This window comes from Mya arenaria, chromosome 15, assembly GCF_026914265.1.
Source record: "Mya arenaria isolate MELC-2E11 chromosome 15, ASM2691426v1".
NCBI lineage: Eukaryota > Metazoa > Mollusca > Bivalvia > Myida > Myidae > Mya > Mya arenaria.
Window position 1 is genome coordinate 40,300,490 of NC_069136.1, and position 72,089 is coordinate 40,372,578.

Below are 72,089 nucleotides of genomic sequence, written 5' to 3' on the forward strand. Positions count from 1 at the left end.
TAAGGACGAAAAATGTATCCACCACTGTAGGTAGTTAGGATAAAACGACAATTTTATGTTTCTTTAAGGTAACCGATTCTTAGATGCCAACACAATTATCATTCAAAACGTGTGCCAATCTACCTACGATACCAATATATTTAACAATTTATCTATGATACCAATACCCATTGTGTTTAAACTTTCTATGATACCAATACCCATTGTGTTTAAACTTTCTATGATACCAATACTCATTGTGTCAATTTATCAATACCAATACTCATTTTGACAATTTATCTACGATACCAATACTCATTGTGTCAATATATCTACGATACCAATACTCATTGTGTCAATATATCTACGATACCAATACTCATTGTGTCCATATATCTATGATACAATACTCATTGTGTCAATTTATCTACCATATCATTTCTCATTGTGACATTATCTACGATACCAATACTCATTGTGTTTTGTTTGTTGTCAGCTGCATTTGAATGCTCAAAATACGAGAGGCAAATAGCTAATTTTATTATATGAAATGAAATCAACAAAGACAACATTGATAATGTACGTGTCATCTAGAAACAACGTTGACATTGCGAGGAATATAAAGCTGAAAACATATGTGTTATACTCATTGTGTTTTGTTTGTTGTCTGATGCAATGTAATGCTCAAAATACGATCTGCAGAAAGCTAATTTTCTTTTATGACATGAAATAAACAAAAACAACATCGACAATGTACGTGTCATCTAGAAACGGCCTTGACATTGCGAGGAATATAAAGCTGAAGACATGTGTTTTTTAGGTAACATTAGTCAAAGAAAAAGGGTAGGTAACTAGTATTTTTCTCTTCAGACGCAAGTTGTTACAGATGTAAATGGTCACAAATGCCGGCTATATGCAAATTGAAGACATAACTTCTATATATACAATTCATCTTAGTGGAATAATTTTAGTTGTCATTATCTATATGGCATAAGAACTTCCCAAAGGTGTTCAATGCTATTATTGCACCAGGATGGTCTAGAGGTCAAGACGCAATCGTTTACTGAGATTGAAACTCAGGTTCAAATCCTGGTCCTACATACAGTCTTGCTTGACTAAACATATATAAGTTTCACAAATGTGTGTTATATGCGCACTGACGACATAATTTCAATATATGCAATAACTCTTAGTGGAACTATTTTAGTCCAAATCCTGGTCCTACATACAGTATTGCTTGACAAACAGAAACACACGAACAGTTTGATTCAAATTCAACACCTGTCATCTACAGTATGTGGTGTTCTACAGTTTTGTCCTTCTTACAAAGGGGAAAGGGCAGTTTACTGCCTTTACTTAATTTACCCGTATTTCGCGTTTAACAAATGTGTTTTACCCATCACTTTACAATCATCACATAAGAGCAAAAAACTGTTCTGTACATGTGTGTCAACTCCACACCAGTGATAACTTCAGGTAAGCCACAATGGGCATACAGGGCATAGTATGGTTCTATTAAACCTTTAGGTAGATGTGTAACTGGGATGTATTGCCGATGAATAAATATACCCAAATCATTCTATGTTGAGATCAAACGAATACGCGTGAAATGTGAAACAAGTACAAAAATAATCATAAAGCGCATACCCACCGTACCCTTATATTGAATAAGCGACCTAGCTTTTACCAAGGACAGGCTGGATGATTCTGGCGTCGCTGTTATGGATAGGAATAGGGCTCTAATGTAGTGTTCTTTTACTCTGTTTATGGATAGGAATATGGCTCTAATGTAGTGTTCTTTTACTCTGGCTATGGATAGGAATAGGGCTCTAATGTAGTGTTCTTTTACTCTGGTTATGGATAGGAATATGGCTCTAATGTAGTGTTCTTTTACTCTGTTTATGGATAGGAATAGGGCTCTAATGTAGTGTTCTTTTACTCTGGTTATGGATAGGAATAGGGCTCTAATGTAGTGTTCTTTTACTCTGTTTATGGATAGGAATAGGGCTCTAATGTAGTGTTCTTTTACTCTGTTTATGGATAGGAATAGGGCTCTAATGTAGTGTTCTTTTACTCTGTTTATGGATAGGAATAGGGCTCTAATGTAGTGTTCTTTTACTCTGATTATGGATCGGAATAGGGCTCTAATGTAGTGTTCTTTTACTCTGATCATGGATCGGAATAGGGCTCTAATGTAGTGTTCTTTTACTCTGATCATGGATCGGAATAGGGCTCTAATGTAGTGTTCTTTTACTCTGTTCATGGATAGGAATAGGGCTCTAATGTAGTGTTCTTTTACTCTGATCATGGATAGGAATAGGGCTCTAATGCAGTGTTCTTTTACTCTGGTCATGGATAGGAATAGGGCTCTAATGCAGTGTTCTTTTACTCTGATTATGGATAGGAATAGGGCTCTAATGTAGTGTTCTTTTACTCTGGTCATGGATAGGAATAGGGCTCTAATGTAGTGTTCTTTTACTCTGTTTATGGATAGGAATAGGGCTCTAATGTAGTGTTCTTTTACTCTGTTTATGGATAGGAATAGCGCTCTTATGTAGTGTTCTTTTACTCTGATTATGGATAGGAATAGGGCTCTGATGTAGTGTTCTTTTACTCTGATTATGGATAGGAATAGGGCTCTAATGTAGTGTTCTTTTACTCTGGTTATGGATAGGAATAGGGCTCTAATGTAGTGTTCTTTTACTCTGGTTATGGATAGGAATAGGGCTCTAATGTAGTGTTCTTTTACTCTGATTATGGATTTTTTATGCTGAACACGACAAACAAATCTTTATTCTCAAAATACCTGGATCAGGGTATTATACCCCGATTGGGGTATGTACCTCCATCGGGAGTTTTTACCCAGCCTGTTTAATTGGAAGTAAAACAAACGATTGAATTGGTTGAGTTTTGATATGGTGCATGGGCATATTACATTCATAAAATCACCAGAAACCATCACACCGTTTGATCCAGAGTCAATTCATTTCCTTGGTAGATTATTAATGGAACACGTGCGATGGTAATTTTTGCTAGCAATGAAATCATATAAAATATATTGAGTTTAATAAACGAATTGGTATTTAAAATCGCAGATGGAAGAGCGTGTTTTCTGTACGTTTAAAAGCAAGGTTGATTGGTTATTTATTATCAATGCAAAGCGGTTTAGTGTCAGTTGTGCGTCTTATGTGAAGTTCGCTGTATCGATGCGTAGTGAATCAGCGTTGTGAAAGGTTGTTGGTCCAAAACTGAGAGTGGATATAGCTCCTTATGGAGATAGTTTAAGGTTGTCAATAGGGTTTTGCATAGCTCAGATGATAGCATTTAACGGCATAAGGTCACAATTAAAACAGACAATCAAAATTTCATTAGAAATTCAAAGGTAGAAGAAAACCTTACTTGCAAGATACCGCACTGGGTGATGAAGTATGAATTAGGTATGTAGGGATCAACATATCAATTTCGTCCCAAAATGGGTTCAACGGGCATATTATACTCACGCATATTTATTATGTAGTAACAATACTGCTGCCCAGGAACATCAACGGTAGATGCTTTCAATGGGCAATAGGCGGGAGACAATTGGTTGGTGCCCCCACCCCCCACCCTAGACGGGTAAGTATCCCAAATAAAAAAGGAAATATATCAGATAACTTTGCTGAATACAGTCTTGAAGTCGGCTCCTTTTTCGCCGTTATGCTTCCATAGTAGAAATAAAGAATCCGATTTTTGTCGTGACTTCATTTTTTCTGGCTGGTCGTTTTAACAAAAGCGGCATTCTTTATAGCAGGCATATCAATTCGGTTTCATTTCTTTAAGATTTCTTTACAATGAAAATATTTTTGTCTGCAGACTTAGACCTCAAGGATGTCATTGATGACGAGTTGCGGTTCAATGGATTTAGTGGTGACGTCTTCGGCGAATTCAAAGATTGCAGTGATCAATACATTCAATTAAAACACGTACATAAAGTTTAATAGTTACTTATGTAAGAAGAAGAAATTATATTAAAAGGCGCGACCGCTATATTAGTCTCTCATTCATGATTCATTATATTTGACTGAATTAATTGACAAACGCAATGTTCTGCATTTGTTGAACGTGCTTGATGCACTTCATTGTTGTCATTGCTTATGATCAGCTATCAACTATGATTGTTTATTGTTTTATATGAGTAAGGCATTCTTTTAGAGAAAGTTATTACTTGGTCTACTCTCAGTTAGTTATTCGGAAGAGTGAATATAAATTTACCGAATACACTTATGCCGGTCTTAAATAAAACAGGGCATTTTAGTGTTGACTTTAACTCTTTTTTTATCTCAATTCCTCTTGGTGTATGTTAATGGTCTGATTTGAGGCAAACATAATAGACAAAAAGCCTTTAAGTCTAAGTATCATACACGCGATTTATACTTTTTGTTGAACTTCTGACACTTTATATTTAAAGATGCACTCTTACTCATAAATAAGAATAACCATAATTATTAATATTGTTTTATTATTCTAAATGTCGAAAACAATGGTTCTTATGTAGGACACCGAGTTTAATTTGAATGAAATTAGCATAAAACACGTTTTTCTACCTTATGAGACTAAATTAGACCACAGTAAATCTTTAAGCACTTTTCAATAATTTAATATTTTTGCGCTTTCTGCTATTAAATGCACGGTTACAATCTTGTTTTCAGTAATTAATATTTTCCAGAAATGCATTTTTGAGTAACAAGTTAAAGATTTATCAGTCAAAATTAATGTTTGTTAAACATGTGTTTGTATTGATTTTGAATAAGAGTGCCACTCTAAGCAATATTTGACGTTGTAGATGCTGTTTTTTATTGCTTCACAAGGTCGTGCGGTGTTAACCTTCATGACATATGTTGTTTTGAATTTTTTTAGAAGAAACATTTTGTTTCTGTTTCCAAATTTAACATGAAATGTAATCCTGATCCAGAATTGTTTCTCATCTCAGATGTTTATCTTTATATTACAGTTCTTCTTTTTTTTTATTCTTGCGCATTTACTAATAATCAATTGTAAAAGCCTAAAGCTCATGAATTAGATTAAATACAGTGTGAAATAACTTATTACTTATAAGTATGTACATGTGGTTATTAGCAATAACTATGACTTATATGGTAATGAATATTTCATTGTCATGGGAACGATCGCACTATCTTTATAACTTATATGTAAAATTATTTCAGGCACAGTAGGTTTTCAATTTTCTGGTCATACCGTGATAGTATTAGTCGAGTTGTAACTATTTGTCAGTTTTAAAATATCAGAAACTTCTTTCCAATCTCATTTAACTGGCATTACTTTATTTAGCTGTAAATCATTTATAATAGGTTAAGGAGTAAATTTCGACCTCCGCACTAACTGAAATAATTAAGAACGCTTTATTGAACATTATATTTTGGAGTCGATCATGACAATAAATAACGGTACAAACAACAACGGGTCAATGCATTTGACAAATGGAACGCAACAAGGGAACATGACCTCTCTGTCCAGCCTTGATGACTACAGTACGTGGATTAAGGTGCTGTTCACGTGTGTCAACATTCCGGTAATCGCCTTCAGCCTGCTTTCTCTCGTCGCTCTCAACCGGACCAAGAGAACACCTCAAAACGCCAGGTATTTTATACAAGATCTTTATCAAAATGATTCATTCATTTCAATGCGGAACGTGGTTTAATTGATAACAATAAGTATCGCAGTATACAAGTACAATAATATATTGACAACGGGCCCCAATTTCTCGAAACTTCTTAAGCTTAACAGGCTTAAGTCGCTTATTTCAATTAGCCAAAATACATATTGAAAATGGATTTTGATAAATGAAAATTGGTTTATTCTGATAATCATACAGATTATTCCTACATAATTTCTAAAAATTCTTTAAGAAGTTAATAGAACACATTTTATAGAACAACAAAAATAGTGAGATTAGCTTAATCCTGTTATAAGGGACTTAAGAAGTTTCGAGAAATTGGGGCCAGTAGTCCAACCAACGTTGTAAAGGGGACACGGCAAGGTCCCAAAAGACAATGCACGTATGAAACACATACACAAGTTTCATGTACAAGAGTTCAGTGATTTAGGTGATAAAGCGAGTTTGCAAGTATAAGCTTTAACATCAATTTTGCAAACGGCATTTAAACAGAAAGTTTTAACTGTACTTCTTTCAACACGTACTCGTATTATTTTACAATCGCTCTTATTTTGAAAATGTGACAACATTAATAAGTTAACGCCAATACTTTTCTGTCATCGTAAATTACTTTTTCGAACTAAACTATTTAAGAAAATGGCGTTCCCTACCATTACTGAAGCGCCGCTGCAATCTAATGAAAATCAAATCCCTAAATCATTTAAAAACGCTTTAAGTAAGGCCGTAAACTCCATCAGAGTGTTTCTTTAAAACACATGTTTAGAGTGATAACCTTGAACTTTATATTACATGTTAGTGTACATTTTCATTTCTTACACAGTAAATGTTCGTCTTTCCTTGTGTCAGATACAGTTTATCATATACAGTTTATGCATGGTCTCTCGCCATATCGGTGCACTATATAACTTGATTTTTTTTTCTATTTTATTTATTGTTGATGATTGTTTTGTGTACTTTTGAGAGGGAATGCCATTAGTTTCTTCTTTTTGGTTCAAGGTTGCAGCGGTCGCTTCCAAAATTAACGTATATTTGTGCGTTTAGCAAAAAGAGTATAGCGGTGAATCCGACGACCGAAATTCTATTTTGTTTTAATCCTTTTTATAGGTGTCATTGGCGCATGAATTCCAAGTGAGTAAACAATCAGTATTGAATCATGAATAAACAAACAGTTGTTTTTGAAGCGATGGTTATTTATGTAAGGTGTGTATATTTAACAGGTCCAAAACTGCTCTGATTGCTCAAGCCGGTTTTTTTGGTATTTAAAAGCATGGTGTTTAATATGTATAAGTAAAAGTGAGAAAAACAATCCTGTGTTTTAAAAAATCCGCCTTCTACAACACATATAGCGACCAGTCTGTTACCACATAGCAAACTAGATTATCTTCCTACGCAAATTAAGCTATTTCAATGAATAGTTAGTTATATGGGAATTTCCACACCCAAGCAGTCCATTTTAATCCATCTCTGTTATGATTATCGCACAATGCATGGCAAAGTTTTTTAACATATTTTTTTTATTCCAATAAAGGTTTTGATAACATACGCCATATGGTGTGCTCAAATAATAAATTCTCTTTCTGTTTTTATATTTATTTGTCAAAAGCCATGTATATATGTATTGACAAATATTATTTCGTGTCAATGATTAAGGATTTTTTCTTTCTGGATGGTTAAAACTTATGTTAAATGTTTGAACTTAATGAACTTATGTACTGTTCTTTCACTCAAAATGTTTTACTCTAATGACAACGCAATTGTATTTGGTGTTTGAACTACGGTAAGGTTATAACAATGCAAACGATAAAATTTAGGTTTGGTAGGCACTGTATTGGGTATCTCATCTAATTCGTTTATATGAATTCCTACATATTCAAATGGGATTTATTCGACACTTCGTTACGCACACATTTAAATTTTATAATTTTCGTAATATAATTACTCAAGAAAATAAGTTATTCAGATGTTTATATTGTTATATGTGTACTACCATAATTTAAGAAATCAAAAGTTATCACTGTTTTTCGTCGCTTTCAGTGATATTTCTTTTGTCGATCAATCAAATTAATGATACATATAGTGTAATGATAATTTAAACATTTCTGAAATGAACATACTTCATATATAAGGTCTAGGGATTAGTATTTAATATGAATCGTAAGTAAAGTTTACTTAGTCATAACTTGTTTCGAGTAAGTCATATCGCATCAAATGTACACTAATCAATTTGAGGTTGTTAATATAGGTTTTGTCATGGGACGTTTCACCTAACTGTTTTGAATCTGTTGTTGCAGGTTTCTGTCCAGTGTCCTGATAACCATGGACGTTTTAGGTGTGATCGGATTTACCGTCCGAAAATTCATTGACGACAAAACCGCCAGCATGATGGTTTAAGTTATCAGCGTCAATTTTTCCTGGCTAGCCCATATTATGGTCGGGTTTATGTGTATTGAACGACTCATAGTATTCACTTGGCCAAACTTCTATTTGAGAATCTTCACAAGTTCAAGAGTCAAGGCATTTGTAGTTTGCATACTGCTTCTAGTTTCGATTATATATTACTTTGTTCGTACAGGAGCATGTTACCTTACGACACCAAAGTTCACGTGGCTCGACGTCACCGGATCATGTAACAAGGCTACCTTTACAATGTTCTTTATAGGAATATTTGGGGTCATTGTTATACCAAAAGTTTGCTACATAAACATATAAAGAATTGTGAGAATGGAGCATATTCCGTCGAAAGCCGGTCGATTCAAGAGTACTAAAAATCGCTACAACATTATAGGGCAACAACGATTGTGTTCGCATATTTACTCGTAATCATTACAACGTCGATTGTTATATTTATTATTTTAGCCATCGGTTTTAACATCACATGGTTACAACAGCTATTGCTGGACGTAGTCTTTTCAGTCAACTGTATGCTCGACACCTGTTTTTTACGTGCTGTGGTTCCGGGAATGCCGAATGGAAATTCTCAAGATGGCGTCTCACTTCTGTCCTGGAATAGAGGACAAGGTTGAACGGATGCGCCTGGAATTATTTAACATGGTTACCATCGAGAACAGAAATATTCGTCTGAACACTATTCACCCTGTGTTGACTCAATCATGAGTATCCCTCATTGACGGAATGTAAGGCGCTGTAAGTACAATAGAAGTTTTCCGTCACTTCAGATAGTAATGATATTACCAAAATTACATATATCTTCATGTTAACAGACTCTTAGTTACCGACAGCATTGATAAATCAATATGTGTTTCAATTTATCTACAATTAAGGACGATCGATTGTTAAATTTAATTTACTTACGACGTAAGAGTTTTTTTCATTATGAGAAAAACTTCAACAAAGACAACATTTACTATGTACGTGTCCTCTTGAAATAACATTGAGATTGCGAGGAATATAATAGTTTCTCAAATGTACGTTGAAACTGCGATATATATAAATATCTTCCATGTGTAGGATTACATTGCGAGGAATATAAATATGTTTCATGTAAACGTTGACATTGCGAGTAATATAAGTATATTTCAAGTGTACGTTGACATTTGGGGAAATTTTTTATGTGTACGTTGACATTGCGAGAGATATAAGTAATTAAAATGTGGATGTTGCTCCTCTATATGAGATTATAGTCCAACACACATTACTATACACTATACACGTTTACTGGCCTCCCCGTACGTCCAACTAGGCTAGGCTTTGATAAGATTTACGTTTTACGTTTTTTCTTTATTTAGGATTGTTGGGATAAAAGTGAGGTTTGTGCACTTAAACTTGTTTAACCCCCCAGTAAATTTACATTTTACTGACCGTTCCAAGGCGGTACCTAAAAATACCTGAAAAACATAACTGGTTTTTTATATATAGTATGCACTGTGTTGTTTGTGGAGTTTTGTGCTGTTCTTCCATGTTTCTTGTTTGTGATTTTTGTTTTTATGTTCTATGTCTTTGGCGTTCACCAGGGCCGTAAACCGGGTATTTTAAACTGTTTGCTACTGAGCTTGTTTCTGTAGTTTTTCGCATAAATATAGGTAGCACTGGCCTGTAGTTTTAATTTAAAGTTGTCATCTTTCTCTTGTTCAATAGCATATTTACTTGTGTATGTCTGATCAAGCATACACTTGTTTCATTTAAATAAATATTCAGCTATTTATTTGTTGTTTCCATCTATCCTGAATCACGGTACACTTAAAAGTTTTCAGCACAATTGGATACAAACAAAATCCCATGCTAGTGTATAATCAAGGATGTACTCCTTTTCAAAACGAGTTTCAATTCACAATACCTTTTGCACTTACTTCCGTCATTCAATGGAGGCTGATTGCTTTAAAATCGAATAAAGGCTGCAAAAGATAACAACGCAAAAACTTTACAGTCGAAAACTAAGGGTTTCATACGTGATCATGCCATTCTGTTTAATGCTCTTGGGTTTCAGATAGTTTTTAATTCCAATTTCAACCCCTTTCTACATGTTTGAAAGTGTTCTCGGTGTCCGACAAGGGGAATGCATATGCCCTTTTATATTTTTATATGTATCTTTATGACCTAAAAGACGAGTTGTTTCTGAATGGAGCCAACCGTATTGTTCTTAACTCTGTTAAACTCTTTTTGTTGATGTATAGAGGTGGTATTTAATTTTTGCAAAGACCAGTGTAGAAACGCAAACTTATCTAAACATTTTAGAAACTCACTGAAGAAGATGGAAGCATTCTGTAAATAAAAAAAACACTCAAATTGTTGTTTTCAGAAAAGGCGGTAGATTAGCGCATATTCATTTTCATTTTTGTGATTCAGAAATTGAAATTGTACCAAATATTGTTATTTGGGAATGGTATTTACGTCTGGAGACAGCTTTATTGAATGTTTGAAAACATTGTCAGGACAGGCAAATAAGGCATTTTTTAAATGAAGAAACACATTCAAAGTTAACATATCCACTGAACAAATTCTGGATTTGTTTGATAAATTAGTTTACCCTATTTTATTCTATGGATGTGATGTATGTTTTTTTCGTGCAAACAATGTAGAATGAATACATATTATGTTTTGTAAGAATTTACTTGGTGTTAAAACTTCTACACAAATCGATTTTACTTATGGAGAACTAGGCAGGACTGAGTTTTACTCGATAAGATTAACAGCTATCTTAAAATATTGGTTTAAGATATTACGTTGTAATGAACGAAAATACATAAATATTATATATAAAGCAATGTTACTTGAACTCAAAATAACCCTGGAAAAACAACTGGGCGATTATGGTGAAAAATATATTATGCAATTTTGGTTTTGGAAACGTTAGCACAGGGTGTTGGAAACAAAGATATATTCTTTAGCATATTTAAGAGTCAAGTAAAGGATGCTTTAATTAAAAATTGGTACAACAGATTAGAAAACTCAACTAGAAGCCGAATACCATTTGTTATTTGAATGCATATATAAGGAATGAATTGCGGGGTTGATGTCATTATCGGGGTATGAACGCAATTGGGTTGGTCAATGTGTGTGGAGTCCGAAGGACTCATCGCGTACTTTGACCAACCCAATTGCGTTCATATCCCCGATAATGACATCAACCCCGCAATTCATTCCTTATATTTACACCAATAGTTCATTATTTCATTCAAGAATTGTTAAAAAAATACTTCATTTCATTTAAAAACCATTCAGTAACCCGTTCTAACCCATTCGGTAATTTTTTTTCAAATGACGTCACAATAACGCGGGAAAAGATCAACCACTTAAAATCACTTTAAAACGTAAAATTGAAACACTTCTGGTACCAATATATTTAAAATATAATAAACTAACACTTTAAAAATGTTGATCTATATTTTACGGGACCTTCAGACACAATACAACCAATATCAATAGCTTTCATGTATATTGTTATGCAATGAATTACGATCCGAACATATCCGAAGATGTTGCGTTTATCGATTGATGAACGTAATTGCCGAAAGGCAGTTCACATAAGGAACGGAAGTTGAGGTGTAAATATTGTATAATGATATACAAAGTAAATATATCAAGAGATACTATAGAGAAAGACCAAGTATGTTAAAAACCATTCAGCTGTTAAAATCTTATAATTCAAATGATGTGAAGAAATACGCTGTATTTATCTTTAATGCTTTAAAATAAGAAAGATACATACCCAAATCCAGGCTAATTAAGGGGGAACTAAATTGCTTTAATTATAGTCGACCATTATATATAAACAGTATCATAAGGTTATACACACTATATTATTACAAGATTGGTTTAGTGAATTAAGATAAAGTTGTTGTCACTTAATATGTCTATTTGTTTAGGCATTTATTTGCTCGCCGAAGGAACAATATATTAACGAACATATCTTTCATAATTTTGATTATGGGCCATTTTTTCTAAATGGAATATGTATGTACAAGCGTAAGTAATCTCAATAATAGACATACAACAGAGAAAGTTTTTATAATTGATATACCTAGCAAAGTGTATTGAATCAAACAGATACAGTTGTTAACATTGTGATATTGATAAAGATATTTATAAATATTCTCCGCCATACATGTATATATAAACCATTGTATTACATTAATGTGATCAAGGGTCATATTGGCCTTTTTCAAATATGTAGTGTGTTGGAAATTTTCTTTGAATAAACTTTCTTCTACTATACTATGTAGTACATGTTGTATACTGGATGAATTCCAGCCGGCGTATTCAGCTTATTTTTTTCTGATAAACCCAGTCAGTTCTTAACCTGCAAATATGTCGATGTCAATATTCGTATGACAATGTGCAATGTTATTGATATTTACATAAGAAACAGCAGTGGACCAAGAATGGATCCCTGAGGTACTCCTGATGATATTGTAAGCAAGCCAGACTGTATGTTTCCGATATTAACTAATTGTTTTATATTAGTACAGTACAGCAACAGCGTTTACTTTATTTGGCGGACTAACAAGTAAAGATAGTCTATGCCAATGTTGTTGAAAGAAAACATTTGAGACATTCTACCATGGTAGTTGCATCGTTAATCATAGTTGATATATCAGGATCATACTTGAAACTGAATAAAACAAACACACTCCGTGTTATGCATTTCATTATGTAGGGACTACTTTTCTCAATATGGTGCCATTTTTGCTTATTACCTCGGAGATGATACGCTGATTGGTATCCTTGACCTTACAGTATTGTTTTCCGGACTGATATAACAATTATTTACAGGGAAAGTATTTAAGTATCGCTGGTTAGAATTTATTTTATTGTCCAGATTTAACATTTTCTTTATAGTCATATCTTTATAATTGTTTATACTTATATTTAATTAACAATGATTATGAAACAAGTTATTACAACATTAAGGGTTTGAGCCTAAAACCAGGGGCACTTTTTCCTCCTGTGTTTCTTCAGTATTGTATTAGTGAAAAAGCATAGGTGTCTTCAATGTAGGCGTTGTTGTGCAAAACAATAAATAGGCCATAATTCAGAAATATTCAAATTAAAACTTGGTACACATGTTGCAAGAAACACAATGAAATTGCATCAATATAATCCCAAACAAATAATCACCTGCGCTGACTCTTTTTTGAATTGATATGTGTCAGCTACAGATCAAAAAGTGATAGTATGGATATGAAATCATGTACAAAATACTGGACATGAACACTTAATTCTGGTACATGAAGCGTCTTACTTCTACATAATATTTATCAAACATTCGCTTATTGGCTATAATCTGTGAAGATTCAAACTGATTTTAAATAATATTTATGTGAGAGACCTTTTTTTTCGACCACCCAGTGGACATTTCTGCCGAAATATTTTGTAGACCAAAAAAAAAGCAATGGCCTTAACGAGATTTCTTTGTACTTTTAGGATGTTTAGTTTTGCGTTGTTTAACCAATCCGAATGTAGTTCTGTACGAAAAAAGATTAAACACTTAAAATCGAACACTCTCATAAAAATGAGTCTACAAGTAAATTTCACACAAGATGGAATAAGGGATTTCGACGGATCCTTTTACAAAATATTTAAATTTCGTGCTGCAGTACGTTCACACAAACTGCTTATTTGTTTTAGTCTTTATCCGGCCTTTTTATCATGCGAATCTTTACGTTAAAGTTTCTTTTACTAAAATACCTTTTTATAGTACCACACACCACATGCAACAGTTACCACAGAACAACTCACGGCTCTTGCGTTAGTATCACAGTTGTGTCAAAATCCGAACATGCGTATGGAAAACTTGACTTTCTGATATAACAGCATTTAAAGGTCTTATTAAGGTGATTATTGATAATTTAAAGCCAGAGAGAGGCATGCGAGGGATATTTTATAGCATCAAAGCAATTCTTATAATACAATTAAAAGTATAATGATCGTAGTGAAATTCTTACACATAAATCCTGAGAAACAAGATAAGGGTTCAAACCACAATAAACTAGAGTCGCAAACGTATAAACACCACATACACAAACATACAGACAACACACGCATCAAAAAGTGGGATTACCGCTTCGGAACGGCTAGAAAAAAACACGAGTCTAAAGGAACCTGTCTACTGGAGGCTTAAAATATTTTATGCCGCCATAACCTGACAAAGTCACAACATTTATCAATTATTAAAAAATAAAAGGGACAGCCATCAGACAAAGCTAAGCAATAAATCAAAAATATCTTAAGTTATATGTTTATTGTGTTGCCAAAGAAAATGTCCTGGATTGAGAATGTTGAATTGATTATACCATGACTGTTTCTGATAAGGGGCTTTTCAATGACGTCGAACAAGAAACAATATGTTGTTTCAATATTATCACAGGTGATTGTGATGCAAGGAATAAATATGAACGAAGAAGTGGTCACACTTGTATATGGATAGATTGATAGATTATTTTATTACTCCAAAATTGAAAAGGTAAACGTTTATACACACATATGCAACACTATAGGCAGTAAAAATATAAACCATGCCTGTACTTTTTATTCAAAAAGTCTGCGAGTATGACAATAGAAGTATCAGTATATTATCATACAATAAAGAAAGTAAAATCTACAAATAACTTTATAAGCATTACGTGAGTTTTAAACAAAAGAATTTTTTTAAATCAAACCATGGCGGAGAGCTACACATAATTTTCAAAAAAAAAATAGAACAATTAAATTCTGTGCAACATTATAAGAACAGTGATTTCAGTTGGATAATTAACTAAACTGCCATTGTATATATATATATTATTTTTTCTATTCGTTTAGCAAACAAGCGTGCACATTGATCGAATCAAGTCATTGTAATAATTGACTAAAAATGTACCGAGACCACAATGATCGTAATCATATTCCACAGAAAATGGCAATTTTTTTCTTTCTCATGATAAAACATGGACAGGCGACTACACATATTTCAGTAAAAAATTGACAGGGTTTACATATCGTAACATATTTATTTGAAACACACAGTCCTTATTCATAAAGTATTAATTTGTAAACATGTTTGCATAGTGCCGAACAGCTATTATAAGATGTGCCATTTCAAACGACTTGGTTTTTACTGTTTCTTCCATCGTAGCTCATGCGATTTACATTGGGATTCAATAGTATTTTCCATTTGTTTGAAACTTTCCAGTACCAATATAGTTTGATAAATATTCAACTCAGACATACTTTGTAGCAAACGGTAAATATCCGGAATGAAACGCATTATTTGTTTATCATAGTGCATAAGCCGATTAATGAAAATGTTCATATATAAATATTGATAACGTAGTCTACAAAACTGAGACAATAATTGAAGCTTTTTCTATTCTATAACGACTTCTATGGTATCATATTAACCGTCATTAACACAAATCTGGTGGAGATATTCCTTTGAAATCCTTCAAATCTTTCAAGCATAAATGATGCGCTGTTTCCAATCTCTTGATATCCTGTTTTGAATAGCTATTCCAAAGTTCGCAGCCATAAAAAACTTTTGGTAAAATAGTTGTCCTTGGTATCCTTAAAGTTTTTGCACTGATGGTATCGGGGTCAATTTCACTACTTCAAATATTCTAAATATCCCACGTAACTTGATGCATGCGTTCTAAATACATTATTGGGCCGATATTATTTCATTACATACTATGCCTCAGTGCGTATTATTTACACAAATTGATATTGGGTCATGTACTAGGGAGAATGACGTTTGTTGAGTATCTGTTCGTAAGCATACTTTATTGAACACAACAACTGCATATTTGTTGTACAGTTAGCTCCATTTTCTGGAATAAAAGAAACATATTTTTTAGCATACGAATATGAAACAAGTACCATAGCAGAGTAAGGTAATTGTTCTTAATAAGCAACTGTAAATCTCTTAATTCATAAAACAAAACAAGTCTGTACTGTGCGTGTATATTTCCGTGCATCTGGTAAATGCTGATTTTGGGAAGAAACACTCAAGTAATATGATAGGGCAATATTGAATTGTTTATTACTGCATAAATTATAATAGTTGTTGTCACAATTTACATGCATTACCTTCAGTATTCCTCACTGGCAAAGCCTTTCCGTATAAAATACGTAAACTGAGAAAGCTTAATGAAGTTAGATCGTATATTACCTTCAGTGGTTGTAGGTACAGTTGTTATACCGATTGTGTCATCTGTCTCTGTAGTGGCGTCGATTTCTGAAAAGTGTAATACTCTTACTAAATTTCAACCTTGACGTGATCAGATTTATGTGAGCGAATGATTTAGTCCACTGTTCAAGGCATAACATCAATTCTGACTTGAAAGTGTTTTTGTGTACAAATCGAGGATACCGTGTCGTACTACGATAACTTTTGATTGGAAGTCAATTTTGTATTGCATTGCAAGACATTTAAATCTACATGGGATTTACTGATAACGTCAGTTATACTGTTGACTTTGTTAGTTGTTCGTTAAGAAAATTAGTTTTTTGGACTAACATTTTTATTTTAAAGACAAAAACAAGAATAGTAGTCGAAAGTTTAAACATAAACCCCATGTAATGGCATATGGTCAAGACTTGAAACACAAAAACAAACAATCAAAACTAGAAATATGGAACAACAGCACAAAACTCCACAAACTAACACAATATATATAATAAATATGAAAACTACCTGTCACATTGACGTACGCCTCCTGCATGATAAGGCTGGTGACCAAGTTGGATGCTACACAGTGGTATCTTCCTTCGTCCGAATAAGATACATTACGGATGGTCCATATCATATTTGTCGACGAATCGGTGATTTGTTCATTGTCCTTAAACCAAATGAAGGTCGGGGGAGGACTTCCTGTGACATTGCAAATAAGGTGTAGTGCCTGTCCTACTACTACTGTTTGGTTTTCAAGAGGATTCATGGTGGTAGGTGGAGTAGAGCAGAAGACGTTCGACTCATTAATCGCACGTAGATGATTTAAAAGACCTAGAGACATTTCGTATACCTCCAGAACTTTCAGGGAATAATTATTAGTCAATATGAGAAAGATGTCCTCAAAGGCGGAGATACTTTGTAAGCTTTGATTTTTGAATGGTAAGTTGGTTGGTGGTAAAACAATTTCATAAAGGGATGCAACGGCGTAATGTGCACAATCCAGAAACGAGACACACGTGTCTTCATTGAAATATTCGCTGGTAACATTTTCCATGGCGACGACCCAATAATTGACCATTTCTAGGGAATTGGCATCATCGGTTTGATTTTGAAGCATTGACGCCGCATGTTTAGAAAATCTTTCCACATCAGACAGATAGAAATCAGAAGATAAATTTGCTTTAGCGATGTCAATGGCTTCTGTCAATTCGGTAAGACTGATATTGAATTCAGTTTCAGCTACGTTCAGATCAATTCCCAAGTCCGCTAACGACGCATTTGCTAGAGAACGGCTATCTTTTGAGAGAATATCATCCTGTACAAATGTCGAATTTATTATCGTGCTGGCTGTTTCGTTTGCTATGTCATGCAAGGCATTAATAGTGTCAAATAGGAAAGTATGAATGTTTGTAAATTTTATACAATTTTGCAGAAATATTTCTGTCCTTATACCGTATTCGTTGTCCGTTTGGTTAGTTGTAAAGTCAAGTGTATCAGCGATTATATCAATGGTTTCATTGTAAAGTGTTTCTGTAGCATTGACATGAGTTTCCCTTGTTTTTCTGTAATGCTTGTACAATAAATTTATTGAATTATATTCTATCTCACGTCGTTTTCGACCAAAGATATCTCCGATGGAATCTAAAATAGCTGATATTGTTGCTTTGGCAGCATACCACAGACTATGGAATATGTCATTGAAATTGATGCGTATTTTAATTGTTTTAAACCCAGTTTTAAAAGCGTTAACATCACAGTGGACATCAAAAACAGCCTTATCATGTGATGAAAGTATTACTTCAAATCCGCAATTTCGCACATCAATGATACTTTCTAATCCGTATTTAATGATTAAGTTTAGAGCAGCAACTCCTAGTTTCACTACCTGCTTGACAGCCTCAAGAGCTAGCTTTGCTCCTTCCAGTATCCCTTTAGTTGCCTCTAATCCTAATTTAGCCAAATCAAGTGCAGCTATAGCTATGTCAAGAACAACCCTGGATTTATCCACAATGAACTGGGCAGCCGAAACGGCCACTTTCGCAGCATCCAAGGCTAACATTGGAATGCGGACGAAAACCTTGGCTGCTTCTAATGCCAAATAGGCAATGCCACGGGCAGCTCTGCATAGAAGATTAAGACCAAGGCAGATTGGATCAGGTAATGAAATCATGCAGCTCGTAAATTTACAACATGGGTATGGTATTCGAACTCCCCAGACCCGTTTGTGACAAATTTTACACTTAATTCCTGGAACGCAGATTTTCTTGCAGTCTTTAATCCTACATAATCTGTCAACCTTTCTTTGTGCATTTTTAAGTTTATTTAATGCGTCTTGAAATGGTTTCTTTGCATCTTCTAGTTTATCTTTGGCTTTATCAAGTGCACGTACAGCATCATCGAATTTCGAATTTGCCTTACGGAAAATCGACTTCTTATCTTCAAGCCAGTCCTGAGCTGAAGTTAACCCTCTCTGGGCCTTTGTCACACCGTCTTGTAATTTACTGATTCTTTTGTTAGCATCCTCAGCTATATTTTTTGTAAACCTACGAAGTGCCGCTAAATAACCGTCATCAAAACTACCATCTCCATCGGCATCGGCAACAAAACTTCCTTTAACACCATATGACAATTTGTACCATTCATTTCCCAGTTCTGCAGATATTTGCAGTTGTGCTTTAAATGTATTCCATACTTTTCCTTCAATGTAAATATATAAACCTTGATTTGTTATGAACAGGTCTGTTTGAGCGCCTATACCGAGAAATTTGGCTTCTACTCGTATCAAAGTAGCAAATTTACCATTTGAGTCTACGCTTATTGCAAGTCCAATGCCTACGCCAGCGTCAATACGAAGAAATGGTCCGATCTTAACTAGTCCAGAAGAGACAACAGCCAAAACTCTGGCAGCCCTTTCACCCTTAAGAACACTATACGCACGCTCAAAACGGCTACATGCCCCCAGGCTGTCTATGGAATACACAAGCTCAATTTCTAGGCCTATAATCTTTAAACCAGAAATATCAAGATCGCCCTTAAAGCGAAATCCAGCTCCATTTATTTCCTTTAACACTTTAGAAGCTTGAGCAGTCACATTACTGATCAATATATTAACTCTCTTCCGTATTGCGTTGGTTTCTTCCTTGATAAGCTGTGTTATGTTATGTTTGACAATTTGTGTATTTTCTCGTATCGAGTCTAAAAATGCATCAGTGTCGTTTTGCAATTGTTTCCATCCGTCTTTCCAGATGACAGTAATGCGTTGAATAACTTGTTGCAGATTTGGTATATTTAAGTTACCAATATCTTGTATAACGTCTTCAGCAATGGCTATGAGATTCTGACCAGTGGTTATTACTGTATTAAGTAATATGGTTGAATGGTTCGACAATAACGTATGATACCTAGCTAAAACGTCTCTTGAGAGATTAACAAACCGTTCACTTATGTGTTTTAAATCAAGAACTTCTTTTGCTACATCAATTAGTGTTTGATTGTGCGCTGGAGTCTTTGGATCGCTGGCAAGAAAAACATAGGCTTTGACATTAACCCCGGGTCTGATAAAACGCAAAAGTGATGCATCGAGAAATGCTTCAGCGTTAAAAAGTACCGACATGAAGACTCCTGCAGGATTTGCATTAAGACCGCAAAAATTTCTCTCATGTGATCCTGAAATGGAATATGTTGTTATAATATTGTGTAAAATAATTAATACTGGATCTCAATTACAATAAGGAACACAAAACGACTGATAATGATGTTTTATATGTTAAAAAATGCATTGCATAACGAAGAGGGAAATGATATATTAAAAATATATTAAATATATTGACGTAATGGCACACACTAACTTTAATCAGCAACTGCGATGGGCACATTCAATTTGAAACTTGGGTAATGAACAATAATGAAACATCAAAGGAAAAAAAATATGGACAATCTTAGTAGTAAGAAATTGAAAATTGTCGCTGGCACAAAGCATAGGTCCAAACTATAATGAACTTTAGACACAAACATATTAACATCACATACAGAAATACAGATGAAGACGAGTTTAAATGTTCATCAACACAACATTGTTATATTCTATATGTTTATGTTTCAGCGCATCATTTACCTCCAAGTGAAGCAAGAGCGTTAACTTCACCACTTCCACTCCCTCGAATAGTTTGGTCTCCAAATGGAGTATTGAATGTAAATTCTAAAGCACTAACTGCTTGAAGTCTCACAACAAAACCCCATTCCTCTAGAAATAAACTTTTCAATATCTGAAAATAATAACAACAATATGTAATAAAAATGCAAAATAAGTTGTATATTATACTAAGAATGAATTTCCCGAAGTCCCAACGATTTTGACCAAACGAGTTATGACGGTATGATGTCGACTAACGAAAATGCGGATTAACATGGAACAATGTTTCTCCACTGTCAGAACAAAAAGTCGAAGGACAGCACAACATGTGTCGCTTTATCACCTTTCGTCGTATTTTGGTGTACTTTTGTGACACTTTAGTATTAGTGATGTGTCGTAATTTCAATGTCACTAAAACACAAGATGAAATTGATTTGTCACAATAACTTTGAATATATCTAAAATATGTTTTATTTGCTAAGGATTCAATGCAAATACAAACATTTGTTCAGATTTAATGTATGTAGCATATAATATAATTTAGTGTTTCATTCAGGTTTTCTTTTGAAAGTAGACGCTTATATTATAAAAATTATTGAAAAAAATATATGACAAAAGCCCGGATAATAGGATGTAAATTTTGTTTCTTTGATGGATGTCCGAAACAATGAGACACTTACATTTTTTGGAGACGGGATGGAAAGAAACGCATTTGCCGTTCCTGATATGCGAAATATGTCTGTGTCCATTCGGACATCGCCACCAATCCATATATTGGCTTCTTGAAACACACTAAAATAAAACTTATACATGTAAACAATATTATCTACGAACTCGTTTGTAAAACTCACCCGATGATAAATAATCAACAGGTGTATACGATTATTTATTAGCTTGTTATATGAGAATATTTTAATCACCATCATTGGATGGTATCAAGTAAAAGTTCTTTCTTTTACAGTCCAATCTGTATAATTAAATGACTTACACCATGGTTACAATAAGAAACTCTAAAATATACTTACGGATACTGAATAATTTCATCTCCGTTCCATTGTTGCAAATGTGTTGTCTTCGCATGCACGTTTATGTGCTTCTGAAGAGACAACCCTACTCCTATCGGGCGGATATAAACACCAGAATCGTTGATCAACTTTCTGAACATGTCAAATCGGTCCAGAATGTCCCTCGATCTTTGAGGCAAGATAAGAAAAACAGATCCTCCATAATCCTGGCAGATATCAATAATGATGCAGAACTTTTTGTTACTAACTTGAGTCGGTAACGTAACTTTCTGACCATAGATAGACAAAGCAAAACTGTTGCCAAATTTCAGAACAGTGTAAAGGCGTTCAGAATATAAAGGTGCCCCTTGGCATTCTGTATTCTGAATATCGTCACCTCTACTAAGCTCTGTCTGCAAATCATTAACACCAAGTATTTCGTTGCCATTTGGACTAAACTGTAGCCAGTCAGGCAAGGAACTCTCAATATTGCCAAAAAATGATGATAAAAAGGAATTTGAAACCAGGAAATCTCTAACATCTCGTGGCGTTGTATCGAATGTCCAGCAATATTGCAGTCTTTCTTCCCCATATTGAATGCCATCGTTGACGTCATGTGTTAACGATCCGGTAATTAATTTAAAATCGTCGATTCTCTTGACGACTTCTAAGCCTGATACAGACACAGGAAGGGCTATGGCGTTTGCTTCAACAAATACAATACCATAAGTATAAATTCTTCCAGGATCAGTTTTCAAGCTGTACCAACTTGATGTTGACGAGAGTAGAATTTTTATATCAGTTCCCTCGTCGCATTTTGCTAGAAGAATTGTCGAGCAACCTCGTGGTAGAAACCGTCGCAGTAACCCATACTTGGAGAATACGCTCGGTCTAGTTGAACCTATAATACGTTAAGTAATATACAATCATGACTCAATTGATATAACTATACTTATGCCGGATATGATGGGTTCCCAATAAGTTCGGTAATGTACACAGATTTTGATCTTCTTATATAACTATTGTAATGCCTGACATGATTTGTTTCCCACTTCAGCGTGATTAGAATGAGAAAATGTTCATTGTTTATCCCATATTCAAGTCAATTTATAAGATATATATGAGGAAATTATTATAGGTGCTCAGTTATCTAAATATAGAGGAAAAGCACAAATATCACCAATTGGTTAATATAATAACTTTGAATACCGCTAATATAAATGATTATCGAATATGACGATTGTTACAGCATCTAAAGTGTTACTTGTAAATATATTATTTTAACAAGTAAATATGTTAACCTGAACAAGTTAAGCCGTCCTCGTTCAGGGTGCTGTTGCCGCTGCATTTGCAAACAAATGATCCCACTGTGTTGATACATTCATCCTCGCAGCCGCCATTTAAGAATCCCGAACATTCATTTAAATCTGGGGATAAAAAAAACATTTAAAAATGTCTTATTGATCAATTGAAATGAGGTAAATCAATACAAAAAGCGTTATGTCGGGATGCATGCTTAATAAGATGACACATTTCACTACTCTCTCCAAAGTAGTTTTCTCCCTTGCCATGTAGTTACTTTCTGGGTTAATAAGGAATGTTTCAGCCTTTAAGGCATTGAAAACTATTTGTACTTTATAATCAAATAAGTCATTTGCTTAAATTTATGTATAAAGTCTGTTAATTAAGTGTTTCTATTTATGTATAGTTAATATAAAACGTTATTTTCCAATGGTAACATTTTGATAAATAAGTGTTTTAATTGTACAACAACGTAAATTGTATCATTGTATTGTAAAAATAAAGGAATGAGCACATAATGTTAAATCTAGGTTGTAACAAACCGAGTTCGCAATGCATTCCTGTGTAACCATTAGCACAGGAACAGGTATACCCGCCAACGTTGTCAATACAAACTCCTCTATGTTCACATACGATGCCATAACAGTTGTCTTTTTCTGTTAAAATTCAATGAATTTGACAATCATTCATATTGTATAGGAAAGAAGTGACTTTAGTGAAGAAGTGCTGTAGAATATACAGAATTGTTTAAGGTAAATCTGAACCTGGACAAATAATTGGAAAAAATATTAACATTGAAAGATATCAGTGAGATAAAGGCAAACTATACATGTTTTGTAAGGATTAGTGAAGAGGCTTATCATACGTACTGATACAAATAAAATTATCTGGCCCAAGCACATATCCATTCTGACAGCTGCACGTGTAACTGCCGATTGTGTTGGTACACTTCTGGGAACACTGAGACGTACCTTCTGCACATTCATCAATGTCTAGGAAAATATATACATTGATATTTGGCATAAATGTACAACATAACCAATATACTTAGATCAAATGATTTTTTTGTGAATTCTTATTTGCTGGTGACTTTTTTACTCATTCATTCAGAAGCAATTTCAAAATAACATACCTTTTTGACGCTTTTAACCATTTTGACTTTTCTCATTTATATGGGGAGTGTACATGTTTTTGTTCTTTATGTTTCAAATAATTGATACATAGTTTGCATCTGATCAAAACATAGATAAACTCTGAAAGACATTGTTTCTGGTGTAAAAAACACTAACGTAGACTATCTGTGTTATAGTTAAACAGTATGATAAATGCTTTATAGCTTAATTTGACTATAGTCTGCAAAAATATCTTTATTTAGAACAGGTCTTTCAATTCCGATAAAATTAAACAAAGGTAAATATCATTTATAATTAAAATTAAATAAAACATTATGACCCTTAGGTTTCTTGAAATGCATTGTTAATTGCGAAAATAAATGTTTATTAAAGGAACAAATATACGTTTTCTCGAAGATTCTTCAAGAATGTTAGCTCAAGCCAACAACAAAGGTGCTTTAAAGGTTTCCTATAAAGGGTAAACCATTAACCTAATAAATAAGAATTAATGAGACAAATGCACGTTGCCATACCAGTACATGTATTTCCACCGGTGTGCATCACAAATCCGGGTCGGCAGCTACATTGGTATGACCCTATCGTGTTAATACAGACGTGGTCACAACCATGTCTGTTTGTGTCACACTCATCTACGTCTGTTAGAAAAAACAACAACAACAAGAATTAGAACTTACTAACATGTATACGATTATGTTTGAAACCTTAAATAAAAAAGATAGTTCAATTGATTCAAACGTTCTTTAAGCTGGCCATACATTTATACATTCATTGCTGCCCTCATTGATGGTTATGCTTGATAATAACATTTTGCCGAAACACTTTTTGCATTGATTAAGACAAGCATTTACAATCTTCTAAAGGATCGATTTTTAAAAGGTGATTCATAAAGGTTTTATTTACATGCAAGTTTCTTAATTAAAAACATGCATTGGTTATGGGTTCGTTCAAACCAACGCACTAATTAACGAAATACATCGTCTAGATTGTTTCCGGTACAAAACATGTAATCCTTTCTGTGTCTGTTATTTTCTACATCAATACACACAAATAATAGTGGTGTTTGGTAGAGGTTAAAATATGTGGTTACCTTTACAAGTTTGTGAAACAGTGTCTAAATAATATCCGGTTTCACAAACACAGGTGTACGATCCGGGAGTGTTGTGGCATTGGTGGTCACAGGGAGGCGGTGTTTGCAAGCATTCATCTATGTCTGAGTATAGAAAACGTACATATATACGTAGGTTTCGTTTCGAAATGGGCAATACTAAGTGTTTTGTACTTGATATTCCCTGGATCTACACATGTTAACAAACGAACAACAAGCTTTTATTTACTTTTCAGGTTCGGTTAATTGTTATTATTGGTTTGAGGGTTCAAAATAATTTCTTAAAATATATAGAGGGTGCAGGTTAATAAACTGTGTGGCTTGATATTAATTATAGTAATTTAACGGAACAAATAACCATTGAACCGACTGAATAAATGAATATAGACACTTTCAACAATTATAATAACCCTTCTTTACCGTCACATGCCTTCCCATCAGCAGCAAGTTGGTACCCGGCCTTACAGGAACACGTATATGAGCCAACTGCGTTGGTACAATCTTGTCCACATTGAGATGTTCCCGCAGAACATTCGTTGATATCTAAAAACGTGGTTCAACTGTTACATATTATAATCCAAAGCAAAATAAATATTATATATATTGTTTTATTAAGAGAGAAATATATGCTAATTTTAAAAGAAGATAATTGTACATTCATAAATAAGTTTTTGATTGTTTCATGAGAAGCAAGTGGGGTTGAAGCGTGGTCTTCTTTCGTTATGTTTCTGTCTATTGAAATCAGCACACTAACCGTTGCATTGACGTCCGTCAGAGGCAAGTGTGTAGCCATCTCTGCAGCTGCACTGATGTGTCCCTGGCTTGTTAGTACACGTGTGAGCACATCCTCCATTGTTGGAAGAGCACTCGTTCTTATCTATGACGAAGGAGATGAAAAAATACGTTTTGTGGTGCAGCTCATTTAAATCATAAGAACGATTCAATTAACAGAAATAAAACATTCTTCAATGAATTATGTAAAACTTATATTGAACCTTTTTAACTTTCAACCAGTTTCACGATTTAAATAAAGAGTTTGGTTTAATTAAACAAAATAGTAAGATCAACACAGTTTGCATTCGTTTAAGCCAATCATAGGCATTTGTCCTAGGCCACAAATATACGATATTGTTTGAATTTCTGTGGATTGACAATGAAGGTAATGTTTCATATATGAACATTATAATAAACTACTGAGTGTACCTTCACAAGTTTTGAGGTCAGTCTTTAACACATATCCACTGTTACAGGAACATGTATAAGACCCAACGTTGTTTCTGCACACGTGCTGGCAGCCGCCATTGTTTGAGGAACACTCATTTATATCTGAAATACACCCACGCTATACTATACTATATAGTGTGAACAAATTAGCTTCGGTATAACTGGGATTGTTTTCAGGTACTAATACAATATGCAACACTGCCAACTACCAGTCCTTGAGATAATAACATTGAAAATTGATTGCACAGAAGTTTTCTATAGAACATACTATTGCCTTACAACAAACAGATGTATAGAATGTATTAAGCTAAACTATAAATGTGGTGTACCTTCACACTTTGGAAGTTTGTAGCCAGTTTTGCAGTTACATTTGTCAGGCCCTGTACACGGGTTGCCGTTCAAACACGATGTGGACCCATAGCACAAGGCTGTATTAACATAAAATGAACGATCTATATATTAAAATCAATAATAATATTAAAACTACAGGGATAATAATTTGATAAAGAAAAGTCTAATATAATTTCTGTGGAGAGGCACAAGGTCAAGACCTAAACGGCACTGAACGAGAGACACACGCATTCAAACAGCATAAGCAGGTTACAACCGCTGCAAAATAGCTTTTATAATAAATGATAGGATTACCGCATTGGAACGGTCAGTGAAACACGTTCATGGAAACACGAGTTTATTGGGGGTTAAACAAGTGCATATACCTACAACCTAACAATTATATATATATGGAATACTCCAACATATACTGTAAGCTTATAAAAGGCTTAAATTTGGAGATGAATACCTTAAATATCGTTCGTCATTTAGTAAATCAGAACAACCAGTCATCATCACGACCGCAATAAACAGTTATAGCAGCAGCAGCAGCAGCAACATCAACATTATCAACATCAGTATTACTATAACTATTGTATTGACCATCAGTATGTTTGTTCTTATCATATAATGCCAACCGGATTATCTCCTTAAAACTTAACTCCAAAAACAACATACGAGTGTTACAGTCTGATCCTTGATATCCCTTGCAGCAAACCTGGCGTGAACAAGTCTTGTAGCACGTGTAATATATCGTCCTGTAAAGTGTTAAGAATAGCACTTTACAACAAATGTCATGCTACACAAGACAAATAACTGAATTGAATTAAAAAAAAACTGCTTGTCTAAACATGTACAGTGTTGCAAGTAATATCAACAATAAATCGATTTCTTTGAAACTTAACGTTGACTCTTACTCCCAAATAATATTGACCACAATTAACACAATTGTTTATTTATACCAAAAAGGATGATTTAATGTTAACAAAAATGGTTCTTATGAAGGATACAGAGTTTAATGTGAAAACAATATGCGGAAACCACGGTATTAGTTCGACTTTATATGACAACAGTAGATCACGGTAATGATAATGGTGAATTATATTCTACACATTTTACTTTCAATTTCACTTGAGCATATCGCTAAACATACCTGTATCTAGTACATCGTCTCCAGCCGAAGGCTCCACACTTCGTTTTGTACCTTTCACTCCTTGAGCACTGACTGCTGCATTTGTACGATTCGGAACAGAATCCAGCTTCTGCAGAGCTACAATCATAATAAACTTATAACTAATATTCAACATGACATCTGCAGTTTTTTTTACATAATTTGAACCATTTAAGATACCTTGTAACTTAGGCGATAAGCTATGATTTGCCTCTTCAACATGTGTGATTTGCTTTTGTTATGTTTCAAAACATTTAAGGTAAATTCTTATTTAGAGATACGTTAAAATTATCGTATCTAACATAACATTGTTGATTTGCTTACATTATGATTTTTATACATTTAAAGATAGCGTGTGCCTAGAGATACGTTACAAATTGCATATCTAACATGACATATTAAACGATTTACTGTTGTAATATTGTTGTTTTGTGGCCAGTTTAAGCGATAAACGTGTGTGTATCTCAAATGATGTCTAGTAAATAGTACAAATACCGTTATTGCTATGTTCAAGTCGTATTTTTTTCAAACAATCTGTCTTTGAACGTTTACTTGTACGATAGGCTTATAAGTAAACCGTACTGATTTAGGCGATCGCATTCGGTTTCAGTGGATTTTTGCAGATTCGGAATAAACGAGGTACTTGTCTTTTGCATCCTCCCGGATCGAAATGAAGTATTAATAAAACTTCAGTATATAAACATTACTGATTTAAATCACCAAGAAGACACGATATACCATAATAAAATGCATTTTGTCGACGCACTTTTTGTTTTGACGTCACGTTAATTTAACATCGAGCAACATTTCTTGTTACGACGTGACCGATGGCTAAGTGGAATACGGCCGAAATGCACCAGCAGGAATACAGACAGTATTTATCTGTATGTATTGCTTGCAAATAAATAATGCGTATATAACAAAGTCTAATATTTACCTTTTAATTGAGAAAATATTTATCTATTTTGAGGATTATTATTAAACCTAGTAAAAAAAATGCTGATATAAAGTAAAATAATATCAATTATCACGCCCTACTTCTTTGAAAATACGATTATTTTTTTGGCAATTTTTAATTTTTGACCTGGGAAACCAAGAATATATTGCGTTGAAAGTACGATAAAATAAACAGTTCATTGCACAAGACCTTTCTCATTCACGTTGTAGTCAATTTTTACGGTATTTCATTCTAAGTTATGAAAATATTTTACTTACAAACGCAATTTTAATACAAACGCAAGACACTTTAGATGTATCAATAAATAAAAGTGGTCCTTGTTCGGTTAAAAAACGGTATCTATGACTGAAAACTGAACTTTAAATGCGCATGTTTAATAAGGCCAAAAATTGTTTGTTAAGGGTAACCTTCCCAAAATTTCTCGGTAGGGTAGGTAGGGATTTTTTATATTTTTTTATATTTTTTTCAAAATCTGTCGTAAGTTCAGTGTGTTTTCTTGCACATGACAGTCTTTCCTACATTACTGTCATTGCCTGACTTTGTTTTATCAAATAAACAATAATTCTGATTAAAATCTGCATTTATCCGCCCTTCGTAACTCTCTATTCGCTAACGATTTTTTTTTTCTCAGAAACGGATTTTTTTTTGTTAGGGTCGGCGCATTTGTATAGGTAGGGTCGGGTTACCCGAAACAGACATATTTTTTTAGGCCTTATGAATACTACAATGATAACTACATGGACAAGCCCATTAACCAAAAGTCTACGAATACCTTGTTTTAAGACACAATGATAAGGCACAACATACACTCAAACAATGTACAACACAACACAGATATACTACACTCCCTCAACATGTATTTATGAACAAATATTGGGTTAACCGCCTTGGAAATTTCAACGAAACAAGAGGTCACAGGGAAGAGTAAATAAGGTCATGCACGTATAGCCTTGCACTTGATCCAACATTTATCAATAATAAATAAGCTGTATGGATGCCCTCATCATCATTAAACAATTATCTATAATAAAGTAAAACACATATAAAGAACTACAAGTTCTAACGGACAAGATAGATACTACTACTACTACTACTTCTACTACTACCACTACCACTACCACCACTACCACTACCACTACCACTACCACTACTACATACTACTTACTACTACTACTACTACTACTACTACTACTACTACTACTACTACTACTAATAATAATAATAATAATAATAATAATAGGAATAAAATAATAAATAGTTTCTTTAACTATAATAAACTTTATTGCAAGATCATTTCATAGGAGAATATTTATGCAAATAAACTAAATATATTTATTTAACTCAAATTTACAATACATTCATTCAAAGACATTTATTCAACATGGCTTGCCTGCTTTAAACTATATGTTTAATACTTAACCGCATTTATTTCATTGTTATTCGCTACACTGAACACAAAATAAACTGATGATGTTCTGCAGTAAACAGTGTTTTGACAATTGTTTATGTTTTGATAAATAGACACGCTTGGTTGTTTTCATTGTTTAACATTTAATAATATATTTTTGTATCATTTGTTAACAGGATGTGTGTTACCGAAGATTTAACCACTGCTGACGTGAATTGCGGACATTGAATGCGTTATTAGCAATTAACGTCATAGAATAAGCATCATTCAAAACGTATTAACAATCACATACGTTCAAAACATTGGTATCGTGTACGTGTTAATAACATATTTTATTTCATATTTTTCGCTCATATTGAGTTTTATCAATAAAGCTATTAATTTTGTGAAAATGAAATATTTAAGAATTTCTTTTATTAATTGTAGAAATTGTAGTTACTTATATTGATCTGTGTTGAGTGTCTCACATTTGAAAGAGCTCATAATCTGCCCAAATACTATTTACTTATAAAATAATTGTAAGATAAAAATTATTTTCAAACATAGAATTGTGTTCGGAATGAATAAACTTTATTTAGGAAGTGTTAATCCTTCCCCATCAAACGTTTTCGTATTTGTTTTGAAGCTGAATAAATGATACTATTTGCTCTCGTACAAAATCACTACAAACGTGAAAACAACAGCAAGTAAATGCTCGAACATAAATTAACTGATACATCATCAATTTAATAACATTTGAAACTTTTTTTTACTTTTTAACACCAAGATGAAACTATCAACAAGCAACAATGCCTCCACCATTGTCTTCTAAACACGCCAAGCGCGATCTTATTTTTGCTACTGAGCTATAAATATTCAAACCTCTTGGTTTTCGCTGACTGGCTTTTGATTTGACAATGATTAAACCCCACCGAACAAGCTCTAACGCTCTTAGACGTCCTATTGAAGACTTTGAGAAAGTAATATTTTAATTTCATCAGGATACATTGATAAACCAGGATTTTTTAAACAAATAAAGCACGTGCTTGTCTGGTCAAATTTTAGCGTAAGGTGCTTTCTGTGTGGGTTTGAGGCCTCTTAAGAAAAATCCACGAAAATAAGCATATAAAAAAAAGAACATCAAAAATATGCTTCTCTCAGTCGAAGATTATATTCTTTTTTATTTGTGATCATTGAAACTTAATATGCTCCCTCGTGAAATAAAATACGCCCGTACCGTGAGTATAAATGTTTTTCCAAGGCTGAACTTTGCTCAATTAGGGCGTTTTTGTTGATACAAAAACCAGTTTCAGTTTTGGTGTCAATGGTTTCAGCAGTTTCGAACTCGGTTTTGATAGTTTGGCTTGAAGCAACAAATGCATGGTTTTGTGTACAGTTTATACAACATGGCGGAGCTACTGCATGTAGCCATTATTTCCAGTTATAAATATAACCTTTATCATTTAGCTCATTTGCCCATTGTAAGGCATTGTTATCATGAGGATTGAGTTTCAACAAACGTGGTTGATCAATTACCCGGCCATGTTGGTTTCAAAGTAAACTAGTTTTTGGATGGAACGAACCGATGAAACCGCCTCCGGTAGGGGTTTCAATAGTTTCGAAAACCGAAACCGTTAAAAAAACGATAAAACTGGTTTTGGTTTTATTTGAAACTGTAACAACAAATGCACAGTTCATGAAACCGAAATAAAACCGAAACCAGTTTATAACCAACAAAAACGCCCTAAGTTAGGAAAATCAAGACACTTAAAATAAGCTGTATGTCATTCTCTTGTTTTTGTTGAATTGTTTCGAACCAATATTAAGCTTAAAGTACATTATGCTTATAATTATCATTTTATTATCATAATTGTAGTTATCCATTTTCTAATAAACAAACTTAGCAGTAATAATACAGTCATATAATTTATGTATATTAATATTTTTATCCATGTTTTGCCTTAAAATTATCGTTTTCGATATTGTCACTTTTAATACTCGTTAAAAACAAACAAAATTATTTACAAAATAAAATTATTTCTTACAAAAATGTTACCTGAATAATGTAAAAAGCACAGCAATGAGACACAAAATCCCATACGACGGCATCTTTGAAAAAATAACGTTCCACACCTGTTGTTGGTCCTGTTGTTATTTTGGTGTAAAGCAAGACGTTTGATCTTATGTCATGCTTGAACTGTATTAACACACCCTTATAAGTTAACACTTCGTTTGATTGGTTCAGCTTTAATTATTGGGAAGTCATGCGGTAAATTCTTAATTAAAGCTAAATTGTTTCGTGAAAAAAGCAACAATTAATATGCTAGTGTTTATACGTAGCACCACTTATGACATCGTACGACCACCGTATAGGCTGTTTCAAGTTCTTTTATAATTCTATAAAATCAATGCAAACTTAATTCAAATGTTCGTTTATGCACTTAACGAATAAGTAAACATTTTCATATATTCCGACCACACGTATCGTCCGTACAATATCTGTATTAATTACAAAGAGTCTGCATTATACTATGAAAGGTTGTGTATTTCTGTTCAAATATTTAAACTGATACATACTTTCAATGTCGAGATATGTTGTTTTTTATAGTCTCATGTAATTTAATTTTATGAATGGATGTGCACTGAACTCTAAGATATTTGTATTATATGCTTGCTCATGTTGTGCACATATGAGACATGAATAAACTATAAAACTACTACATTTCCAGAAACACATGACATCACGCTCACTAGATTTCGGAGTAGTTAGTTTTTAAACAATCGAAAGCGTATTAAACACCTAGTTATAAATTCGTTCGTATGCTAGCCATGGTTTTGACGATGTTTATTTGATTCTAGATTTAAAGTTTAAATTGGGACATTACTTAACGCAGACTGAATAGATGCACATACTTAACGCAGACTGAATAGATGCACATTCCGCGACCACTGAAATCACTATAAACACTAACAATAACACAATGGGCTATTTAACTTAGCTAGGGATACACCTACGTACAGCGTTGGAATGTTGTTTTATAGAATAACTTCGGATTTATCTTAAGTTTATTATTATTTGTTTTATTATCAAGTTTCCTCAAGTTAATGCATACTTTGATAATATTTACCAGTTGCGTTTTAACCAAATTCGAGATTGTTGGAACAAGAGTGTGGTTGTGCACACAAACTAGTTTAAACCCCCAGTAAATTTACATTTTACTGACCCTTCGAAGGCGGTACCAATCTAACCCTAGTTTTCTATATTTTCTAAAGCACAGCACATTTCTAAAATTGTTTATTGTATGAGACCTATCGTATGCTTTTAGGCGAATGTGAAAAAGGTAATGTACGTTTTATTTATTTTAATTTATCGTAAATTGGTTTACCAAAGTTAAAGGAACATTCCACGAGATGAAAGGAGATGTGATGTATGTTTATTGAATGACATTGACGATGAATATCATTTTGTACTGATATGTGATAGATATAAACACTTAAGAGATCATTATATACCTAGTTATTATCGAACACGACCTAGTTTGTTAAAATTTATTTCTCTTCTTAACTCTAAGAAGAAGTCGTTGTTACACAAACTGGCTATAATTACATTGTCATCTTTTCAAGTCTATATATCCCAGCCATGTTAAGTGAATATCTCCTAATGTTCTTCAGTCATGTAAACTATATCTCACTTTGTCCTGATAATTTTGTTTCATTTTTTGTCTTCTTATTCTGCCCAAAGTAAGTATTTTAACAGAAGGCAGTACCTAGCTCCATGACTTGCAAAAGTTCATGTATAACTGTGTTTGGGTGACCTCCTTTTTGACTCAAATGTGCATTTGATTTCCAGTTATCAATACACATACCAGATTCCAGCCAGTGACATTTAATTATCAATTAAAGGTGTCAACACTATCTGAATTATGTTATGGCAGACTAAACTGTATCTGGGCTGAATTCTTTGCAATAAGGCCAATAAGGTCAATTTGTACTAGGGTTGTGGATGCATTCACTTAAGTCTTAAATTAGTTTTGGAATCCAAACTGAGAATAAACCATGCTATTTTGGACTGGAATGAGAATGTAGATTCTAAATATTTGAGAGGGATGTCCCATACAGAAACAAAATCTAAGCGAAATTACAAAATGCCAGTCAGAAAAAGGAAAACAATCATTTCAAAGAAAACATCTGGAAAAGTTGGCTTGGTCATCTTTATTTCATATAGTAGATAGAAGTGTTGGAAAATACATCGTCTGCTCTGACCAGCCCTGTTTGTTAATATTTGTCCAGTGTGTGCTAAAGCTAGAACGCTGAGTTTGACAGACGGGTACATAGCTGAGGGAATTTACAATAAGCCACTCCCCATTTACTCGCTGCCGATGCAGCGAATGTTGCCGGTGTAACAATAAATTTTGACCCCGTTGAAAAGCGACCCCATGCCCATGTTTTTTTTTTCCGTAATTCAATGAACCCAGCCACGCATAAAAATGACCCCGTTGAAATTTAATCAGCTCTAGGCATGTTCTAAAACCTGGCGTGGCCTGGCCTGCTTACTCATCATTTTGTGTAGGGCCAGGCCGGGCCAGGCCAGGCCGGGCCAGATTTTATACATAATGAGGGTAAAATCTATGAAAATACTGGAACACAATGATAGACCTTTATATAGAAAATGACCTGCATGCATAATATAAGATTTTTTTTCTGAGTTTTATTAAGATAAAACATCTAGTTTTATTGAAGGCATAAATAATTAATTTTCTTATACAAAAATCAGGTTTTCAGTTGAACTATGCATGAAGTTTTGAACAGCTTGATGTTAAACTATATGAACTGTGATGTAAGATGGAATTTCTACACCTTAAATAAAGACAAAACATAAAAAAATCATCACAAATAAAATATAATGTAAAAAATAAAATATATGTACGTTAAACTCGAGTTTGAACACACTGATTTAAAGATTCGATGGTAAACCCCACTTCTGTGCAATTAAAAAGTATATCCGATTAGTGTTAACAATGTTCCCATGCATTCAATTAAACTACTATTTTATCTAAGTAAAACTTAGTACATTAAACATTCAGTTTTATTTCGAAATAAAGGTATATCAATGTGTTCCAGTATATTCCCTGCTTGTAATTTCAAATTGTATCAAATCTGGCCTGGCCTGGCCTGGCCCGGCCTGGCCTGACACAAAATGCTGAGTCAGCAGTACGTCTTTTACCATATAGTTGTTAGATATTTTTTTGGCATCATTTACATATTTTGAAGTGATTAAAAGGGCTCGTTCACAGATTACCGAATCGCACTTTTAAAGCGTTTTTTATTTTATAATCCAGAGGAAACTGATGCAACGCATTAGATATGTTAAAAATTGAACACTGACAAAAAGGCTTAACTCTTTGAAACCGCTTGATTTTACAGCGTTAATAACGCTCTGCAGAACTCTCTTCATATCGAAGGTAGTGTACCGACTCCGCTGCCGAGTGGTCTAACACGCTGAAAAACCTTTTGACTTATAGTCGTGAGGTCGGTAGGTCGTTTGTTCCAATCCCGCTCTGCCATTGTTTTCTTTCTGCATTTTTTAGTTTCATAATACATATATATATATAGTAACATTGTTCTGTATAAATTCGCTCCCGCAAGAATGATTATCGACTCCGCCCGTGAGATTATCACGGCGCGGTAGGGCGATTATAGCATAATTGCCTGACGAAGACGAGAACGTGCACACTAACGTCATTTTCACGAAAATGGCCGCCGTATACTTGGTAGGCAAATATTTAAACAGTAGCTTAAAGCTTTCAAGGGATTAAAATAAATGGAACTATCGGTGCGCTAATAGTGAAATTAGTTTTACCATTAATGACACCTTCCGTGTTTCGGTAACGAGTACTACCCGAAACCGTACCGGGTGTTTACGTTTTGTTTTACTTTATTCGCTGAGAAATGTTAATTATTCCTGAGAAATGGCTAGGGTTATTTAAGCCGATATTCTTATGAAACTGCTTCTAGGCTTGATCGACCCCAGCTGTGCTCACAGGTCTATTGAAATGAACATTACAATCAGCCTATGTAAAACAGGAAATATTTAATGAATGGAAAAATTGCAGGATTACTTTAAATACACGTACGATAAGGTTTGCTTTTTTTTGCCTAATGCCATTCAAAAACATTTTGTTATATCTCATTTTTAAGTGAACAGTGAAAATAATTGTCCTCGGGCTAAAGCCCTCGGGGCAATTATTCCTTCCACTGGGGCAATTATCAAGCAAAAGCCATGGTCAACCATGTTTTATTCTAAAAGTGTCTGTTTTCGAATGATGGTGCAAATAAAGTTGAAAATATAATTTCGTAAGAAACTGGGGATTTAATCGCAACTACTCATAACACCGTTGACCATAATGATTCGTTATTCAATATCACGTGAAGTTAGCGGCCGAGTGGCGTGAAGTTAGCGGTCGAGTGGCGTGAAGTTAGCGGCCGAGTGACGTGAAGTTAGCGGCCTAGAAGCTTAGCGGCGTGAAGTTAGTGGCCGAGTAGCGTGAAATTAGCGGCCTAGCGGCCTGTCGGCCTAGCGGCCTGGCGGCCTACCGGCATGAAGTTGGTGGTCTGGCGCCCTAATTGTTTCTCTATTTCAAATAAATACATTAACTCATGATTCTTATGTTAAAACAACTCCACGTGATAAAGTACGTCAGAAAAGCCTCTTCATGTCATTAAATCCATGTACGTGAAGTTAATAGAAATAGGCGGCCTAGCGGCGTGAAGTTAGCAGCCTAGCGGCAATTCATTGTGTTAATTGAATTGAAGCGATTATCAACATTTTTACATAAAAAGGCGTTCAAGCAGACAACTTTTTCATAGCATTTTAACATGCCTGTTATTCTAAAACAATGATATATTTACTGTTTGTATGCACAAATTATCACTCTGAAGCGCTTTCAAGCCACGCCGCTAGGCCGCCACGCCGCTAGGCCGCTAACTTCACACCGCTAGGCCGCTAACTTCACACCGCTAGGCCACCACGCCACTATGCCGCTAACTTCAGGCCGCTAGGCTGCCACGCTGCTATGCCGCAAACTTTACGCAGCTAGGCCGCCACGCCGCTAGGCCACTAACTTCACGCCGCTAGGCCGCCATGCCGCTAAGACGCTAACTTCACGCCGCTAGGCTGCCACGCCGCTAAGCTGCTAACTTTACGCAGCTAGGCCGACACGCCGCTAGGCCGCCACGCCGCTAGGCAGCTAACTTCACGCCGCTAGGCCGCCACGCCGCTATGCCGCTATGCCGCTAACTTCACACCGCTAGGCCGCCACGCCGCTATACCGCTAACTTCATACCGCTAGACTTTAAGTGAGGAACATTGTATTTCTCCTCTCTTATGTACGAAAACGTACAAAAACGTCACTAAATACCGTAAAGGATGGGATGGCGAGGGGTCGGCCCCCCTGATATTTGACAAGCACTTCTTTAAATATGTTCATGTCCGCCCGCCCCCTCCCCAAAACACACACTTAAACTTTCGATATGGAAGGTTCCCTTATTGGACGCATAAGATACCATAAATCCACGGTAAACACTATATTGTTTTCTCTTGCATAAATAATTGAGAAAAAACGTTCAGATGTATAATATATTTTAAGTAGAGTTTGACCCCCAGGCATTTTAGTATGGATCCGCGCATGCTTAACGTTGTATATTGATGTTGTTGTCATTGCGTTTATTGCATTGCTTAAAATTCAATAACGCCTCTACCCTTATATAATACGGAATGACGTTAGGGCCATCGCCTATGAATGTGTTCATCTGAAACGCGATACTCGATAGTACGATGATAGCAAACGCGAAATCACAAAACTACGATGGTGAAAACGCGATAGTACGATGATGAAAACGCGAAATCACGAAACTACGATGGTGAAAACGCGATAGTACGATGATGAAAACGCGAAATCACGAAATTACGATGGTGAAAACGCGACAGTACGATGATGAAAACGCGATAGCACGATGATGAAAACGCGAATATACGACAGTATAATGATGATAATGCGATAAACTGTCGAGTTTTCATCATCGTACTGTCGCGTTTTCACCATCGTAATTTCGTGATTTCGCGTTTTCATCATCGTACTGTCGCGTTTTCACCATCGTAATTTCGTGATTTCGCGTTTTCATCATCGTACTATCGCGTTTTCATCATCGAACTATCGCGTTTTCATCATCGTACTGTCGCGCTTTCATCATCGTACTATCGCGTTTTCACCATCGTACTATCGCGTTTTCATCATCGTACTGTCGCGTTTTCACCATCGTACTGTGTTTTTTTCATAATCGTACTGTCGTGTTGTCATAATCGTACTGTCGTGTTTTCATCATCGTACTATCGCGTTTTATTAATCGTACTGTCGTGTTGTCATCATCGTACTATCGCGTTTTCATCATCGTATTATCGCGTTTTCATCCTCGTACTGTCGTGTTTTCATCATCGTACTATCGCGTTTTTATCATGGTACTATCGTCTTCCGATGCGCATGCGCATAGAAAAAATGTCGGTTTCAGGGGTGCATATATTAAGTCATTGAATCATGACTTCAACTGAAGCTTTTATCAAGCATTTTGAATTGATCTGAAATATTGTTCATTAAAAGTTTAAACAACGATTGACACAATAGTAGTAGTTGTAGCAGTAGTAGTTAAAGTAGTAATGGTAGTAGAAGTAGTAGCAGCAGCAGCAGCAGCAGCAGCAGTAGTAGTAGTAGTAGTAGTAGTAGTTGTAGTGTCTGTTTTACGAATGATCATTCTACTGCGACTATTATTGCTTTTGCTACTGCCACTGCCACTACCACTAACTACTACTACTACTACTACTACTACTACTACCACCACCACCACCACCACCACCACCACCACTACTACTACTACTACTACTACAGATGAACACATTCATAGGCGATGGCCCTAACGGCATTCCGTAACATAACCATTTTTCCACCTGTTTAAAAAATGACCCCATTTGTGATCAAAATTTAACGACTGATCACTTTTCAATTTTTTTTGGATGAAAACTTAATGTTGAATTCTTGGCAGGGTCACTTCTCAACGTTGAAAAATGACCCCGAGTCAATTCTCAACGTAGGAAAATGATCCATGGGGTCACTTTTTAATGGGGTCAAAATTTAATGTTACACCGGTTTAAACTACATTCAATATATCAGTTGCGATGTCCCCAAAAACGTACGTTTCAAGTTGAACTTCATAAAAATTAAAGGAGCAAAACACACACAACACTAGGTTTTACAGTATAAACACAATACGGCCAACACTTACATTTATACCAGCGTTCACGCATTGGCTGGATGTATAAATAGGCCGTGAGTCATTTCTGATGTTAACATTTCACTGGTGATCGAGAAATTAGCATAGTTTAGTTGCTTATAACAGTTGTTATCTTTTCATACCAAGATCGGATTCATATTATGTAAGTATTAGTGTTTTATATTGAATTGGTATATTGTGTTGTTTGCTTAACAATATTATAAACTTTAGAGTCTCCTTTCTCCAGAAATAGGTGGTTATTGTAACATCTTAGGGTTTTAAGGAATGAAGATTCAACACGCTACAGGACTATGTAAAATTACGTGCTTGCTATGATGCTATCAGCAGAGAAGTGAACTCAATTATAATATTAGCAGACGGTGCCAATATATTAACTTAGGCATGGTTGACAGGTTGACATTTAAATAACAATAAACATTACAGTAATATATGAATGATTGATTAAATTGATGAGACATTAAAAAATTACGAAAATAATTCCGTACGCTTTATTTGACAGCTCGTTTTGCATTTATTTTCCGTTTTATATAATTCGTTTTTAACAGCATAAAAACAGCTGTCGTGCCAGGAACGGACGTTACCTGCACCTGCTGAAACAATTCTGCACTAACTAGCAAATCTTCAACAAACAAGGTAGTTTTGATGTTAAAACGATTTGCACGATAATATTTTTTTTCTGTAACTTTTCGTGTATTGTTTTAGAAAATCCGTTTATAATAAAGATAATAAAATTCATTCCAAATTCATTTATAATCCAACTTAGAGACAATACGAACATTCTTATAAGTAATTGAAAAAATCACTGATATGACATAAATTGACATATAACATATTAAACCAAGACAGCACCATGTTGACAGAAACTCGTTAAAGAGTAAATTAAGCCCGAATGGCAGCCATTTCGCAGTGAATGTCTGCGGAACAATATTAGGAAATATGTTGAAAATATTCCATAGACTTAAAGCTGCACTCTCACAGATGAACGTTTTGACAATTGTTTCATTTTTTGTTTTGGAACGAGCCATTTTTTTCGAAAATCCTTGGAAACCAGTTATATTAGACTGCTGACAAAAACAGATCACAGATTTTTATATTCAAGTTCAAAAATTGATGTTAAATGCATTTTTCTTAAACCGTTAGTAACGGTTTAAGCCATAAAACATTAATTTTCGAACGGAAATATGAACATCTGTGATCTTATCTTTTGTCAGCAATCTTTTGTCAATGTTGGCAGATATTTACGCAAAAATTTGGTCTTTCCAGGACAAAAAATAAAAAAGTTGTGAAAATGGTCAATCTGTGAGAGTGCAGCTTTAAGGTAGATAATTATATAGGTGCATAATTGTCTTCTTTGGGTTTATAAATAGGAAGTTTTACACCTCTTTGTCCCAGTTTCGATCAACCAAACAGTCCATTTCATGGATGATTTAAGGTCAATGTTATAGTTTTATTAAGCTAGTTAATTTTGTAAATGTATAGCTAAATGGATCGGATCACTATCAAAACATATCTCACCAGTCTGTCCGCCACAAAATGAGTTTACATATCTAAGTATGCCATTTAACAGATTTATAAGTATGTTTACGCTCTGTATATTGCAAATAAAATCTGGATTTAAATCGGACAATGAGCTTTATATCATTTCAAACTTTACATATTATTGTTATAATTATGTAGCTTGGTAGAAAATCATTCCATGATTAAAATCAGTTAAAACAGGATAAGTGAGGCTACATTGAGGATAAATGTGAATGCTAATAAAAAGTCTAAAGTCTAATTGGAAAACCCATTGATAAAGTAAATAAGAACAATCCTCAAAACAAGATGACTATCCTATCGATGAAGAACATTAAGTGTTTTGCCAAGTATTAAGTGTCAAATAACTTCAATCACATTATATTAATACTAGTGCTTTTGTTAGTATAGCGCAATTAGTTATACACTCGCTTCAAATCATTGAATTGACTTATTTATTGATAAATCTGAAATAAATGCCGATGGGCTTTCAAACAATTGCACAACGTTTAAAATTGATAAATGTCAGCGATTGCCAAAGTTGACTTATAAACACAAGAATGCGGTTTTCAACTACCTGAAATAGTGCCCTCACTTCTTAAACCCTTTCCCACTTTTATGTATTGCTATCTCGCAATCGCCTAAAATCTTGATTAGTAAAACATTTTCTTCATTTTTTTTAGCGAAAGAGATAATTTTGTTTCATTATTATCAGTAATTGAGTATTTTTTTTATAATTTTTATTTATTTTCTGTTTGTAGCTAATTCTTGGCGATCGAGTGTTGAAGAAAGTTTGTACTTATATCTAAGTAACTTGAATAAGGAAGTAAAGGTTTGTATACATTGCAGAATATTTCGCGCCTCCCACCTACACGTAATATTTACTAAGCGTTTCTAAGACAACGCGTTCAGTGACGACTTCTATCCCGCAGTATTTCGCGGCATGTCGGAAATATACTGGAAGGGATACTTTAAGAATCACGTAAAATCTATACTCATTTGATTGATAGAAATGCCATTTCGCACGGACACTTTCATTGACGACCTCCATAATTTACATTACAAAAATGACAGGAAAGTAGCATGAACGGTTTTGAGGGAGGGCATGATGTCCCTGATCTTTATATTTAATGATTTATTTGGATGTTATGAACAAAAGCTTGTGAATTTCAATCTATATAACCACCAATAGAAACCTTATAGCATTGATGTGCGGATGTTAATGTTTACAGACCGAGATTATTATGGGAAATAGTGGAGGAGGAAGCGGTGGAGGCGGTGGAGGTGGCGGTGGGTTTGGAAATGGCACTGGAACAACAAATACCGGGGACAAAGATTCTGCCTCTAAGTCCCTACGTGTCAGACCCATTATACTGGACCTGTTTCATGAGGCACGAAGACCGGTTAATCTACTGACTGCATGTGGCAATGAAAGAGTCCCCTTTATATAGGGACATTGCTCTACATAAACATAAACAAATTATGATCGCCAAACAAACATTAGATTTTAAATGAATATAAATACGTTTTTACTATCAAAACTACATCATGTACCCCTCTGTCATTCGTTTGAGAAAATAAACTCAATTGTTTATTGGTTTTTTCTGTTATTTACTGAACAATAAGTCACTTTAATTTTCTCTTCATCACGCCGCCAACAAAACAAAAATATCAGCACATAAGGGTTTGCCATTTGATCGCTTTTAAAATGTTGAAGCAATGAGTCTTTTTAAACAGATTGGACCAACTTTTACAAGGGTTCCTTGTAATAAATTGTAAATTATGTTGCATCGAAAAAAGTACCATGCTATAACAAGAAAGGGTTATTGCGTACATTTAAAATGCTTCTGGATATTCTTATAATAATTCTGTTTTCTACAAAAAGGGATGCAAGTTGGAAGTTCGGGGCTATTTTTAATAAAATGCTAATATTTATGCTAGGATTAAACGCAGATACGTGCTGTGTTATTTATTGAATTTAAATATATTTTTGAACATTTTATTTCATATGTAGCACAAGTATATTTTATAACAATTAAAGGTTTCAAAAACTGAGAAAATCGAGATACTAGTTCTTCATTAAACATAAATTCTGCTGTTAAGATGTTGATAATTCTCTTTTAAAGTGTTAATAGACCAGATTAGTCTAGTCGGATTATAGAAGAAGAAGAAGAAGAAGAAGAAGAAGAAGAAGAAGAAGAAGAAGAAGAAGAAGAAGAAGAAGAAGAAGAAGAATGAGAAGAATGAGAAGAAGAAGAACAACAAGAAGAAGAAGAACAAGAAGAAGAAGAAGAAGAAGAAGAAGAAGAAGAAGAAGAAGAAGAAGAAGAAGAAGAAGAAGAAGAAGAAAAAGAAGAAGAAAAAAAAAGAAGAAGAAGAAGAACGTTTATTCATCCAGATGATGAGTTTGAAATAGGTCAATATGACCCCTGATCAAACATTTCAACAAAATACTATGCAAATAACACAAAGACGAACAGACACATACATGTACATTGCATTTACCAAATTGTTATTTGACTAGTGGCACATTATGGTTTAATTGCCTAACAAATGTGTAATAACTAAGTTACTAGTGAAAATATCACAAAAATAAAAAATAGTGAATGGTGACCTTATACTTCGTGCTTCGTTTGGTTACTTTTTCTTTTGGTCACATGATATTGTTTACTTCCTGGCATTTAAACAAAACACGTGGATAAACAAAAACAACAAAGGAAGACAATGTTAAAAGAGAGCAAAATACATATTAATACACATCGGATATATAAAATAAATTCAGTTACCGTATATATATGTGCATTAACAAGTATTGGATATTTCAGTGAAATCTTAACATACGTCAAATTTAAAGAGAGACGACTCATGATATGACAGTGCACACTGATATATACTCAGATAAGTTAATAATATGTCAATCCTATAATCATAAACTGTTAACGATACCAACCAGATTTAGATTGCAATTAACAGTTATATAACTGTATATGAATGAAAGTATATTTGTTGACTTATATCATAAAATATTTTTAATTCCATGGTACATGGCCTAGATACTTCGTGGAGTATTGTTTAATTTCAGTGTGACCAATCTATATCAGAGTCCTCTGTCTAATAAATGTAATGCTTGTTGATAAAACTAATTATAATATAGTAGTCAACCGTCTTATTTCAAAAGCTTTATATACATAAACAGCAATATTTCTAATTAAATTAATATTATTTGACTTTAACATACCAATACACTTAAACATATTTGGTCTAGTTGTATAAAATTTCTTGAGGTATTGTTTTCGAATTTCATCATATAACTTGCATCCAAATAGGAAGTGGTACTCGTCCTCTAATTTGTTACATGAATTACATACTCTTTCGTTTCTTGGTATATTAGTCCATCTACCAGTTTCAATATTTAATCTATGTGATGACACTAACAATCTTGTCAGAGCTATGAGACATTTTTTAATATCAACATGATTCAGATAATCACTTAATTCAAAACTTGTAAAAACCCTGTAGAAAGATGCTCTTGTGGAATTTTCTATTCTACCATACCAATTTTGAATAAAAGTGTCCTTGACACGTCGTTTGAAAATATTGATAAAAGCATTTACATTGCCAGCCCCTTGTGCAAGCCATACCTCATGAAAACCAAAATTGCATAGCATATTCCTTAACATTGATACCCAATTAGTAATTCTAGGATTATTTTCAAAATCATGAAGTAATACATTATACATAACTTTAATATACTTTCTGTCTTCACAATTTAAGATCTTAAGCCAGTACTTAACTGCCAGTATGTCAATCTTTGCGTGTACATATCAAGCCTACCTAACTCCCCATATACAAAATCGTTCTGAGTAGACACTTTAACACCCAAGATAATTTTACAAAACATTGTATGAATTCTTTCTATGATGCTGGCTTGTGAGAAACCCCAAACTTCACAGCTGTAAATCAGAATAGGTTTAACTAACTTGTCAAATAAATCAAGGACATGTTCAACTGATAAATCAGTAAATTTAAACAAAAATCTCTTTAAGTTGTAAATTGCTTTTTGAGCTTGACCAGAAAGAGTTTTTTGACATTCTACCCAGGATCCACCAGACGTCAAAACAACTCCAAGGTAGCAATATCTTGAGATAATCTCAATTTCAGAGTCACCATAGTAAAAATGTATATTGTCGGATAATCTCCCCCTTTTCTAAATATAACTATTTTTGTTTTATCTTTATTGGCAGTTAACTTCCACTTCGAGCAATATTCATATAAAATATTTAAATTATGTTGCATATCTTCACTAGTTTGAGCAAAAATAACAATATCATCTGCATACAGTAACATAAACAATTTTATCAAAGAAACATCAATGCCTTTTGCTCCCTTTAGAAACAATTCATCTTCCAGATCATTAAGGTATAATAAAACAAGAAAGGACTGAGACATTCACCTTGCCTCACGCCTAATACACTTTCAAAGACTTCTCCGGTCTCATTTAATAGTTTTACTCTAGATTTAACCTGTAAATACATGCTTTTTATGACCTCAAATAACTTTCCTCTAAGTCCTAATTTATACAAATTGTACCATATGTTTTCCCTAACTAAATAATCGAACGCTTTAGAAAAGTCGATAAATAAACAAAATAACTACTGCTTATTATTGAACACATGGCTTATCAAACTATTTAATACAAAAATGTTGTCAATTGTACCCATTTTGGCACGAAACCCAGCTTGAGCTTCAACGTAAATATAATTACTTTCAGCCCATTTATTAAGGCGTTCATTAATACATTTTGTAAATAATTTACCAACAACACTTAGTAAGGTTATACCTCTAAAATTTTTAACATCCTCTACAGAACCTTTCTTGTGAATTGGAATAATGTATCCTTCACTCCATTTGTCTGGAAAATATCCCATGTTGATAATTTTATTAAAAAGAGTCAGCAGTACCTGACCTAATACATCTTAACCATGAAAAATAAATTCGTTTATGATTTTATCTGGTCCTGAGCTATATGAGTTGTGTTACACAACTTTCCGGAGCAACATAATGCTAAAGAATGACCTTGTACATTTACATATACGAATAGAAGACAAGCACAAAATAATGTCTCTGGTAGCCTCTTAACAAAATACCAGAATAAATTATTACGTGTTAATAGGAGGAGAAATAATCAATGATAGACATGATATTTGGACTGGAAACGAACCCACATAGGTGTCATATACTGATTGTAACAAACCTGCAAAGCAAATATGAAGTTTCTGACTCTAAGTATGAAAATCCTGAGTCTAAGAGTTCTATAGTTATTGAGCGGTCACGAAGTGTGACAAACGGTCTTGTGACCAGCAACGCGTTTTTCACATAAAGGTCACTATGACATTGACTCATCTCAAAACTAGAACGGGTCATCTACTAATCATACGATGATTGAAAATCATTGGCCCATGCGTTTGTTAGTTATTGAACGGCAAGCGTTTCTCACCTCAAGGTCACACCAACTTTAACCTATTTACTACTGTAATAAACATCAGTAGATTTGTAGACACTTTCAGTGTAGCACTGTTATGTTAAGGTTATCATCAGAGGCAAATGCGCCAAGAGTGGGCCTTGAATCGTGCTTGAATCAACTGAGCTGTCTGTACATGTGGTAATTTTTACCCACTCAAACTTCAATCCTCCCACTAATATCCAAGGCTGATTTTGGCACAATTTCTAGTTAAAGTAAAGTAAAGCGGGGGTATTGAAAAGTCCGCCTAGTGTGGGGCTCAAACAACCCAAGAATGCCAGAACAATTGCACAGCTCGCTAATCAACTGGCTAACCCAGTACCTGGTGCTTAAACACATACACTTTATATCTTCCCTGCTGGACTGAGTCAACGTTTGATGATATTGAGAAACAAGATCTCCACACAACAATCACTAGTCGATACCGGAAATTTAACTATCATGCGTCCGATCTCCGTTCTTTATAACACAATAGATTACAACATTATTGTTACCACGGAATGTCATTCATCTGCAACGGATCTTTACTTTACATACACGCGGTCGGAAACTTTGTTGACACACCTTCTCTGAGTATTTATTGAAGGTTATTTATTGATAAGTTTGTAGTAGGTAACATGATTGAAGATTTACAAGGCTTGATTTCGAAATCGTACACAGAAGCAAACATGTGTCTTGTTGTACGGAACTTTGATGCAAAGAATGCTTCTTTTCAGCTGATCCTCTAAATTATGTATTTTATTTTCTGGAACTTTGATGCAAAGGCTGTAAGCATTGAATAAACTATATTGCTTGATAATCGTATTGATCGGCTTCGAAAGGAATTCTTTCAAAGGTAAATGCGTTATGATTGTAAACCGACCACGCTCAATATGGGTTAAGAATTATGAATTGAAATACATGTGCTTTGATTATAATATATCATAAATGCATGGAACACAAATTAAAAATGCACTTTTACACCAAAATAAGATGTACAGCATTGGTTTAAAATACGAGTGTCACTTTAACTGCAACGTAATGTCCTTTTCCAGTACATTACTAAAATAGTTATTCCAATATAGCTATTTTAAATTAAGATTTTGTTTAAAATACGTCAAACACCTACTAAACGAATACAGGTTCTATTTCGGAACGACTTGTTTATTTGAGTTTAGAAAACGAAGCCGCTAATTTCCAAGCTTCTGAAGTAGTCCCTTGAATGTATGTTCTTTGGAACAAATATTAACCCAATTATTGACTTTCTGAAAGCTAATGTGAAAGTTTGATATGAACATAATTTTGTTGTATGTTTATTGTTTGTTGATTGTTCTTTTACAGTATATCTCATTAAAGGCCATGCAACTGTCAGTGAATCGTTTAAATGGACACAAATGTGGTAAAATGCCTACACACGCACTTCCTGATGGTATTTTGTGTGAGATGCATGTATGTCTATTGAAGTGTCGTACTTCTCTATAATTTATGTGTTGGAACATATGCTTACGAGAGGAATGGTCTTAGTGTGATACTCAGTAAAGATTTCATTTAACGTTTCTTGTTCAGTTAATAAGTTGACATGCTTGTATCAGTATTGTGGTAGGATTTACCTCAATTATGACAATGGCGACTTACATTATGTCACCAATGTGACGAACATTTCCGACTGTTTACAAAATCCTGGGAACAAAAACACGAAGGGAATAGTGAGTCTATGTAAAATTGATATGCAAGTTATTATATTAGACTGAGACTGGTGAGGCAACAATATCGAATATCTAAACAGACTGATATTCGGCTGTTTTTACAAATGTCCATATATTCATTGATTGAACCAACTCTTAAAGAATTTTTACAAGTTAGTTAGCGAAATTTGCTTTAAATATCACTAAAGGGACAACCTTTTAACGAGTATGAACAAGTTGATATTCGCGTCGTACCAATTTTCACCAGGACCATGAACACAGAACGGAGGTGGACATGAAGCAATGTAATGATATGGAGCAAGGACGTTAAGTATAGCGACGATTAGTTTTTACTTCAGCTATTATTCCTTATTGTTGGGACACATGTGAAGTATTAGTAAACAAGAACAATCCTGCAAAGAATTCCATTGTGCTTTAAGGTCCGTTCCAAAATATCGTTCGCCATTATTTATTGTTTAACATGTTTAATTAATGCGTATTGTGTTGTTTTTGTTTGTTACGTGTTCGTTTGTTTTCATGTTATATAAGAAACGCAATTGATAGATATTAAGGGTATGAGGTTGAGAACTCGTAAACCAGTTAAACTAGAGAAACCCCGTTCCGCAGACCCTCCCATGTAATATAACGGTGCCTGTTGTTGTTTGTCTATGTTGTTTCGAAGCGTAGTGCGCCTCTCGTTTAGTGTATCTAAGGCCTTAACCTGTGCCTCTAAAAAGCCCTTTCAGATGTCCAGATATTAAGTGTATGCACAACTTACCCATTCAATTCGACAAAATTGATATTCAACAAACGCTTACTTAAAACGTGCGCGTAAAGAACGTTTTTCTTTCTACGATGTATTGCGATTTTAGTGGAAAAGATCGTATTCAAGCTTGAAGCACAGACATATAAAGACCAGTGATTTTGATTGCAATCTCATTTTGAAAGACTAGTAGGCGTATGAAAAGGAATTATTTTCTGCTGAGGGTTGTTTTTCACTAACTAATATAAGTACTGTCGTAAGCTTGAAGTACAGAAATTGAACCCCAGCGAGGGAAAGAGAGACATAATGAAAATATTAAATCATTGAAGTTCAATATAGAACTAAAACGAATGAAAGTGCAAAATATAAGGTAAGTGAATGAATGTACTGATTATCAGTTGATTCGAATGAAGATATAAAAGGTTGCAAGTATATTACACCTAAATGTTTCAGTTTGTTTTAAGTCGAATTGTTCTCCATTTCTTTGTATGTTCAATGCAACAACTCAAAAACTGTTTTGTTACACAAAACCCAAAACCTCTATATTTATACGCAAGATCTCTATAGCTGAGTCTGTATTTCTATGCAAGAACAAACTTAATAACAGCTTCTTTTTTTATATCATGATCTTTATGCAAGAAGATTATAACTGCTTATATTCTTAAATCATGAACTTAATGAAATAAGTCATTAACAGTTTCCATTTCTCTCGGAAATGCATTTTAAACACTTCTAATGATACATCACTGAAAATTATTGTTCGGAATATGATTTACGATATGTATTTTCAGAAAAGAGCAGACTGTCCAGATGTCCAAAATATTCTGTATCAGCTGAAATCTATTGACTTTTGTTTCAGTAAAAATCTTATACATATCTAGTCGTCAGCATTGGCAAGTCATAAAAACTTAAGTTATCACATACATACCCCCGACAAAGCCGCTTGAACACATGAATGGCTGAATGACATGTTTTCTTATTAACAACATGAGCATATGCACGATAAAACTCGCCGTTTAATTTTGTTTTTGAAAATTGAAATGACAATTCAGTCACAATTTTGGTCAGAACGACTAAACTGTCACACATATCCAAGGTTCACGGTTCGCCATGCTAAGCAAAGTTCTTCTGCAGTTTCATGAGTGAAAGGCAATGCTTTTGCGGGCTACATGTGTCATATTCTTTTTCGAGCCATTTGTAACTACAGTAAGTCATGGGTTATTACTTACGTAACATATTGTGGAATGTCACACAAGTTCGAGAAATACCATTCTGACAAATATTCCTATGACGTTCAATGGTTGTATGTGCCATACGTATTGGGTAAATGACGTGCCATGAAGGGACGAAAAGTGTCTATATAGCCCCATTAATACACGACCAAGTCACAGCCTGGACAATTATAAAAACTTGGACGTTTTAAAAAGGGCCTTTTCAGTTTTGGTTTGACTTAAAGACATGGGTTGTGCACTCTACACGTAATCTTCTCAAAATGAACATGTGTGCGAATTATTAAGTCCCTATGTTGAACTATTTTCAAACAAATGCATAGGTTGTAACCACAATTGCAAATATACTGCCCAATGAATGTGTTGTTATACAAATGTCGTGCATTTCAGTTAAGTTCAAAGTAATTCAAAACCCCAGGTATGACACAAGAACTGTGATAAATTGTGCAAATGTGTATGTTATGCTAAAAACAAATGAATTTACGATTTTAATAATTTAAAATTTGCGTCAAGTCTATATTGCACAGTACCGCAGTCACTAACTTTGCAATTAAGCTTTGATTTGCTTCAACATTTCTGACAACGACCGCAGAACATACAGTTTTCATTTATTTTTATTTCCAAATATATATCATTTTTAAAGAATTCCTATACTTGCAGTACGGAAATTGTAACATTGCATACACTAGATAAAATTTAATGCAAATACATACAGAATCAACAATGATAGTGAACCACAAACACATATTAGCTGAAAAATTACAAAACAACAAATTACATCTATTACAAATTGTACTTCTCATGAATATATTCAAATCAGGTTTTACTTTCACAACAAAAAACACAGTGACTTAAACCCTTTATAAAAACAAACTCCTTGCACATGTATATGACTTATTTAGGCTACGAGTTACTTTTTTAAAATTGCGCCAAAAATTGAAAATAATGTTACAATTGATTTTATCAATCACTTTGAGTGTTCCAGTGACATCCAAAGCCGGATATATGGGATGTATACATGTAGCGCCTTAGCTAAGGGTTTCGGTTTCCAAAGCATGTACTGAACTTATGGCTCAAAGATGGAAACGGAAGTTGATATATGAGGCATCCATTCGCGTCGTACAAATGCCACCAAGACCATGAACACAGAACGGATGGTGGAAATGAAGTAATGTTATGATATGGAGCTAGGACGTTAAATATAGCGACGATTAGTTTTAACTTTAGCTTTTATTACTTATTGTTGGAACAAAGGTGATGTATTCGTAAATTAGTACTGTCCTGCAAAGATTTCCATTGTGCTTCCAGGACCGTTCCGAAATATGATTCGCCATTATTTATTGTTCAACATGTTTAATTAATGCGTATTGTGTTGTTGTTTTTTGTTACGTTTTCGTGTGTTTTCATGTGATATAAAAACGCAATTGATAGATATTCAGAGTATGAGGTTGAGAACGTAAAATGTAAAAGATGGAGACGGAAGTTCTGATATATGAGGTATCCATTCGATTCTTTCAATGGTTCGTCTCAAAGTGAAGATGATCGATTTGATGGTTGGATGTTTGATCAAGTCTGTCTTTAATAATTGGACTTTCAAAATTTCGACAAATGTTCTTCATTTTGGCGAAAATGTCTTTAATGTTTGTGCTCAAAATTATGCTATTCCGAACGTTGCATTTCAAAGCTTTGGAGTGCTTTGAAAATTGGTTTGCAATATCAATAAGCAATGCGCCAGGTAGTGACAAATTTTCAAATTCCATCTCATGAATACACATATCGGCGCATTGGTCGACAATTTTTTCTACTCGAGTGTTCTTGAATCGCAGTATTTGCAATGTCTGCAAATTGCTTGCATCATCTAAAATGAGCGAAATGAAATCCTGTTCACATCGCTCAAACGATAGTTTTGACAGCCTGCTCCATTCTTTATCCCTGAGAACCATTTCGATTCGACCCGTGGTTATGTTAACCAGATACAGTTCTTCTATTGAATCTGAACAAACTGTTTTTACAACAGATTGAGACATTTCATCAACACGAAGTATCGACAGATTTTCACACATGGATAAATCAGTCTCGTCTACATGAACATTCTCTAGACTTAATTCACGAATGCATCTGGTAAATTTAGCGTTTTCTGGAAGATGAAGCTCTTTTGGCGGACGTATTTGCTGTTTCGGTTCAGAGGTATACGTCCAAAATATTTCTAAATTTTCAGTTGGGATTTTTTCAATCTGCACATCTAAGGTCAGCACATCGATGTACAAACATTTTAGATTCGTCATATGTGACATGTCTAATACCTTATTTTCGTGCGAATTTAATGCTTCAATGCGTAGGTCTTCCATATCATTGCAGTTTGCTAAAACATCTAAAACAGCCATTCCTTGTTCTGTAGACACATTGCGCACTATCATTTGTTTTAGTCTACATGACTGTGACAAATCAAACTGTCCATTCAGTTCAACATGAACAAGACTAAGCTGTTCCAGATTGTTTGTAAAGGTTGATGACATAGGAACTGAAACAATCAGTGGTTTAATCGTATTTGCTATTGGTTTACTATAGTATACCCATAGTTCACTTAGGTTTTCAGCCGCAATGACTGCTTTGTTCATTTTCACGTTTACTATCCTAAGGTGTTCGAGGTCTTTCATTCCAGATAAGTCAATTGTGGCATTGTTTGGATACTGCAATGAATCTAATCGTAGCTCTTTCAAACGGGTTAAATGCTCAAAGTTTTGAAAACATTTTGCATTGTAGTCCGCACTAGAAGATATATGTTCTAATACTAATTTCTGCAAGTTCACACACTCTGACAAGTCGATGGCAATGTTTAGCTTCACATACATGACACTCAATTCTTTCAGTTTTGCAGAAAAGTTTCCTTTTAGTTTTAGCTCTAGCTCTGTTGGAAGCCAAGTTTGTTGGAATTGGGTTTCAAAGTACATCCAGAACTGTTCTAAATTTTCTGCGTTTATTTGCACGGAAGAAAAACAAACATTTTCTAATTCAATATTAGACAAATGAGTGCATCCTGTTAGGTCTAAATGCTTTTGCTTTAACTCCACATCATTGATGAAAAGAAATCGTAAATGTCCACATGACGGTTCCGTTAGTGTTTCAAGCATCAATGTATCATTATTGCCAGTAATGATAAGAGTCCGTAATGATGTCAACTTAATATTATCTCTAAATTCCACATCTATGTCTTTTTCTCGTTCAGAAGATATCAAATGCAATGTATCAATATTATGCATATTTTGTACCACCAATGGACAAGGCGGTCCCGTGTTTTTTTTTCTGTCTATAAGCATGTGTTTCAAAACAATACCTGCTTTTAGTGTTCCACTGTTGATGCATTCCTCAAATGCCATAAGCACAGCATTCTGATAACTGATCAATTCATTCTCGTGATATTTTCCATCCCTGTAGAAAACTCGTTCAATTGAACTGTACATCTCTGAACACTTTTCTCCTTGCTCATTGTTCATAACACACAAGAACGACATCATGTCGGAGGATACATTTGCTTTGAAGTATGATTCAAAGCAATGCCAATGATTGCTGTTCAAAGGCAATGTGGAAATGTATACACATGCTAGCATTTCTTCATATGTCTTGTGCAAAAATGTATAAACCATTGTTTTTGCACTGAATTTGGTGGAAGCAGTTCCTGTTATGAGACCAGATGTTAAAAGAAAGATTTGTTCATCTTGGTCCAGCTTGTCCTGTACATATAGGCTGACTAAACTATCCTGCTTTTCAGATTGTCGCAATATGTCGTCAAATGCTAACCGTCCTAGATTGTAGACGAATGATGGTATGCTGTTACATGTTTCAGCTTCAGCAAATCCCGTTGGCAGGATGATTCCCTTATCATGATCATTTTTTCTTAACTTTTCAAAGCTTGTTGGCGCTTTCTCTTCTGCGAGTTTAAACATCATATCGACTACGTTGGCGTACATATGTGTTCGTGTCTTTCCTAGTAAGTGGCGTTTTGTTCCTGTTGTATTAATATCATAGCGATCGTGATATATGCAGAGTAATTGCAAAGCTATGAGTGGATTTGGCAATAGATTCTCTAAGTTCTGTTCTGTGAGAACAGTGAAAAACTCATCAATATCACGCTTGAGGACAGACTGACTATTTAAGCAAACATTGGCGTGCTTTAAAAGTTTGTGTGTACTTTCAGAAGTCATTTCATCAAGCTGGATTTCCGTGTATTTCGATGTAGGCATGCCCAATGCACCAAGTTTCCAAGGACGGGAAGTGCAAATAATTGTGTATTTCCTACATTCAAGCGGAAACATGAACTTAGACAAGTTTATCTCATCTAAACCATCTAATATGATTAAACTATGTTTTTCTGTCAAGTCGTTTTGTAAGATTCGTTTGTTGTTTTCATTATCCCATCTGTCATCGATGTTGTTTCGCAGATGACTAAATATAATGTCTTCAACATTCAGATTATTGCCTTCGACATCTTTAAGACTGACAAAGAAAAGGTAGTTAAACTTTCTTAAGTATTCTACGTCATGCAAGTAATCTGCCTTCCCTTTGAATTCTTCTAAGAGGTAAATGTCGTTTTTCTTTACGGCGCACCATAAACGAGCTAAAAATTTGCAGAACGAGGTCTTGCCCAATCCAGCATTTGATGTGATGCAGCTAAATCTTTTGCGCCTGTCAAGTGGATTCAACAGTTGCTCTAGACTAGTTATTGGTTCTTTTTCATAACTGGCATATCCAGTAGCCAACCTCATTGGCAAAACTTTAGAGAGCGTTGGTGGAACGTAAAACGCATCAAGGTCTGGATTTTCCTTTTGAAAAAATGGCCCCAGCGTCAGTTTTGTATTTTCCGAGAGATTATACTGTACAAGGTTGTATTCTAAACCTGTTGAAAAAAAATAATTATAATCATGGCATGTATCAACGAACTGAAATAAAACGCTCTTTATTAAATTAAGTCAAAGTAGTTTAGGTTTACACATTTGCAAATCTCACGATTTGAAAGAAAAGAGAACAACTCTTTTGTTAGCATTAATATCCTATTTTATGGAAACTCAGTATCGATGCCTTTCTACGATAAACAGCATTTTTAATATTACGAATTTCTAAACGATTGTCCCGAAAACCTGAACAGAACAGGAGAGGCTTGTCAAGCAGTATATTACATAAGCTTTGTCAGAAGCATTTTGAAGATATGATTAAGTTGATTATGTAGTTTGCATTGATTCACAATAGTTGACTAATGTGACGACAATCATTCCGCCGTTTAACAATGGAAAACGTTTCCATGAGACTGTCCATCGTGAGGTTTGATCAACTTATGCCCCCGATCCAAACACAAGAGGGTAATGCTCGCCCTGAATCACTCACGTGGAATTTGTGAAGATTTTTTATTATTTTAAAACATCTGTTGGCCATTACACAAGCTTGACATATAGAAAGTCATTAGTTGGCGCCTTGGGAGTTCGCTGGATATATTTGATATTGTCAAGGATATCGATTAATTTTTAGGGACCAGTTCATATATTGCAGGAAATATGATGCTATTTCCCTCAATGAACGATAAAATGTTATAGACAGTGTAATTTAACAAGAGACACACGAGAAACTATGCTATACTGGCAAGGATCTGTTGGTCATCAAATAAAATGCATGTAACCATATGTTTTCAGGGGAGACCAATGCTAAAATATGTATACCCAACTCTCAGTGCAACGTTGTATCCCTTAGCTTTATATCATTTTTAATTCAGAGAATGAAGACATATGTCCTTAAGACAATTGTTTTGCTTTTCAGGGACCAAGATCCAGTTATACGAGAGTCACACATGGCAGATCTCGCAGTGTTCGAAAGGGACAGATCTCTCAAAGATATTTAATTACTTTATAAGTTAAATTTTGATACAATCAAATCAATGACCACTTTATCGCATTCGCATGACTTGTAATTGTTTACAGACGCCCGGACGAAGGACTCAGGGACAACGCAAACGCTCTGATGGCCATTAGAGCTTACAGATGAAAATTCTTATTGATAACGGAGTCTAAAATTATAAATTGCTTTTAAAAGTATTAATTTTGTTTACATGTACCAGCATTTCCTTGAATAGTTAAAGGTTAAAAGGTACCATTACATTTTCCTATATGTTTCCCATCTCCTATGCAGTAAACGTTTTGAAAAATAACATCATGCTTAATTGTTCGTTTGGCAGTTATGCATTTTTATTCCAGGTTCATAATGCATTATCTTTAAATAAACTTGTTCCTCATATATTTTACTAATTACAGTTAAGCGTGTTAACAAAAATTTAACTAAGAGCAACAAGTATAAAGATAGTACACCATGTTTCATTTATCGTAAGTAATTGCATTGTGTGACATTGATACTAAAGTGTTTAAAACTTGATATATCCATATATCCATCGACAAACATGCATTGTCGAAACATTTGTCTAACTGGCACATTTTCTTATTTTAAGGAACTTGGTAATCCATAAAACTTTACCTTCTAACTCTTTGAGACACCGTCCTTTGCAAGGCTCTTCTCCAAGTTTTTGTCGTTTGGCTGGGGTACCATCCGACATGGTAGCAAGATATCTTCAAATCCTCTGCAAATCAATGAAATGTGTTTAGGGAAGTTCATTGGACGCGAATTTATTCAAGCAAATTGCTAAATTTTGCAAAATGATCATTAGCATAAACATGTTTTGAGGTAAATGATTAGTGTTTTGCTAAATTTGTACAAAACATTTGTTTTATATTTCATTTGTTTTATTCTGCACTTATTTGCAAAGGAAAGAAGACCAAACTTGTAATAAAAACATAATATTTTAAGACTCGGTCCTTTAACTTTTGTGCAAATGCACCTATGGTCCAAACCATGTTCTTTAACAAAAGACAAAATATTAGGCAAATTAAGCACTAAAGTGCCGACACCGAATAGGTAAAAATACGGTCTAAAATACGAACGCAAAGCTGAACATGTCCTTCTACGGATTAAGACTGTCGTCTGTAGCATCATAGAAACCTTGTTTTGTGGCAATATATAGAATTTACTATTTCTCGCTTCAAATGTCACCAAAATAAAGTTTTCACGCACCATTAAAGAAAAAATGGATCACTCTCCTCAAAACTATTTAAAGACCGATTTGACTTTAAAATAATCCTAATCACTGTTCGCATATCCATGACAACCTCGAATTATCACATATCCATACGCATCTTTTTCTCTACGCACAAAAGAGTTCCACCAAAAAATACATTTTTGCTTAATTTTGTTTAACTGAGGTGGGAGAAAAAGCATCTACCATAGCCTCTCGTGTAAGATAGGTTCATCCTAACCCTCGCGCAGGGTGTTTTGCGGCAGCTCGGTAAACCTTATTTCCGCAAAATACCCTACACTCGGGTCGGAATGAACCTATCCTACACCCTCGGCCATGTAAGATACTTATAATATTTCTACTAATTCATTAGGAGGGGGATTGCGCACCAGGTGCGACCCCCACAATTTTGATTCGCTAGTGGTGTATATGGACATTTCATATGTTATCGATGTGTTTTTCATGAATATTAATCTGCACTATGTAAGTAAGTTAACACTGACACTTTATACCCGTGAAGCTTTTGATTGCATTAACTAGCTTCTTTAAAAGTAGTTTAATGGCCAAACAGAGGCGAGGATGATCAAGATATATATATTATGTATATAATACACTGCAAACAACGTTATTATTATTATTGTTATGAAATTATAGTTTGTGACACATACTTTTTATAACTGATGAACAATGTTTTTATGATATAGTTTCTTACGGCAAAAAAGTTCTGAATTAAATGCAAAGGTCTTAAACGCTGATGATTTTCTCCAAAAAATGTAATGGGAAATTCCCATTGTAAAAAAATGCTACATCTTGAACATTAACAAATAAAATCTAAATTTAATTGCTCAAAATGGACAGAGTAAATATCTTAGTAACGATATTTTTGTATGGAAGCATGTATATCTTAAATTGCATGAGCTTTCACATTGATGAGAATATGATGAATTAAAAATTAAAATCTTTATTCTTCAGTATTTTAAAGACACTCTATATAACCATCTGACATGATTAAAAAACACCTTTCTTTATTTCCTCAAAATGCTCTACAACCTAAATCAATAAACAATGCTACAGACCTGCGTTTAATCGACCATTGTAAAGTATGGTTCGGATCAGCTATAGTTTTACGTATTGGCTAGAGTTATAAATAGGCGGTGAGTCATTTCCGATGATATATTTAGCTGTATACATGTCACTTATGTTTGTTCGACTGCATAAGTTTGTTTCAGTATTATATCATTCATTGTTTTTAGTTTATTTCTGTTACGGACTTTCTTATTGTAAATTTATGTATTTGATTTTGTAATCGCATTGTGTTGTATGCATAATATCTATAGAGTCCTCTAAACTCAATTTGCAAATGTTAACGAAACATGTTTTATTATATTGATGATTCATTGAAAAATCTACGAAAATATTCCGTATGAGCTTTTTAACACTTGTTGACACGTTTTCCTTTCATTTTTCGATAATATGTTTCGTTTTTAACATCATAACATCATATCTTGATACAATCATTCGTATATATATATACTACCTGTTTAAATGAAAGTATATATACTGTTTCTCTCATCTAATAGTGATGCTATGAAAGGCTTATATCTTGTAAATGTGAATTGCGAATCAATGATAACGGGCATAAGTACATGCAAACAATTTACAAGGTGAATGATCATATATTACCTTTTCGAGTGATCTTGAAATAGATATTTAAGAATTACGAAATAATGATAAAACTTACAAAGTTCAAAAATATAACAACCTATAAAATAAACGTATAATACACATTCTTGAATAGTTGTAGAATAAGAAAACAAATTAAAGTCGAAAAGTCATTCAATGTTAATACTCACGCGTGTTATGTCCCAGCAAGCTTGGCTTGCAACCTCGTTTTAGTATGAATACATGCTTGATCCAAAAATTGGACATTTACGGATAAACACTAGCACGCCTGTTAAACGCAACATGCTTCGATACACCAAATATTTTTCATATATGTAGGTGGTGATTTTTCGGTAATAAACTACTCAAAGTTTTAATTTTTCGGAGGAATTTGAATTGAGCTTTTACAAAACACATGTATATTTCCATTATTTTAGTTTTAATTATACCAAATTAATTATAAAACAATTGCCACATCTCTAGTTACTAGATTATCTTCTTTTTCGTATTTTTTTCAACTATTTCCTATCAATATTTTTTTTTTATTTTAGTCAACGGTGCAACAGATGACTTCAAACTCCAAACATTGGCATATTTAAAAAAAAAATGAAATAATAAAATTTTGCGACATCTTCTTTTACTTTATTTCTACCGTTTTGAAAATCTAGTTTCACATTGGATTAAGTAGTTCTGTCGATCTTGTGAGATTGCTGGAGGAGAAAATGTACGCGGTAATGTCATTCGATCTTCAATTGTTTGACTATATTTTTTCTTTTTAAATATTTTCTTTTTGAAAAAGATTCGAACATTTCAGCGTGGTTCGCTCAGATGTATGTTTGATCAGTTTGTATGAAGTAGGAAGCAGACGGAGGGGAAGGGGGGGGGGGGAATTCAAAAGCGGTAAAACAGGATTACGACGCAACCTTACCCGGGATGAATTGGATTAAAGTTGGTGATTAAACTAGTGATCTTGACATTTGATTGAAAGTTTCACACATAAATGTTGTATAGCAGCGAGGAGAAAACATGTAATATACTATAAATAGCTGCATTAAATGGAGACGACGAAGCGTTCATGGGATGATGTTGCAGGACATGCATCGAAATCAAGAGTTGTTCCCCATTTTATTCTCCTGGAAAAATATGTAAATTTTCGGTGGACAAGGTAAATGGCGAAACGAATCGAGTTTGGAGGAGAGGTAGCTATGGTGTTTGAGGAGATAGAGTAGTTGGATCGGGAGGAGATATGGTTAAGAATGCCGCGAGAAAATGAAGAACTGTGGCGATTGGATGAGAAAAAGAAAACATTGAAATGCCTACAAAAAATGGTAAAACCAAATATCATTTATAACAGTTACAAACACTTTAAGTACAGTTATGCAGGATAATGAAGTGAAATGTATTACATTTCGACATTTGTCGAGCTTAAAAACGGGTGTCTTTAGAAAACTGATAAAGCTAAGATTGATGTCTGAGACAGATTAAGATGGTGAAATTTTATCCATCAGATAGTGTAATTAGTGCGCCAGCAACGTCAAAGAAGCACAAGAGTTTCTTCCTGCCTAGCTGCCTGCCTGCCTCCTGCCTGCCTACCTGCCTGCCTGCCTGCCTACCTGCGTCACTGTTTCCATTCGCGTACAAGTTTCTCGTATACGGTCAAAATACCGTAAACAATATCGTAAAAGGCGGTGCCTTGTGTTGAAGATAGCGCAGCATCCCTGCACGTGCGAAAGTTGAGACCAGTTCTGCTGTTTAGGGTTCTTTAATACATAATTATGTTACTATATATAGTAACTTATTTGTAGAGGGATTTCGCAATTATTTGCATGACTCAGCGATTATCAGTTTTGCGGCCCGGGCCGATTTTTGATCATTATTTTCAAAATAAATTTTGGCGACTGCAAAATATTGTCTTGAATAAATAAATCAAATTGTATTGATCTGCTTGAACATATTTAATATTAAAAACCTAAATGGAGGCAAACGCGAACGCATTTTAGGAAGCGTTGACATTCAAAAGAAAAAAACAAAGGAAGCGACGAAATTCAATTTACTTGAAAAACAGCAACTGTTCATACATGTTGACATTAATACGAAGTATTGGTCTATTTAAGTACAAACAGTCGTTCTACTTGCTAAGTGTTCATGTTTATTGAATGCAATTCAGTTATTCAGGACATGAACAGACAGATGTCAGTGATTTGTACAGAAAAAATCGGATATACGTGTTGTGTAATTTTCAAAGTGATCAATTGAAATTGGAATGGGAACATAAAAGTGACAATAAAATGTTGTTTGCCTGTTTGGCTCACTCTCAAAAACTAAATAACAAAAAGTAAATTTAATTTGGCAGTGAGTTAACTCATCGTAGTCAAGCGAGAGCGAAATGAAAAAGCACAACTGGATTGCAGGTAAACTTTAAACTTGCAAAAAAAGAAAAACAAACATATGTATTAAAGAGATTAATATACGGCGTAGCGGGCCGTTGAGTGAAAATTGGCCCTCGACTACGTCTCGGGCCATTATGAGTCACTCGGGCCAATTATCACTCAATGGCCGGGCTACGCCGTGTATTAACCTGTAACTAATATCTGCGTTACGCAACCTTTAGAGTGCCTGGGGCCTCTTTCTTCTTAGGCCGCATAGAGCGTCAAAATCGTTACTTTTCAGCTGGTTCTGCCAAACCATATAATGGAAAGTTAATGTCAAAGATATCTCCGGAACCACGAATGCGGGGAGGTCGGGGCCGATCGTTTCGATCTTTCGATTCCCTACGTAAAGCAACCGTCGGCGCATATTTGGCGCACCTGTGTCACCGTTTCCATTTGCGTACAATTTCTGTTATACGGTCAAAAGCTAAATCTTACGTCATAGATCCGAACTTGAAATAGATGTGTTATCAGCTATCGAATCGTATTGATGGCTATTCGGTGCATAATTAAAATATGAATGTTATAATATTAAAATACAAATTATCAGTTTCGTTTCTTCCTTTAAAATGCTCATTTAAATATGCAACCAATCAAGCAATTTCAATACAAAAGCATGCACTCTTTTACTGATCACTGACACTCACTTAAAGAAGCGTACGCCTGAGCGGTTTAACTGAGCGCAAAATACCACGTGAGTACACAAAGTGGGTTTATATAATGCAGACACCAAATAAGTTGGAAATTGGTTTGGCGATATACAGAAAATGGTGCGAGTTTTATCATCCTGCGACGTCGCTGCGCTCCATTTTCTGTAGATCGCCAAAAGAATTGATCTATACGAAAAACCTAGCATGGAATACGTTTAATAATCATGCTTTGAAAAAAAGCGATATTATTTATGAATAGGCCGTGATTCCATTCCTTTGTGCATATATTTCACTGTTCAGTTGTTTATTTTATTATTCCAATTGATTCTATTTGATTTATATTTGTACTGTGTCGTATGTTTAATAAATAAAACTTAATATAGATTCACTGGTGTCTAAACTTTATCATAAGGTCTTAACCTCATAGCATTCGACGTGTGGGCTTTTCATACAATCATTCTAGCTGTGCATATAAATGAAATTTGAGAACCTGGATAAATGTAAACAATTTGAAGGGTAACAGATAACAGTTAGAAATTTTGAAGTCGTCTTGAATAGATTTAAAATATATTTTACGAAAATCCATCAATAAGAAAGAAGGGTATCTACGCTCTTAGCTAATTAGTATAAAAAACATGAGATACGAGTTCAGTACTGCATTTGTTATAGAAAAAAATCCACATAATAATTTGTCCTAGTATCATTCAGCTGAACTCGTTGTAGTAAAATGATACGCTGGATCTAAAAATAAAACAGTCCAGAGGTAAACACTATCACGCCTGTTAAACGCAACACCAAACATCTTATGTCCATCATGACAATTATTGCACTATTTTGTACTGGTGCAGTTCACGAAAGAGTGGAGATTAGTGCTGATAACAGATTTATTGTGGCTATCGTATTTTCCCTTTTCCAATAGATATATTTTGGCATCTTGAAGCTAAAATCAAATTTAAACCTGCGTGCAACGTAAACGATAAGTTAAATGTTTCATTTGCTTATTATAAGTAGTAGTAGACCGATGTTGTTCAGTTGAAACACGTATATAAAGACTATTTAACATTCATTCTGAATGAATCTGTTTAAATACCTTGTTAGTGATAGCGCATACCCGAGATGTTGCTCTTAAAGTTGAAACATAGAGAATGCAGGGTTATCGATAAGACTGTGCAAAGGATATTTAACATAAACGGACTCGATGGGTAAGGTTATGTAGTAATGTATTCATTTATACTTCTATATACTTCATTAAATTGGCTTACAATTGTTGCATTCTTAATCTTAATGTATCTAAGGGACATAAGTCTTTATATACTACAGCATATTTCTCTATTGTATTTTTACTATGTTTCATATATAGCTATGCCTGTAGTATTTCACTTGATGCTTGGGTATGAATGAATAAACACGTTACTCCAAGTGAGATCTCATGAATCTAACCCATTCCGCATGTTGTTGTAAGAACTAAACAAACAACGCAACATAGTGCAATCTTTTGATTTTTACGTAGTCAAATTTAAAGCAACAACAATTTTGGGAATAAACGCATGCAAGATCTTAAATCTAATTGGGGAAATTGAAGCAATAAAAACAAAACAAAAACTTACCGCTGACAAGCGAATCAATAATTAGAGACTATACACACATATTCACAGGTTTAGGGACGTTTGACGGGAAATTTCATTTTGAAATAGACAAAACCGTACCTCCTTTGATACATGCACCAAGAAACGTACCGTACACATCGATGCCAAGACTCAAAGAAACATTAGATAAGTTAAAAGAAAAAGGTATAATAAGCCTGTACATGATGCGACTGACTGGGTCAACCACCTAGTTATCGTAGAAAAGACGGACAAGTCCCTACGTCTTTGTCTCGACCGAGAAACCTAAACAAAGCCATAAAAAGATATCATTTGAAAATACCCACACTGAAGAATGTCACGGCTCAATTAAGTGGCAAAAACATTTTTTTTTAAATTCTTTATGAAAAAGATGGATACCATCAAGTAGAGCTAGACCAAAAAAGCTCATATCTATGCACATTCCAAACGACATTCCAGAGATATAGTTGGACTCGTGTACCTTTTGGATTGAAAAGTGCAAGCTAAATATTTGCCATGAAAAATATGCAGACATTTGAGGACATAGACATGTCGATATGATTTCAGATGACATTATCTCTCTGGAAAAGATGAAGCTGAACACGATGAAACGCTACGGCAAGTGCTCAGATGAGCTGAAGAAAAAAAGTCAGATTTTATAAAGATAATATGCAATTTAAAGTTAAGTCTGTAAAGTATATGAGGACAATAATCAGAGAAAATGGGATGAAGCCAATCATGATAACATAACGAGCATCACAGAAATGCCACCCCCAGCAGAAAAAAGGCATGCAGCGTCTACTAGGAATGGTAAACTACTTGGCTTCTTATATTGCTAATATGGCTGAAGTCACAGCGCCATTACGCATGCTAATAAATAAGAGCGCAGAGTTTGAATGGAACCAATAAAGCAAAGCCGCCATGGAAAAACCCCCAACTTTATTTCCAAGCCAACCAATACTGCAACTCTATGATGTAAACAAAGATGTCACGGTACAGAGATCTCAGCAAAAAAATGGTGGTTGTTTAATTCAAGACGGACAAGTGATTGCATATGGTTCAAGGTCAGTGACAGCAGCCGAAATGAACTATACAAACATTGAAAGAGGCGAGAAATTTTCATGAAATTACATGAAAACCACCCGCGAATATCAAAGACAAAAGCTAGAGCTTCTGGGTCTGTCTACTGGCCACGGATGAAATCGGACATTGAAGAAATATGCTCCAAATGTACAATCTGCAACATATACAAAAGAAGCAACGTTACAACAACACGAGCGCCCACTGGGACGTTGGCAAATGATAGGGATCGTCCTAATGCAATACAGAAATGGTGATTACGTAACTGTTGTTGACTACTTCTCAAAATCCTTTGAGCTACGGCTTTTAAATGAAAAAAAAAATGCATCCACGGTTGAGAGACATCCAATGTCTATATTTGCAGTGCACGGATAGCCGCAAATTAGTGCCGATAACATGCCGTTTAACAGCGAACACTTTAAAACATTCTGTGAAAAACATTCAATCAAACTTACAACACACCAACATACAGTCAAAGTAATGGTCAGGTTGAAAGATATGTCGGAATAATCAAATCATTGTTACCTAAAGCTCATAAAAATGGTTAAGACGAAAGAATAGCCTTGCTTAAATATCGGAACACACCGATCAATGGATGCGAAGAACCTTCCGCACAAATGCTCATGAGTAGGCGATTACGATATAAAAAAAAAACCTACGTAGTAAGATCTTTCGAAGCCGAAAGTGAGTAAAAATGCCCGCAAGCAGTTGTTGAAATGCCAGGATAATAAAAAGCGGATTAATGACAAAGGAGCGAAACCTAAGTAAAATTAAACCCGGACAAAATGTCATGCGTAGACGGAACAATCGCTTGTGAACCAGTAGTTTTCTTTCACGCCACCCAGCACCAAGTTGTATATCATCGACACGAACACCGGTTATAGACTCAGGCGAAATTAGCTTCACCTCATTGACCAGAGCACCAAAACTACGCTGACATGCCCGGTCAAGCAGCCGAAAACCTCGGACGACCGCAGCGTCTAAGACGGCTAATAAACAAACCAGCACGCTGCAAGAAATAAAGTGTTTAATGGGTTATCGGTTATAAGCAAAATACATATATGTAATATTTCTTAAAACTTAAAACTAAGAAAAGTTTTCAATTTGCCAATACTGCATGAATTGCGGTCTTACTGTTTGCACAACTATTTTGTGTAAAATATCGTTTATTTAAGTTGTATAACACATCAGTATTTGCTTAACGAGCACGTGGAAAGTTTTCTTGAATAAACCTATTGCAGTGTATAAATACTGTCTACCTTCAAAAGCAAGAATATTAACGAAACGGTTCCACATTTTCCAGAAAATCTTCAATAAACTGTTTAGTTTTGATAAGAAAACTATTTGCACGATAATAGTTTAATCTGAAAGTAACTTTCGTATACGTTTTTAGAAAACTAAGATAATAAACTTCATTCCAAATTTATTTATAATCAAACTCAGCACAAGACGATCATTCTTCCGTGACCTAGTGGTTAAGTCGTCCGCCTACGGAGCGGGAGGTCGAAGGTTCGAGTCTCACACGGGGCTTGTTCTGACATGGCCGGTTGCCGACCCAGCAGCTAGTTAAATCGAGGGGAACCGATTGCCTTCCTGCCAGGCGCCTGGCATTTGGGATAGGAATCGGGGTAAAGATGTTCACGAATGTAGGTGTCTCATAAGCCCAATGGCCCTTAACTAAGAGGGGTTAAACTATAATAAACAAACACTTTACTTTACGTTAATTTATAAGTAATTGAAACACTAACAGATATGACATAAATTGCCTGTTAACATATTGCACCAAGACAGCGCCATGTTGAAAGAAACTCGTTAAAGAGTAAATAAAACCCCATCACCCGAATGGCAGCCAATGAGTCATTTCGCAGTGAATGTCTGCAGAACAATACAGTCCAGGGAAATAGCCTCCCAAACACCTCATTTTGAGAAAAGTGCTTATCAGTCCATGAAATTGAACTAGTCAATAAATCACCACTTAGCATGTCATCCTGCTGGGCTATTTTCTGTGTATATTACCAGATGTTTCTTGTACTGACCATTTGCAGTATGTTAGCATTGAGTTTGTCATGAATGAAGTGCATGTATAATCAAAGCACTGATGGTGCTGAACGGTTTGAGCAATGATTCCTTTTAAGTGTTAATAAGAAAAATAACCATATGAATGATAGCATGGCACTCGCTCGCTCACTCTCACGCCTGCCCATCAATCGATCCAACTCGCCGACACACACACCCATCCACTAACTCACTCACCATTCAAAACCGACTCACAATCCAACCCACCCCCAATACATATTCTTAAAACGGGCATCATAGCAAAAGGTGGTATTTAGATTCAACTTAACTTTTATACTAGTGTGTTATTCAATTATGCCTATCAATTACAATTTTAAGAGAATGTGAACACAGTTGTAATACAGACAATACTATTTCAATTCAGATCACAGCTTTAAAAAGAGAGTATAATAAATTATTTACAAATGCACATATTTAAACCAATTATCCATAACAGCACTATATGGAAATAAGAGTTTTTAGAATGTTCAGAAGTATATGATTTACAAGCGCAAGGCTAGATATTGTTTGAACATACACACAAAAACATATATGTTCAGAGGAACATGACCCAGCTTACCATGATGTTGGAGTATAAACACCAATATATGTCTGCAAAATTATTAGAGTTATTAATAAATGGATAAGATAAAGGATAAATGTTCTTCCATCTTACATACAATGCTACTTGGTATATTTATCTTGATTCACTTCTAGAACAGTGCAGGCAGAAGGGAGAAACCCGTACTGAATTAATTATGGATTGTACACCTGAATTTACTTCCCTGTAGTATCTTATTTATATAATTATTATGCAGTACAGTTACAATTAGCTCAACACCAGACCTTCAAGTAGTTTTTCAGTTTATGGGAGTTCTCCCATTTATATCCAAGTGTTTATGTGTTTTATTATTAATATACGCAAAATATTACATACTCGAACTTATTTTGTAAATCAAACATTATTTCAGGTATGTTTCAAAGACTATTTTTAATTGAAATTTGGTACTTTCGAGTATGATTTTCAACTCCACATGGACTCAGTTAAATTATTGTGATCTATTATAAAAGTCTTGAGCCTAAAATCGTCCTTGAAAAGAAGGTACATGCAGTCGGTCTCTCCGTCCTGTTTTTGTCGATTATATATCTTTCTCACCCATGTCCTACTTTTTGGCAGAAGTGACCGCCATAGCATGTGAATGTGTCGCGCTCAAGATCCGTGCCCCTTACTTCAAGATCAAGGTCACAGCAAACTAAGTATGTGTCTGTCAGTCTGTCTCGTTTTTGTTTAAGTCCATATTTTGATTGTCGGATTTGAAAAACAAAATGTTTGGCAGAAGTGACCAGCATAATATGAGGAAGTGTCGCCATTAAACCCAACCTTCTATTCCAAGGTCACAGCAACCATCTGAACGTAGTATGCTTTGCTATAAAAGCCTTAGTGATATGCTGGATTAGGCACTGAACATGCTTAATGACAGCTGCACATGAGCTTGTATGGGTTTAAATGTGGTTGCCAAAATGTGGTCAATGTAGCACTGAGTAGGCTTAACTAGCTCTGAATGTGTTTTATTGTAGGCATAATGAAAATCATAGAGAACTGGACTAACTTACGTTTAGACACCCTGAAGTTTGTTTATCTATGAATATACTTGATTATATCCACAAAAGGAATCGTCAGACCCTGGAAGGATTCCTGTAGAAGCCTTCGGTAGATAAGAATACCGATTGTTATTCTGCAATGCTGTTTGCTTGACACATGATGGACTTAAATGTAGCTGCATTTGTGGTTATTTTGAACTGAGATGAATGTAAAAGATCCTTACTGTGGTATGTTTGACACTAGATAAACTACATTGCAGCGGAATTTAGATTTACAGGGCACTTCATTGACTTGATTTCTTTACACTAAATGGTCTCAAGTACTAGTATTACAAAAACTATTGTCAATTGGGAACTTCATAGACAGAGCTTTATAGAGCCCCTTTATTTTTTTATGGCACAAAATGTTTATTTGACACACAGAGGACTTTAGAACTGTGTGGAGACTATATGGCAGATAGGGGTTGATTGTAGCCATAATAAGGTTTAATGAGCTATGGCCTGAGTTTTTAGAGCCCGTATGGGGCTTGTTTATTCATGAGTCGGCTTGTCGGTGACCACAATAAGGATGCAGAGGGCCGCTAGAGAGACCTTTTTTTGTCTACAATACCCAATATGAAAGTGTCCTAATGGGGTTTGAGGAATTCAGTGGACTTTTAGAAACACGTTTTTGCTTTCTAAATACTACTTCGACCTGGGGAAATATTTTTTATTGGGTTGTTTTGTATTAGTAAGAATATTAAAACATTAGGTTTGAAAAACACAAAATGGACTTAAATGGTCATACTTCCGGCTGAATGGGCTTACATGAGACTGATAAAAACATTTCATATGTAAGTTGTTAAGCACTGAATGCGCTTAAGTAGGGACATTGTATGGTTGACTTGACTTTTAATATGGGAAAATAGATGAAATATATTGATTAGTTGTTTCGTGATTGTATTTATGACTTCAAACAAAACGAAGCAAAACTGTGCTGTCGATATTTATCATATTTGTATTTTCATATTCAAATGATTTTAACCTTCATTTTGAAATAGTAATGTATGTCCGTATGAAGTACATTATAAAACAATTATGTCATCTAATCATAACGATATGTTGCGTTTTTATACCAAGTATGCAAATATGCACCTGTGGTATTTTTTGGACGCGTTTCTATGGTAATTGATAACATTGACTTTTTTTTAATAAAATGCCATTAGTTTGTGTTGAAAAGAACATAAGTCATAATGATGAAGCTAATTTTATTTACTATTATGCTGCAGTAATTTATGAGAAATAAACAATGTTATCCTGTCACAAAACATTTCAACGGCACATATTCACGACGTATCAGCTGAAATAAGAGTGTGATAGCTTTTCATGGTAATTTAATGTATTTGAGATTTCATTAATCCATGTTTATAGCATATGAGTCTCAAAGAAAGTACAAATAGTTAAATGAACTTATAAAAAGAAAAGAATATTGAAAAATACCCCTACTCTGTCCTAGAAATGATCATTCCACGTACCTTGAAGTGTTCAATGTTGTATGTAAATTTTAATAATCTTATTATTTTAAAGAAATGCAATAAAATTAATTCTAACACTTACGTATTTAAAATATACTAAATCTGTTCTGAAATGTTCTGAACGACAAAGACAAGTGAAAATACAATGTACAACTCGGTACTCAGAGACATTTGTTAGAAATTTAATACCAGCTGGGCAGCTGTCAGTGTTTATAACTCTGTGTTATGCTTTAGATCATTATCACATAGGTGTTAATAAACACTGACCCTGGGTTAGCTTTATCAAAAATGATACGTTTGGAGGGCAAAAACTCTGGACTGAATATTGGGGAAAAAGTGGAAAGTATTCCATAGACCTAATTAAGGTAGATAATTATATAGGCGCGTAACCGTCTTCTTTGCATTTATAAACAGGAAGTTGTGTACTTCTTTTCCGCAGTTTCGTTAACAGGACCAAAACTATGGCCACGCAACCCTTCCCCCTGCCCCCCCCCCCCCCTTAAAAAATAAATAAAAAATAAAACTAATTTCAAGACCAAAAGTTATTAGAATATGATTGCTTATCACAAAAACGATCATTTACCAAACATTCCATTTCATGGATGACTCAAGGTCAATGTTATGGTTTTATTAAGCTTGTTAAAGTTGTAATTGTAAAGCTAAACGGATCGGATTACTATCAAAACATATCTCACCAGTCTATCCGCCACAAAATGAATTTAAAGTATGCCATTTACGAGATTTAGCAGTATGTTTACGTTCTGTATATTTGAAATAAAATCCTGATTTAAAATAGAACATGAGTTTTACATTATTCCCAAATTTATATATGATGGTTCTTATTATATATATCGGTAGAAAATCCATCGATGATTAATACTAGTTAAACGGGTTGAGTGAAATTAATAAAGAACAAACTAGCTATTAGACATTGAAGGTGGAAGGCTTTAAAAAGACTTATCGGAAAACTCCTTATCAGTAGTATAATAATTGGTATTTCGCGGCCATTTTGTTTGGTGGTGCGGTGGTTCTGTCGGTGGTTCCATTGTTTGCGCATGCGCAAGTTTGGAATTGACTTTCGCGGCCATTTTGTTTGGTGGTGCGGTGGTTCTGTCGGTGGTTCCATTGTTTACGCATGCGCAAGTTTGAAATTGACTTTCGCGGCCATATTTAGCGATTTCGCGCGTTAGCGGTCATATTTGGCGATTTCCCGCTTTTAGCGGTTATGTTTAACCATTGTTTAAAATCCAAGACAAAGGGTCATTGTTTAACTGGGTCTCCATTGATTATCAGTATTAATCTTTTTGCGATTGAAGTTGGCAGCCATTGTTTTACCGGCTAATATGAGTTATAATTTGACACCATATGACTCAAACAGGAGAATGTTTGATTCCTTTTGGGATGAGAATGGTAATATGTTACCCTGGAACGATAGTGAAGCTCGTTGTATATATTTGTGGGTTAAGGAGAGTCATCAGAAAATGGTAACTCTTTTAAGACAACCTAACAATTTTCAAACCATAGTTGATCAGTACAATAGCCATCAAGAGATTGAAGAATATCAGGATAGATGTAAATTCATTCCCTTTTTAACCGCATATACAGGACTTAAAGACGAGCCCATAGTACGAGAATAATCAACGTCCAAGACATTTTTTTTTTTGAATTGTCAATAGTGGTATATAACAAACCGAACAAATTGGATATTGTAAGTCTGTGCTTTAACAGTTGTCTAAAGTGTTTAAAAAATACAAAAAATGGCTCAAGCTCAGATACGTTTTTCTAACGAGTTGCAGACATATTTGAGAGGTTTTGGTTTTGAAAATGTCTCTTGGTCACCAATAAGAAGGGAAATTACATGCACACTTGGTGACAAATTTGTCATAGTTGTGAAAGAGAGACAGCGACGCATTAAAATAATATTTAAAAAGGGTCACCAAAGTTTTCAATTACCATTTGATATTTTTGAAACTCTCTGTGATATGAAGGAAAGTGTTCAGTTATTGGCTTCATTCTTACACGGACAGTCGAAATGACAACTTCAAAACTATTAGAGTTTGAATATAGTTCTCCAAGCATGCTATTCTTTCAAGACAGACTTAAAACGTTCGACATGTGGCCACCTCAAATAGAACCAAACAAGTTCCAATTATCTTCAGCAGGATTTTATTATACTGGCAGAAATGACACAGTAGAGTGTTTTTCTTGCGGTTTGCGATTACATCAGTGGCAGAAAGGAGACGAGTCGTTGTTAGAACATAAAACACATTCTCCAAGTTGTTTATTTTTGAACATAATTGGACATCATGAAAACGACATTTCATGGCAGCATAAGGACACCCGATC

The 72,089-nt window shown here is 34.5% G+C and overlaps 2 protein-coding genes and 1 long non-coding RNA gene across 4 annotated transcripts; 1 reads left to right on the forward strand and 2 right to left on the reverse strand.

The window, feature by feature from the left end:
• Positions 1 to 14,534: 14,534 nt before the first annotated feature.
• LOC128218697 (uncharacterized) lies at positions 14,535 to 32,710 on the reverse strand. The gene is made up of 18 exons (XM_052926363.1): positions 32,062 to 32,710; positions 27,643 to 27,759; positions 27,168 to 27,247; positions 26,489 to 26,587; positions 26,139 to 26,261; positions 25,690 to 25,812; positions 25,356 to 25,478; positions 24,918 to 25,040; positions 24,343 to 24,465; positions 23,567 to 23,689; positions 23,240 to 23,353; positions 22,697 to 22,822; positions 21,417 to 22,296; positions 21,072 to 21,183; positions 20,374 to 20,524; positions 16,782 to 19,925; positions 16,257 to 16,322; positions 14,535 to 15,915 (listed from the first exon to the last, which is right to left on the reverse strand). The coding sequence occupies exons 1-18, from the start codon at positions 32,112 to 32,114 to the stop codon at positions 15,824 to 15,826; spliced, it is 5,772 nt and encodes a 1,923-aa protein (XP_052782323.1). The 5' UTR covers positions 32,115 to 32,710; the 3' UTR covers positions 14,535 to 15,823.
• Positions 32,711 to 39,352: 6,642 nt separating this feature from the next.
• LOC128218704 (uncharacterized) lies at positions 39,353 to 42,458 on the forward strand. The gene is made up of 4 exons (XR_008258430.1): positions 39,353 to 39,489; positions 39,893 to 39,980; positions 41,624 to 41,694; positions 42,095 to 42,458. It is a non-coding gene; the product is annotated as an uncharacterized LOC128218704 (long non-coding RNA).
• Positions 42,459 to 50,630: 8,172 nt separating this feature from the next.
• On the reverse strand, positions 50,631 to 59,085 carry LOC128218699 (uncharacterized). Of its 2 annotated transcripts, none has more exons than XM_052926365.1 (3): positions 59,001 to 59,085; positions 56,553 to 56,655; positions 50,631 to 54,933 (listed from the first exon to the last, which is right to left on the reverse strand). In XM_052926365.1, exons 2-3 carry the CDS (start codon positions 56,629 to 56,631, stop codon positions 51,554 to 51,556), a joined length of 3,459 nt encoding a protein of 1,152 aa, XP_052782325.1. In that variant the 5' UTR covers positions 56,632 to 56,655; positions 59,001 to 59,085; the 3' UTR covers positions 50,631 to 51,553. The 2 variants fall into 2 exon arrangements, with proteins under 2 accessions (XP_052782325.1, XP_052782326.1); XM_052926366.1 differs by lacking the exon at positions 59,001 to 59,085 and adding an exon at positions 58,910 to 58,992.
• Between the last annotated feature and the right edge of the window lie 13,004 nt (positions 59,086 to 72,089).

What these genes read in the sequence shown, in the direction of transcription:
- LOC128218697 (XM_052926363.1), bottom strand. Translation starts at nt 32,114, where the DNA reads ATGCCGTCGTATGGGATTTTGTGTCTCATTGCTGTGCTTTTTACATTA. An exon ending in GTGCTTTTTACATTATTCAG is followed by an intron (nt 27,760 to 32,061) that starts GTAACATTTTTG and finishes TTATGATTGTAG; the next exon opens with CTCTGCAGAAGCTGGATTCT. An exon ending in AGGATCAGACTGTAACACTC is followed by an intron (nt 26,588 to 27,167) that starts GTATGTTGTTTT and finishes ATGTTAATACAG; the next exon opens with CCTTGTGCTATGGGTCCACA.
- LOC128218699 (XM_052926365.1), bottom strand. Translation starts at nt 56,631, where the DNA reads ATGTCGGATGGTACCCCAGCCAAACGACAAAAACTTGGAGAAGAGCCT. An exon ending in GTGTCTCAAAGAGTTAGAAG is followed by an intron (nt 54,934 to 56,552) that starts GTAAAGTTTTAT and finishes TTTTTTCAACAG; the next exon opens with GTTTAGAATACAACCTTGTA.